The following is a 72089-nucleotide window of genomic DNA, read 5'->3' as shown; positions in this document are numbered from 1 at the left end:
TGCTCGAAAATTTTCACATGATCACCTTTTGATTTGCGTCAAGAATATAAGATGAACTTGGTCGAAGCGAAAGCTTGTCAACACATATTCCGAGAAATATGTAAGCGAGTTAAACTCACCTCGAAATCTCAAATGCGTATAATAGAAAACTATATCGTAACACGACTTATGTCTCAATATAGGAGATAGAGTAGAAATAGACTTTCCAAGTGATATATGAGTTTAAGTCTCCACATAACTTTTGTCGATGAAGTTCCACAAGCTCTCCTTAGTAGCTTTTCGTCTTCAAATGATGAACGCCGTGAAGTATAAGGCTCAACTACACAATATATGTCCTAGTCTGAGACATCTATATGTAGACTAGAAATCAAGACTTATAGTATTGATCACTAATATTGACAAACATACTTGAGATAGAAACGCATGCGAGTTCGACCAAGCATTGCTCTAACAATCTCCCTCATTGTCAATTTTAATGACAAAACTATCAATACATATGGATTACAAAATAAATAAAACTTTGTAGCTTATCATCCAAATGCTTGATCTCCTTGGCATCTTCAACACGACTCGAAATCTTCGTCACTTCCAAGTACTCCATTATCCTAAACGTGTTCAACTCAGCATCATAGTTGTTGAAGATCCGTAGTGATAACAATGAGAAAACAAATGCTCTTAATCATTGTTATACAGTGTCATAGTATCATTACACATCATCAAAGTTCAATTGTATCACAGCTTTAAATTAATCCGCGATAAATTAATAATTTCACTCAAATAATATATTTTGCCAGTCCGGACTTGGTCCAGTGTGCTAAATTAATAACCATGCTAAATTTATAAAATAGAAAAAGTTTTAAGTTTTCAATAAAGCCTAATTAATTAATTAATAATTATTTTAATATCAAACTAACCCATTCATTCATATTAAAAATTGTTCATATGATGGCTTTCAAGAGCAAGTATAGAGAATAACAAGAAACTCAATAACCTATTAGAATGCAAGATACAACAAGAAAATAAATCGATAGATAAGAAAGATCTAGATACCGCGAAAATCGTACCAAATTCTTATATGGAGAGTAGAGAGAAGGAATGGTGTTAGGAATTAAATCCAACCATTTTGAATAATTTTCTTCTTGGAGAAGAAATGCTCTTGTAAAATAAGAATAATTTGCCCAATATCTTGTCATCTTACAAAGAGTAGGTGAAAATCTTATCAATCTCCAAAATAGTTGAACCCAAATCAGCAACCACGAACAAAAACTTTAATAATATAAAGAATCCCACAAAAGCGAAGGCTAGATCCCACAAACAGGAAAGGAAACAATCGCACAGAGCGAAACACTAAACCTAATTTAGAAAAAATCAAATAATAATATAACCTAGCTTAAATAAAAACACCAAATTAAAAAGAGAAAGACGTTTATAATCACCAAACCTAATTAAAACTTAAAAACTAGAAATCCCTACTCAGATCTAGTGCTTTGCTAAAATTGGAATTCAGAGTTGTTTGTTTCATTTTCACGTTCATACAATATTATTGGACTATATATTTAAATGTTGTAGTCCATTGAGATATTTCAGAGTGCATTTATATATTGTAGGAGAAAATCGTATGATCTTTTATATTTTGGCTACATTATTCATTGTTTTCTAAAGGTTTTGTTCTCTTGCTTAATCATAATTTTTTTTGTTAGTAGGACGTACTCGAGAGGTTCAATATTGGGATCATTTTGTCTCTAAAAAGGTCTTCACGGTTTTGGTTTTTGTCGCTGTACTTGCAAGTTCATGGCTAAGTTTGTTTGTTTGTTTATCTTCTTGATAAAAAATGAAAAAGATTTCATTATAGTTGTAAAATATTATATAAAAGTCACATATCTGTAAGCAGTTGAAAGTAGGAAATTTCTTTTGATACAAACAAACAATAGTAACTTATGTTCACAAAAAAAACAACAAACAATAGTAACTTATGTTCACAAACAAAACAATAGTAACTCATGTTCACAAAAAAAATAAAATAATAATAATAATAGCAACTTGTACTTGGTTCGAAGAAACAAACAATAGTAACTTATGTTCACAAAAAAAGAGCAAAACCTACGAAACAATACTAACTTCGTTTCTAAAAGAGAGGTTGGTTTGACTAGGCACAGAAAATAAGAATTTCAATCATTATCGTTACTTTTCCATGGTTTTACTAAATTACCCTTCCTGGTTTTATAAATTCTTAAACTAAGCTGCCATTTGATCAGGAAAAATTCAATTTTTTTCTTCTACCTGATTTGAAAAAATAATCGCATTATTTCAAATTCATTGAAATATTCCACCTGATTTTTATTTAGGGCATGTTCTTGAGTTAATCCCTAAATTTTGTTTTTCAATTCAAATTTGTAACCTAATTTAGCATCTGATTTAGAATTTATATTCAGTATTTTGTGATCTTCATTACCCATCAAATATTTAGAGAGTTTATATTCAGTCTTCTGATCTCAGAAGCAATAATTCAGTTTTCATTGTCTCTCCCGAGATTTCAGATTGTGGGAGAAGCATTATTGATCAACATAGAAAACACCAGATTCAAAATAAAAATCATCTTCTGAATTATTCCTACTTATTTTATTGACGAAGTTATTAATGATTTGATAAAACTGATCTACACCGATTATGGCTTAAGGTACCTATATTTACTGTATCTTTCCTTCTTTTCTTACAATAAGATATGACATCCTCCCTGTTTGACACAATTACTCTGAGAAGAAGAGATGGATTTTGACTTACATGAAATTCCTATAGAAGATTTGCTAAATATACTAGTTCCACCAAATTATGAGAGCCAATATTGTCTTATTGATTTAAATGTATGCTTCCAAGAAAAGGATATGGATGATCATGAATAAAAAAAAGGAAGAAGGGGAAGAAGAAGAAGAAGAAGAAGAAGAAGAGCTAAATTCTCCATCTAACAACATGATACAACCACAAAACATACGTTTGGGGAATAAGAAGGAAAATATGATCTGCACTTTGAAGAGAGAAATTATAGAGAATTTGATGCAAGGAAGTATAAATGATAAATTAGGAAAATTTAGATAGATCACTAATTTGTTGATTGCTTTTCTGTCAGTATAAGGTCAGTGTCGTGATTATGGCATGATGCCAAAACTGTTAGTTCAAATGGTGTGATGGTTGATGTATCCTCCAAGATGGTGAAAAGGGTTGAGAGAAAGAAAATTCGGATTGATTTGAAAGCGGTAAAATTTGTACCTCTATGAGGTCGTACAAGCATGAGATCTATTGCACATTTGTTAAAGTTATCAGTTTCAATCATATATCGGATAATTAAGGATCGAAATCTCATGCCACATTCGCCTAGAGGTTGGATCTAACCGACAATAACAAGAAAGAAAGAGTACAATTTTTCTTCAACATGATCAAAAAAGGTATGAATGAATCTCTTAATTTGTTGACATGTGTGATCGCATCCATATAGACGAAAATTGGTTTTACATTATGAAGACTGCCTAGAAATACCATCTGCATGCTGAAGAAGATGAACCTCCACGTACATGTAAAAGTAAATGATACATTATGAATATTATGTTTTTAACTAATAGGCTCGTCCCCGTTCGATCATACTATGCATACAATGTTCGATGGAAAGATAGGGATATGGTTGTTTGTGATCAGGAAAGCTGCAAATAGAAGCAGCAAAAATCGTATTGTCGGTACTGTTAGAGCATTGCTCGGTTGAACCCACCAAGCGTTGGTATGTCAAGTTTGTTTGTCATATTTTAGTGAATCAAAACTCATGTTAAGAGTCGCTTGATTATGTACTAGAGTTAAACTTCGTATAGGTTAGCTTGAAAGTATTAGGATATGAGACATTACAAGTATTTCGAAGTCTTGAGGATGTGAGAAGCAAGGAGCTACAACGACAACAATCATCCTTCCACTTGAGGTTAGTGATATTTGACTTGAACTGTTTCATTCCCTAACGTATCTTTCAAGTCGTGCATATTGAAAACATAACTGTGAAGCATGTTTGAACTCTAGATAGACATAGTATTAAGGAATACAATACGAGGTTTATTGCTTAACCATTAAACTTTGTAGATAATGCATCGCCATAATCATTTGAATATTATTGTGATTATGTATGGGTATAAGGTGAGGATTTCATCCTAGGGAACAATGTTTACATGTGTTCTAAGGAAGTATGTTCATAAACTTGTTTGTGGACCGAAAAGGAAATTGCAAGGATTTATTGGTTTTGTTATTCATTGCATATCTTATGAACAACCAATATGTGTGATAGAGTATAACCACTCACAACTTGTTGTGTTCTTGGTAGTACTATTCACAAAGTCCTGACTTTTGTATTGGTATAACTTTTATTAATAAAACCAATCTTAAGTAATCACCTGGTATGATCGGATTGTATGTGCCTCGGGGAAAGGGAACCGATCCTTGTTGGGGGTAGGGAACCGATCCTAGTGAGGAAAAGGTAACCGAACCTAAGGGGTGCAGTGCAACAGGGAACCGATCCTTGTATGGGGTGCAGCAAGGTTTATAGCAGAAAGGGGAACCGATCCTATGGACATGTCAACACATATGAGTTTAATGCCATATATATGTGGGGAACCGATCCTATTACCTAGTCAACCGAATCTTTGGGAAGCTAGTGTGACTATGCGTAGTACTCACATGGAGGTAGAACCGAAACTTGTTTTGGTAGAACCGTAAACCCATGATTGTGATTGAATGTTGGTTTGATCAATCACATAGTTCTTGAAAGTCAGATGAACCAATTCTAAACTTCTTTGGAAGTGTGGCAAACCGGTTACAAGGTTGTAAGTGTGAAAAGAACTTACAAAGTAAAGATGTCGACAAACTTTGAACACATGATGTGAATGTTTATTTCTATAATTGTTCAAAGATATTCCTTTAAGGCTAATGGAAGAGAATCCCAGGATCGAAACAGAAGTAAGTTAAGAATCTTTTAATTAAGGTTATTAATTTAACTTTGTAGGGAAATTATGGAACTAGTAATGTGCATTTACTAATTAGATTTTCTGAGAGATTTCGATTGTATTTTTGGACATAGCATTTCCAAGAATTATGAAAACCGAATCTGTGTATTTATGAATATCTTGAGAATATTTTCGGTTTTGGAAATTCTTTGGTGTCCAAACTTCCTTGTCTATAAATACACGAAGTTTTCCTTTGTAGCAAACTAATCCTTCGTAACAACAAACTTCCTCTTTTGTCCTTGTTACTGGTGTAGCCGCCTATCGGAGAGGAGAGTAATCTAATTAGGTGAAATCTCTTACGGCCGCTCGTTTTAAAGTCTTCTTTGGGATTGAGAAGCTCTAGGGTGACCTGTTAGTGGGAAACTAGATAATTGCGGTTTATCTTTGTTTTTGATTGATTTGATTGACTAACGGTGGTTGAAATATGATTGCACCTAGTTTGTTTATTCTTGAGAATCTTCTCTTCTGATATAAGATTCACTCAAACTAGTTCAGAGTTTCGACAGGGATCTTTAGACTGTTGTTAGTTCTGAAGACAATCTTGTGATAATCCATTGTTAACAGACTCTGTTCTGTGCGTGATTGATCACAAGAAATTCAAGTGATTGTGTGCAGGTGTTTATTGAAGATTTAAGAAGATTTGAAGACAAAGAAGATATTGAAAATCTGACTTGGGTTTTATAATCTTTGGTGTGCACAATACTTGTTTGGGAAAAGAGGATCCAATAAATAATCGGTTTATCCTTGTGGTAGATTGGATTGATTAATTGAGTAGATCGGAATCAACACGATTCTTCGGGTTAAAGGTGTTGTTGGATTAATCTTAACCGATTACCTTTGGGTGATTGAACATAAGATAGATCTAGACCCGACGAAGGAGTTTATGTTGAGATAAACGGAAGAGCCTTTGTCTGACTCATATCACTTGGTTGAATAGAGTTGATACCAAACAGATTTCTTGTTCCTTTACTGTTTGGAATACGAACCAAAGGGATTATTCCAAGTACGTGACTTATTCACAAGTCGGAGGCGTGGGAATACAGACGGAACTAGGTATACTATAGAGTTAGGTACTTGGTCTCAACTATACGAAGTTGGGTGTAATTCTTTGTAGCGGCTTAATCCTGAGAGTATTCAATTCTGGACTAGGTCCCGGGGTTTTTCTGCATTTGCGGTTTCCTCGTTAAAAAAATCTTGTCGTGTCATTTACTTTTATTCTCCGCATTATAATTGTTTTATTATAATTAAAGTAAATTACATAAACGTTAAATCCTATTTACTTGATAAGCAATCCTATTGTGTTTGGTTAAGTCCGAACCTTTATATCAAGTAAACATACTTCATTGTTGTATTGTCTTGATCTCGTATCCATAAACGATCACACGAAGTGTGAACCGATTAGTTGTATTTTCTCGACTCAGTCCATAGACAATCAATTTCGGAGAAAGGATTCATAGGTAGGAAAAGTTTTATCTTGAATTATATTTGGGTACCCTCGCCTTTTCAGGTACTATAAAAACTAAAGCTATGAAGTTTGTTACCAAAGAAATTTTTCGAAAATGTATGATCAACGAGTTATTACCTGCTATTGTTGAGAAATGGCCTTTCAGGAGCTATAAGACAGTTATTATTCAACAAGATAATGCAAAACCACATGTTCATGACAAGGACGAAAAATTTATGTCGATATTCACTTGTCATGGAGTAATAAGAAACTCTTATTAATTAGTCAAATAATAATGTAAGAATATATGTTTCTCCATGAGATTAAGGCTTCTTATATAGGGTTCATGGATTCCTTTAAATACTAGGACTAGGAAGAAAAAAAAATAGAAGAAAAAAAAAGTCATTACAAGAATTATTTTTTTATTTTGATTTTAGTTTATATTATCTTCAAGGAGTTGAAAGTAGGAAAAATGCAAATGGTAACACTTTTTCTTTTTGCTACTAAGTATTGTCTAAATCTTGTCATGGCACGAACAAGCAAATAACGACTTATGTTCATAAGAACAATAGAGAAATTTAGAAAACAATGACTAAAACAATAACTCTATTTAATCAAACAGTAATGTAAGAATATGTGTTTCTCTAGAAGATGGACGCCGATTTTTTTTTTTTAGAAGCACGTTGAAAACTTAATTTAGGTAATTTTTCTCATAATTGTGTCTGGTAATTATTTTTGAAACTGCTTTCTTTGAAAATCACCTTCATTTTAGACAAACTTTTAATAACGGGGGAGATGAGCTTTTAAGTTATAAAATATAAGCTATGGACCACCATTATATTACATGTCTATATTATTTTTAAAAATGAGATAAATTACCCTTACTTTATATATTATAACTAATTATCTTTTATAAATGTTAATGTTAGTGTTCATTTAATTTTGGTTTTACTTGTTTTCCTAGCACAACATTCTTTACAAACTAATTAACAAGATAATAGATCAAAGGTTGAAGCCTTATCTACAACCTTGTTGATTAATCCTAATCAGCATTCATTCAGGTAGGCTCGTTTTAGATAATATACTAGATGCAAAAGAGTTAATTCACTTAATGAGTCGATTGTATTCTATTATTGGAGCTTTTTTTGCTAAAAAATAAAATTAGCAAAGCATATGATAAAGTTAGTTGGAGATTTTTTAGTCATTGTCTTGGGACTTTTGGATTTGTTGGTAAGAGTGATGACCTCATTATGGATTGTACAACTTCGACTTCTTTGTTATGTTCTTTCATCATTATTAAAGAGTTCATTGTTTAGGTACCCGTGACAACCTATTATTTAATTAACAATATTAGGAGTAATATCTATGAGTAACCGTGAAATTAAACATCATTGTTAAAACATCCTTTATTTAATTAACAACATCATTACTCATATCTTTGTTTAGGTACAACGGATTACACATTAAAGAGTCTTTCATCATCGTTACGTTGGACAAAGATCAGATTCCAGTGATTCAGAAAATGGTTATCACCATGGACTTCAGAGAGGGTTACGAATGTACAGAGACAATAGAAATTGGTCTCAGCGAGCCTAAATATAGTTTTGCAGGAGACACTAATGAAGAGACTCAAGAATCTCTGCATGATCTTTTGAATCCTACTGTAACAGATGATGCAAACTCTTCTTTCATGAAAGTCATTGCATTTGAATGTACAAAAATAGTTACGTATGCGGCTGAACGTGAGAGAGTTGGTGCCGCTAATGTTGGAGGGTGGGTTGACACTAGGACGGCTAAAGGTCCTAAAACTATCATTTCGGCTCCATACTTCATGGGGTGTTCTCATGTAAGGCGTGTCAAAACTGAACGATGCAAATTCAATAGGTATGATTGGGGGGCTAGGTTAGATGGCTCAAGACCAGTTCCTTTCCTGAAGCCGGGGATCCGCAAGAAGTTTTAACTTTTGCTTTCATTCCGTGAAGTCTATGAACCAGTGCTATGTTCTTTGTATTGAGTATTTTGGTTTCTGTTTGAGTTTCAAGTACTTTATACTGGTACTGCTCAATTCTTTACCATCTTAGTCATGAATTGATATAAATATGTTGTGCCATTTTGAGTAAAAAATAAGTTTATGAACCAGTGTATTACATTAAAAAAAAACAATAGTACAACGAAGAATTCAATTTTATGCACATTTTGTTAAAGATCGTTAATTTGATATTTTCGTTTTGGTTCCATAGTATTTTGAATTATTAGTTATACAGAATTCTTGATACCCAGCCATAGATCCAATTGGAATAGATCGAATTTTATGTTGAATCTCAGGAGATATTAGATTAGAAATAGCAGCCAAATTCCAAGTCCCAGATTCAGAATCAATCAAATATTTTACCAATTAAGTGAAAATATCAAAACTTAATTATATCAATTAGATTAATTGATAATATCAATATTTTATATTTTAATCTTTAGGAAAACATCCTTTATGTTTTAACAATGATGATCATTGTACTCTTTAACCTCTTTGTAAGGTTACTCATATCTAAACGTATACACCTTGTTGGCTCAACAATAGTTAGTCATATGAACTCTTTCATATCAACCTTATTAATCTTAACCATAACTAGTTCAAATGATTCAAATGAAACTAATCCTAGAGATGTTCAGTTGTTTATATTCTCATAGAAGTATACAAGACACAATTGAAGCAAAGTCGATTTTGATTCACTCGAATCAATTCATGAACATTATAGCCACGGTTTGTAAAAGATTGCATTCCTTAATATATAAATGTATTAGTTCATGAAAAAACCGATTTTAGAACATAACATACTCAAGTGTGCGAACGGGTACGCATACCTAAGTGGTTGGACTAAGTTTGGATTCGCCGGTATGCGAACGGGTACGCATACATTCCAAACTCATTTGAATTTCGGAACTTTGAGATTACGCCAGTACGCATACTAAGTTCCCGGATTTCCATTAAACCAACCAGTACGCATACGGGTATGCATACTATGGTTCCCGGACTTGGAATAACTTACAACAGTTAGCATACAAGTACGCATACTGTGCTATATCAAATCATGGTTATTTGTTCTAAACTGTCAATTCAATCATTAAAATATTCTTAGAAGACGGGAATAGTTGTCTCACACAAACTATTAGCTTCGAAGCAATTTCCAAGTGATCGAATGAACAATATGAAACATTCTGAGTCTACATCAAATGACTGTCTCAAACAAATCATGTAAGATGTTACCAGGCGACTCTCACATGATCATCTTTTGACTTTCGTCAAGAATATAAGATGACCTTGGTTAAAGTGAAAGTTTACCAGCACATATTTCGAGAAATATGTAAGCGATTTAAACTCAGATCAAAATGTCAAATGTGTATAATTGAAGTCTATATAGCTATACGACTTTTGTCTCAAATTGGAGATAGAGTAGATGGACTTTTGAGTGATAGATGAGTTCAAGTCTCCATATACCTTTTGTTGATGAAGTTCCATAAGATCCCCTTAGTAGTTCTTCGTCTTCAATTGATGAACGTTGTGAAGTCTAATGCTCAACTACACTTTCTATCATAATCTGAGACTTAGATATAAGTAGACTATAAATCAAAACTTATAGTTTTGGCAACTAAACTTGACAATCAATTTGAGATAACAACGCTTGCGAGTTCGACCGAGAAGTTCTCTAACACTTTCCTAATCTGAGACTTAGTTCTAAGTAGATGATGCGTGTCGTAACCACAACAAACTAATTAAGAAATTTCCCACTAATTAACTGGTAATATAGTGCTAGTAAGAGAACATTCCCACGAAGAGCTGTGTAATTGATAGGTTATTTAGTTCAACAAAATAAATAAAAGACAAGGGGGGTTGTATGATTAAAGTAAAATAAAAAGAATAACAAATTAGAGAAAGAGATGATCAAGGAATCCTTCGCCGTTACCAAGCGATAACTAGATTAGTATACTTATTGTTAGAGCATTGCTCGGTCGAACTCGCATGAGTTGCTATCTCAAGCATGTTTGTCAATATTAGTGATCAAAACTATATGTCTTGATTTCTATTTTACTTATGACTAAGTCTCGATCTAGGATAGTCAAGTGTAGTTGAGCTCCAGACTCCATGGCGATCATCTTACGAAGACGAAGAACTACTCGAGGAACCGGTGGAACTTCATACGACTAAAAGGTATGTGGAGACTTGAACTTACCTATCACTCAAAAGTCTATTCTATATCCTACTCTTGAGACAAAGTCGTATAAGTATGATAGTTTTCATACATACACATTTGTTATTTCGAGCCGAGTTTACTCGCCTATCTTTTTCTCGAAATATGTGTTGGTAAGCTTTCGCTTTAACCATGTTCATATTTACCCGTGACAAAAGTCATGATGACGTTTCAATCTTGATAATAACTTTGATGACGATAGTCGTGAATAACGATTGTTATAACATTATAGAAGAATGTTTCAATGATTGAAATATAGAGTTGAGATTACCATATATGGATATAAGCATATATAGTGTGTTCGCACATTAGTGTATAAATCCATGTGCCGGAATCCAAGTGCGTGCAAATGTGTGCATGTGGTATTGGTGATAGAGACAGGTTGAGTACGCGTACCCACAGAAGTTTTCATACCGAAAATTTATGCTGGGGTTTGTAAGTTTGCAAACTAGTACACCAGTCCGGGTACGCGTACTCACGGAAGTTTGACTTTGTAAACTCAAATCCGGTAGCTAAGGTACGCATACCCGTACGCGTACTCAAGCTGGTGATATCTCAAATCGGTAGTTCATGAACTTAAAATAATAAATTATAAGGAATGCAATCTTTGCAAACCATGCTATATTATTCATGAACTGATTCAAGTGGATCAAACCGATTTTGTTTCAATTGTGTCTATGAATAAAGAGCTAAGAAATTGAACAACTCTTCAACTAGTTCTTATGAGTCATTTGAACTAGTTATAAGAAAGATGAATACGGTTAATATGAAAGTGCTCATATGGCTGACCATTGGTTAAGTATTTGTGAACTAACTATGTGTGCACTTTTAGGTACGGTTACTCAAACCTAAATGAATGCATTTCATTTGTGTGTGTGACAAGCTAAGTTTCGATCTAACGGTTGAAAGATATTAGCTTGGCTGAATCAGGTTTTTCATCTAACGGTGAATATTGAATGCTTTGTTACCAAGGTAACCTAGATTGAAAACCTTGATTTGAAAACTATATAAATGAGACATCTAGCATCTGGAAAAACTAATCCCCGAACCTCCTGTGTGATACTAGTTGGTTTGCTAGAGTCGATTCTCCTTTAACCTTAGGTTTCTTCTCAAGACCCTGTAGGTTAACGACTGAAAGACTTCATTAGGATTGTGAACCCAGAAGAAACTACTTTTCTTGTAGTTGAGCGATCTGATATTGCCATTTTCTATCGTACGAGTTCAATTGAATAATCGATAGGGCAAGATAAAAAGAAATCACAAACATCTTCGTCTCATCGTTTGTGATTCCACAATATCTAGTTTCGCTACCATATGATTTAGATTATTGTGAGGTGATTGATAATACTAGACTGTTCTTCGGGAATATAAGTATGGTTTATCAATTATCAAAAGACGGAACAAAAACTCTTGGGTATTTATGTGGGAGACAGATTTATTCAATTCTATAGACTTTTCTGTGTGAGACAGATTTGTTTATCAAGTCTCCGACTTTGGGTCGTAGAAACTCTTAGTTGTGGGTGAGATCATCTAAGGGAATCAAGTGTGTAGTATCCTACTGGGATCAGAGACGTGAGGAGTGCAAATGTACCTTGAATCAGTGTGAGATTGATTAGGGTTCAACTACAGTCCAGACCGAAGTTAGTTTGTATTAGGCTAGTGTCTGTAGCGGCTTAATACAATGTGGTGTTCAATCTGGACTAGTCCCGGGATTTTTCTGCATTTGCGGTTTCCTCGTTAATAAAACTTCTGGTGTCTGTGTTATTTCTATTCCGCATTATATTTTGTTATATAATTGAAATATCACAGGTTGTGCGTTGTATCGATCAATTGTGAAATCCAACCTTTGGTTGTTGATTGGAAATTGATTGATCCTTGGATATTGGTCTTTGGTACCATCCAAGTTTTTATCCTTGTATTTGATAAAGACTCGCATATTTCTATTTGCTTGAGTAAAGATCAAATCAAGAGATTGAGATATTAACTCCTCAATATACTTTTCTCTAGATTGAGTCTGACTGTCTAGTTGATTCTCTAGAAAGTATATTGGAGTTAGTCCATACAGATTTCTAATCGAAATATTGGGTGAGGTTGTTGTATCCCCGCTTTTTCACTTATTTATCTTTGTTAGAACCATTCATCACCAACCATTGAATAGCAGCTAGCTCAGTGTTATCCCCAAAACTCCTTTTACTACGGATACAGAAGCTCTCCAATATCAGATTTTATCCAACTAAACCACCAAGTAGTAGCTCACTCAAGGTGTAATCCAATCGAACGCTTTAGGCTTTGTGAATTAGGTTGATCCCAGTAGTTAAACTCTTATCTCAAGGTCCACTTGCTGGTGTTATCTTCACTGGCAATTGCTCCACAGAATCCCTCTGCAAGGTCTCGCGATTTCTACTTGTGTATGAATTATTCGACGATTACTTATCTCCTAACCCAATACTATCAATAGTACAATTAGAAGATCAATCTAGCGTGCACTCCAAATCAATCTAATAATCACTCACAAACATTAAATATGGTAAATACAAACGATAAGATGATTAAAACTCTGAACAAACTTGTATAATAATAGAGCTTCACGCTACAATATTGAATTCATCCTTAACCAACAAAATTTAGTTACACATAATTGTAAAAGAATGGGTTTCCCCTAAAGGGGTAAACCCTAGGTTTTGATGTAGAAGATGTGATATGATATGTAGATATATATTTGTTTTGGCCTTGTATGTCTTCTTTTATAGCCTTCAATGCTTTTCCTTCAAGTCTCCTCTCTTCCAGGGTTAGGAAACTCATTGGGTCAAGTTTCCTTGATTTGGAAGTCAAAATACATCAAAAGGGACTCCATGGGTTTGTCTCAGTCGGCATTGTCGAGTTCCTCAAAGCAATACCGAAAGTTGTGCTCAAAAATACACCTTCTCTGCCTGAAATATGGCCACTTTAGGTATTGCTAGAGCAATGCCGAAAGTTGTGTTGTAGATTGTAGTTTTACGTCTCGACTGTTTTGGCCGTAACTTCTTCGTACAAATTCGGAATGACCTCCTTCTTTCGCCATTCTCTTCATAATTGAATTCTCTTCAAGATGGTGATAAGAAATCCTGAATTTGGATGATTTGAACTTGGTCTTCTGGTTCTTCTTATGTTTTCGACCTTCTTTGCTCCTTTTCGTCACACTTCTTACACTTCTTTCGGCCTTAGATACTTGGATCTTTGAGAACTTCACTTTATAACTCTTTTGTAGCCTTTTTCACTCTTCTTAGGATGATTCACCTGGTATGACACATAAACTAGAAAATAATCATAATAACAAGTAATATGCAAGAATTATAGCTAAAATAAGTATGTAATTGACATTCTAAACATGTAAATTAAGCACTCATCAGTAGACTAGAAATCAAGATTTGTTGTGACGGATCAGAGAATTCTCGCTTCCTGCGGGTCGGGTTAGGACCCGCTTGGCAAGCTCCAGCTCTCTGATACGCCACTCAAGAATCCGGACTTTCAAATTTTGCAAAGCAATTCTAATTTAACCTGTAAAATGTTCATTGAATTATCCCAAGAATAACAAACTTGAGATCCTGCTAAACAAAAATCTTATTGGTCTCAAGGTTGGAATTCTATGAGCATATGTCCCAATGCCATGATACTCATAAAATCATAAAATTCCACGACGGTTCCAATTTTCAAAAAAATAAACAAATATAAGAGTCGGCCAATTACCTCAAATAAATCCAATTCTAAGAATTTCATGGCCAGTTTCCATCTAATAATTTGCCATCTAATAATTTGCATGACAGGTTGCCACTTCCAAGATTTCCATGGCCAGTTGCCACTTCCAATAATTCATGGCCAGTTGCCACTTCCAATACTTTATACGGCCAATTGCCGATGTCAAGGTTGCAATCATCTCCGAATAGATGGTGTGAACTGCGAAGCAGCAACCAACCTTTTCCGGATGATATGAACAATCTTGTGAAGTTGTGCTGAACCGCATAGCCGCTGATGTCAAGGTTGCAATCATCTCCGAATAGATGGTGTGAACTGCGAAGCAGCAACCAACCTTTTCCGGATGATATGAACAATTTTGTGAAGTTGTGCTGAACCGCATAGCCGCTGCCTACGTACCCTCTCCGTTGCGCGAAGAGATCAAGCACAACCGTAGTTCGTCATCTTTTTTTTCTTTTTTTTTTTCCGGATAGTATGAACTACTCACAGCTGTAGCAACTATCCCTTACAATGGATAGTCTGAATTGCATAGCAACAACCATCCCTATTTTATCAAATCACCATCCCTATCATTTTTAACAAGATAGGAATCTAGCAGATATATAAGCATAAGACTAACATCTTACAGATCATTCTCAACCAGTATCATATCAAATAGACTTGATTGTACCAAGCCCGCAGACATAACACCTGCAACCAAAGTGCTACCCGCTAGTATTTTCTAAACAAGCATTTAGCTGATATATTAATTCACATAATTCGAAATACCAAGAACAATCAACTAAATTGACTGTATTTTAGCTGATATATTAATTAACATAATTCGAAATACCAAGAACAGTCAACTAAATTGACCAAATACAGTCGATACTAGTCATTTCCCAAAACAATAGGCCAACTGTCCTAGATTTTCCAGTAACAGATGTTAAACGGAAGACATCATTTCATCTCTACTATAAAATCTCATTTCAAAGACGGACGTAAGTCTAGAAGGAAAACTATTGCAACAACAAAATATTTAACCAACGAGTGTAATCAATTTCACTCATGTTGTTGTGAAGAATGGTCTACAGAATGTTGCTATGAGCAACACTTTAAAAGTACTCACAGTGCAATCATCTACATTTGCTAAAAATAAATCTGAAATTAAGTTTAGCAACAAGTATGCAAAAATGGAGGGAGAGTCAACATGTTGTTCATTTCCATATCAGTAGATAATGTGCTCAGTATGAGGTCATCTCATTCATGAATGCACGCTTGCAAAATTAACATTTATATATACTAGTGAACTACTCCGGCTACATGGTATGCTAGTCGTGAATCTTTAATGATGAACTACTCTCCATTAGCCAACTAATTAATCTAGCCACTCAATACAACCATAACATTCCATCACATAAATTTGAGATTACATTTCCTTGTATATTAACCAACTCCATTTTCCATTTCTTAACCATTGATGAGTAAAAATGGTCGCACCAAAACATGGTTTAATCCATTAGCACATGGGGTTGTTGGATGTACTTTAAGTAAGAGTGGATTTTCATTTCCCTTTTTGAATGAAAATACTAACAACACAGAGACAACACTAAAGATGAACTTCTAATGAAATAGGTAAATAGTCACCTTCACTATCTTAAACCAAAGTCTATCGAAAATAAAAGGGATACAGTACCCTATATCATTTTAAACCCAACACCGGCCATATTTCATTGTAAATTTAAATGTAAATGCCAATCCTACCAAATGTTGTCAACCAAAACTACCATGGGAGGGGAAGAATCAATGCCATACTGTCTCCCGTACTATATTGTAATGCATTAGCACCAAGTAATATAATCTAAGCGAGTCATATGGCATAATGACACTACCACTAAAAAATGGAACCAAAAATTGAGGTGGTACTAGTTTATGAGTGAGGCAAAATTTCTATGATTCCACCTATCACCCGCTTGCAAGCTATTCTCTAGAAATGATCTTGTCAGTACCAAGGATGCAATCCATACAAATTTCCTTAATAAAAGAAAACGCAACGAGGCATTGACGGAAATCCAATGTTCAAAGCATAGTATACGAATGTTGCCAACGAAACCAAATTTAATTAGTAATAGGAAGTACAACAGATAGAGTCAATAATCATTCCCCTTTATGAAACCCGTGCATACCCACATTCTAACAGATGGTGAAAGGAATAAGCACATAAAGCATGGGTTAAATCCATAAGTAACATTTCACGCATGACATAGTTCTTGAAATATTGCATTACTGCTCAAGCCTTCAAGGCATCATTCCCAGCCTACATATGTATACATTTATCTGCACATGGTGAGATAACATCTAGTGGACTTGACACATAAATTTCCTTGACAATTTAATAGGCTACAAGACTTTAAGACGGTCCCTATGGCAATCATTAAATGATAAAAAGCTATTGATGCAAGATATAACAAGCATAATTCAAATATATGTTCTATGTGACATTATATCGAGCACCTTGTGGGTCGTACTGCCGATGAAAATTTCAGAAACTTGATTGATCTAAGACCAACCAATTTCGTTTAATTATCAGGCCCCATATATAAGGATAAAGCATACATCTAAAACTTAACACCACACAGAACCAAAGTTATGGATTAATAAGAAAAGAGATACCACCAATCTTTGGTTAGCAAACATTCAAAACTGGATGCAAGTATCAAAATTTCTTTTCTTCCATGTTTACACACATCTGAGTGAGCATGTACAAATATTTCATAAAACAGCCCTAATCTTTGGACCCATACGACATTCAAATTAAACATGCTAGAAAATTTTGAGTTAGAGCAATCTTGTACCAATGAACAATTTCGACATGCATGAATACAGATTTACATCTAACACCAATAAACACCCATTTTTGGGTTCTTATAAAAGACCTAAAAATTTCAGCTACAAGAAGAGCAAAAAGCAATCTGATTTTACTTGAGTAATAACCTTAATGCCATCCGAAATCATGATTAATATTCAAAACAAAATAAGATTTTTCTATCATCAACACCCACTCCCGACTGCTTATCAAATCCTCCCCTTTCTAGTTCCATCAACCATGGAACAGATATCAAAATCTCTTTGATCTATATCACAAGTTCCCTGATAGAAAATAGCTCAATCCCCATAAATTAAGTCACAACCAATTCCAGAGATTCTTTTATTCAGAGAAAGAAAGAAAAATTGCTAAAGAAAAAGATGAAAGTAAAACCAGAGGGAGAACAAACTCTCCCTGTTACTCTCGGTTTCTCCGTTTTTATGTTAACCCACCATAAGACACGTGCCTGGATGCATGTAGAGTTATTTAGGCACCCCAATTTGTGACTAGAGCAATTAGTTGCCCCTCCAAGAACAATATTTTGGATTTAGGCAGACTCAGACTCATGAAAGCATCCTAAGTTAGGTTTCTTCATCACTACCAAATAAAATTTTTACACGAACGGGTTGAGTTAAACTCGATAAACACAAACGGGTTGAATTAAACCCGATAAAATGATTTGGATCGTCACACTTATAGTTTTGGAAACTAAATTTGACAAACAAGTTTGAGATAGCAACGGTTGCGAGTTTGACCGAGCAGTGCTCTAACAACTAGAGTCATCTTATATAGCCTAGGTTTCTTTACAGAGTTGTGTTAAGTTACGACTTTGAAGACCTCACTTAAGGGGAGGTGAGGCCCGTTCAGACTATCTTTTAACCTGATAGATTCTTGCATCTGGATCATGTTCTACTGGTTATTAAAGTTCAAGAACTTTAGATCAAAAACAAAATATATAGAAATCACAAAGTTCTTTTTGTTTCAGACTTTGTGATTCCTCGAGATAAATATCTAAGTTGTTATTTAATTTGTTTGGATTGTTTCTTGAGAGGTGGTTAGTGATCTATACCTATCTTTAATAAGAGTGAAAGAGCTCTAGATCAGTGAGGCTTGCTAGACAGTTTACTGCAAACAAATTTTCAAACATTCATTGAAACATATCGAAAGGAAAATCAAATACGATGTCTGTCGGAGGCATATAGGTATCAAAATTCTAGTTTTCTTAATGCTACCAGATCAAAAATCACGAATCATGGACACTTTAAGTGTTTAAACCGGTTCAATAATTTTCTTCATCTTCTTCATAATTTAAGATTACTATTATGATTTTTGAAGCCAAATCATAGAAAAGAAGACTTGGAAAAAAAAGTCTGAAGCTCCAAAAGTTAAAAGAAGGAGGATTGGAGAGCATTATGTACTAAGTTTACTCACTTATATAACTATCTTTTTGTTATATATGAATGCTGGGTCTGGTAAATGAATGTAAGAAAGATGGTTTATTTTTATGTTCAACTAGAAATAACCCGTGCCGTAACGACACGACATGAGCCGGAATAACAATTTGATATAATGATTTTAATAATTATTGTAAGACTTATTTATGTGAACTTGTAGCTATGAAAATCAGCATGAATACAGATAATATTATCAGGTTATTCTTACAGACTGTATTACAAACAAATTCATTTGCTATTTGATGATGACAAACTCAATATGTTACGTCTGGTTAGACTGAATCTTGCACATTTTGTATTAGTGTTTTATGATATTTTTTAGGATTAATTCGGATATTTTGTACGTGTATATACAATTACCTATATTTCTGTTTTTCCAGTCATTCCAAAATTAAAATGTAAAAAATTAGAAGAAAAAAGCTCTCCACATAAGGTTTAAAAATAAATACCTTATAGTCTTTATCGGGTAACTATAGTATAGTTTACTTAGTGAAATGGGTCCTCGATGAGAGTGAATATTATGCCAAGGCTGCATAGGACCACCGTTAGTATTTTCATCCCGCTGAAGCAATGCTGGCACAAATCGTCATTGGGGCATTCTCCAAGGTATAAACAGTGAACGAAACTGAGTATCATATCTTCCACCAGATAGATCAAACTATTCACAATTTTTTTGTTTTGTTTATGTAGCACCAAGAGGCGGTCTGGCCATTACCAATGGATGTTGATCAACCCGAGCAAGTGTCCGTCACTGAAGTTGCACCCGCCGGCTAATATGAACCTTACTTTGAACGTAGATCCTCTTGTATTTCATATTGCTGAAATAACGCTTGTACGCCTTTACCAATCAACAACTCTCACTAAAAAAAATTATTATTATTTTTTATTTTTTTTGTAGTAGTAGATTCATCTTACTAGTTAATGCATGTTCATCCCCATTGTGTAGGTCTTGATGAAAATATAGATATGAGGGCTCTCATTCTTTTCTTTGGTATTGCCACTTCATTGTTGTAGCTAGATTTTTTGCAGAATTATAACTCATTAGCGCATATGTTCGCAGACTAGCAACGTCTTATCCAATTGTTATTTTACGAGAAAAAAAAATATACTACTCGACAAGCATTTTATCTTTCTTTACAAATATACACGATTCAAAATAATTTTAAAACAAGTGTTTTCTTATACCAAAAAATTTGAGATGGAAGCTAAAACTCCATAACCGTGACGTGATTCTGGGTTCAAAACATGCAACATGACTTTGAAACACAACTAGTTCTGTATTTAGTCCAAGAACCCTGATAATCATCAAAAAGGTTGTTTTATTATCCGAAGATGTGCCACCAGGCATCAGTTTTTACATAAACGTCGTCGTCGTCATTGGTGGATGAATCCCCGTGGCACAAAATATGTAACTTTCCATTGATAATTTCCCTAATATCCTGGTTATTATCGTCTCCAGTTTTGGTCGGACTACCATGGTTGGATACGATACATTCTCCCTATTTGCAGACACACCATTTATCACCCACATTGTTTTTTTTAGTAGAAAGACTGAAACTTTATTAAGAAATATATTAAAAAGCCCGATTCAAAAGTGCAGCTCCAGAAATATTCTTACAGAAACAAAAATAGAGTTACAGGAATAAAAATTAATTGTCTTTAATCACTCTCCAGTGAGTGATAAGATCCCTACATGGTGTTGTTCTGAACCATTTGTTTTCTAAACACCAAACGAATATAGAGCTCTTCACTTCGTTAATGATCACCTTCTTCGGTCTTGGCAAAAATTTTTTTTTGTCATAACTAGTCTATTACTTTCGCCCCATATCACCCCTATTGTTACTATCTATGATATGTCATTTTATATTTAAGTTGTTTATTTTCAGGTCCACTAAGAGCGGCATTCCGATGTGAACATCTCGTGGGAACATATACTGATGTGCTATCATGTAGTGAACGATCCAGAGGACATTGTTTCTAGTCACATTCCTCTATAGATAACTTCATTTTCATGCAAAACTACATAATCATGCAAGTTGATAATAAAGTAAACTTAAAAATAGTTAACATAATATTGTCTAAAATAGGTTCATACCTACTATATAATATTGTCTAAAATAACTTAAAACCTAACAATAATGAAATAAATCACATCAATAATGAAAATAAGATGGAATCAAGTGCACCACCAACTTTTTTATTAGAAAATTGTATGGACAAACCTGTTACAATCAGTAGCACATATCAACAGTAAAGATCCGATACCTGATATGTAGACAAGTTTTACTTGGACGATCTCAAAAATAAATATCCAAGTAATAACCTAGCTTGTACCCAAAATATTATATGAACCGAGTTCCAACCGAGGAAAACTACAATGTGCATAAAAACCCGATACCTAATCCAGAACTTGAACGCCACATTGTATTAAGATGCTACATGCACTAGCCTACTATTAGGCTCCGGGATGAACTTTAATTGACCCTACGAGAAATTTCACCTTCACTTGTGCTCTTTTACGTATCTTGGATCTCACAGGACCCTGCGCCACATGATTCCCCTAGCTGACGTCCTTTACAGGCATAGGAGTTGCTTCAATCCAAGTGATGTTTTTTTGACTATATTACCTCTTTCAGAAAGATATTCAATCAAGGTATGGAAATCTATATGCTTATGAGGACCTTTGAGAAAAGAAGATATCAATAAAACTCAAAGATTATGATGAACTTACAAAAATTCTTAACCATCCTACCTCGTAAGAAAAATTTAAACAAATTAAATCCGAAGTGATTTAGATATCTATATATCTTGTGGAATCACAAAGTCTGAGCCGAAGAGTACTTTGTGATGTATATGTATCTTGTTCATGATTTACACTTTGGAAACTATAACGATCAATAAGAACAAAATCCGGATAAAATGAATTATCGGGTAAAAGATAATCTGGTCGGGCTTCACGAGTCCCTTAGTAAGTTTTTCAAATGCGTACCTGGTACAATTTCACCAAAGGGAACCTAGATTTTAAAAGACGACTCTAGCCGCAACTAGGACACAAAAATTCCAATGTGATGAAGATTCTAGTGTGCAAGGATTCTTCATTTATATCGATGAACAAATATTAGAAAAAAAAAAGAAGATTCATGAACTAATTTTAATGTTTACGAATTGCTTTGTAACCAATCAAGCTAAACTTCTCCATATAGATTATGCATGAAAGTATGTGAGAAGTTTTTTTTTTTTGAATCACGGATAAGATATGTGCAATCTTAGTACACCAAGTGGTTTGCCAGAGAGCCTAAATAGTTTTAGAACTGACAAGCATAAACAGAGTAAATACCACAAGAACGAATAAGTTGGTGAACTGTCAAAATAGTTTTTGAACTCAAAGTCGTCTCGTAACTCAGGAACCTTTTGAAATTGACAAGTTAGCAGACTGTGAAAACAATTTGTGTATTAAGAACAAAAGGTGTACAAGAAACATCCCAATCAACTAGTTAGCGAACTACATCAATTAACCGGTGTACTATTGAATAGTATCCAGTACTATCTCAAAATCGACTAGTTCGTGAAGTGAGAAAATCAGTTAGTGTATGTGAGTTAATTGAGATTAATAAATCAAGTCTTAATATTTATAAGTTCAAGTTAACGAATTGAGGAAACAGTTCGTGAACTTTAAGAACTAACTTGACTATTTCTTATTGTTTGATTTTTTTTTTTGTAGTTTTCATCATAATACTGAAGTCAGACAACATGTCTCAACTGATAAAATGGTAGATAATTTGAGTTAATTTTTCTTTGTTTAGATACCCAGTCTTCATATACCTCCATTGATGAAGTTTACGTTGATACCGCCTTCGGTCTTCAATCTCCAAGGTTGATTGGTGAATTATAGTACTCAACTACCATGCTTCATTCCTAGTCCGAGAGCGACTTTAGTATAATACAAATCAAGACGTAGTTTTGATCAATTTAAATTGACTACAAGCTTGACATACCAAAACTTGCGAGTTTGACCGAGTGATGCTCTAACAAATAAATAAACTGAAAGTAATAAGTTAATCACTTACTACATAATAATATCTAAAATAACTCGAAACACCCAACAACAACGAAAGAAATCACATAAGATATTAAAAATGGTCAATCTAATTGACATCATCATATTCTTTCACTCCATCTTCGGTTTCAACATCATCAACTTTTTATATTCCTTCTTAGATTACAGCATCATAAACTTATTTCACTCCTTCATACGTTACAACATCATTAACTCCTCCCTTTTTGTTCTCATCAATTTTTTCCTTCTAGCTAATCAAATGGACCTACGGTGTCATCATTTTCAGCGTAATAAGGGCTTACTCCTTAAAAGTCTGATACCGTGAAAAATAATATCGATCATAATATTTTTAATTTTTATCTAATTCAATATAATTGAGGGATTTTGATTATTGTTCAAAGGATTGTCATTAATGTTTCTCCAATATAACAAATCCAAATCTTTCGCCATCCTTGTTAAAACATCTCCTGTTATTTTGCAAGGAGGTTATGAAGGAGTAGCCTTTTCCTTTCCTTTCATATTCTACCGAAGCCTAAATAATAAAGTTTGCCCATAAAAATGAAACTACGACTAATAAAAATATGAAACAAGATACACAGAGGTATGTTCGGCTAGGTGATGGTTTTTTATAGTTAGTCGAACTCATTCTATTATTCTCAGCTTAGAAATTCGGTTAGAAGAACCCAATTTATAAGTTATCGAACCCCAAATGTTGTTTACAACTTAGATGTTCAGTTAGAAGAACAAAATTTCTAGTTAGCTAAAACCGTTTTATTATTAACAACTTAGAAGTTCAGTTAGGAGGTATGATCGATCGACTCAGCCTAATAACATATAATGCTTAACAAACACAAGGTTCAGTTAGAAGGTATGATAAATCGACCTAACCGAACTATTATTCGTTTGTTCCTTAAGTGGTGATGTTTGGTTACCTATACTAGGTTTTTTCATAAATCTCCTAGCCGAACATACGTATGAAACTTCAATTTGAAACCCTAAATTTATGATTGCTACTCGATTTCAATTAAAAAACATATAAAAATCAAGGGATTTGTCAGAAAATACCTTTTAATATAGATTTTGGAACAACCAGGTTATGTTTCTTGCGCTAAAGTCTAGATTTCGACTCAACTTGTTGTGTAACTTCTTTCTTCAACTTGCGTTGGAAGGAGGAAGAAGCAGAAAAAAGAGGGAAAATGGATTTGAGAGAATTTTAAGTTTAGTTTGATTAGGTCAAGCTAGGTTAAGTTATAAAAGGTATTAATATAAGTTACGTTAGATTAGGTTATTAGTTAAGTTAAATAAAGGATAAATTAGTTTTTCGCTCGTTCCCATATATTATGATACCCCATATCGCGCAACTATAGATGGAATAATCATTTAAGGGTTACCCTAAAAAATCATGATCCTCAAAAAATCGTTTCAAAATAACCAAGTTGAACACAATACTGTGGGTGAACGTATTTCGGGATTGTGGGTATATTGAGCTTTGTAAGAAGAGCATATCCCAAAACATTAGCTTCGAATACGTTACAGTTTGATTTTGATTAAGAATCTCCCAACGTGAGATAGTGTGAAAATAAGAGTGCGAGAGGATCCTAACTCAGTATATAAACCTCTTAAATCTTTAGATACAACCATATGAGTTCATTTTTTCACGTAGAACAAAAGCATTTTTGACCTTGGTTTTTTATTCCAACATAATCTTCTTTGAACAACATCAATTTTTCTCTTAAAACAATGGCTATGGAATGAGTGTATTTTGCACTCATTCACTGTCAAATCCAGTGAGAGACTGGGTGAAAGAGTGGATTTTGCATTATGGAATGAGTAGAAAATAGACTAAAAGGCTGATCATTAGCCGCTTAAGAAGAAAAAAATTATCCAGACGACTTATCTTTAGACGTTTTGGATATATTTAGAGTTTTTATAATAAAACTAGTGTGGGACCTGTTTTTTAGAGTTTTAAATAAATAAAAAAACTAAAAAATGCTTGAGAGGCAGATCCGTACCCGCTCAAGGTCTTTCTTCCCCAAACGGCTGACATTCGCCGCATAGTGAAGACTTTCGACCACTCATTCGTCTCAATGAGTGTGTGAGTGACTTTTGACGAATGAGTGAGTTTTCTCACTCCATAGCGGCACCTAATTTGATCAAATCTAGTGAAACTCCTTCGTATTGAATGAGAACCCTCACTCCATAACCTTTTTTATTTTTTTAATAAGAAAGTGGATTTTATTAATAAGAATTTAAATTGAAACATTGTTCAGGTCACTTAGGATCATAGTATTGATCCAAGTAGGCCAATTTAAGCTCCATTCTACAGAGCTTATTTGAGATTTTGCATTCTTTGCTAAATTATTATCAATGCTATTTGCATCTCTTTTAACATAACTACATTCCCAATGATCAAAATCAGCTAAAATAAAAAGAATGTCTTGAATAACATTAATGGTTGTCCACTTTACTGAGGTGTTGGAACCTTGGATGGCATTCACCGCATTCACACAGTCCCCCTCCAGATGAACCCTTCTAATTCCCTTTTCTTTAGCCCATGATACCGCATCCAAAGCTCCCAATTTAAGTAACCTTTGCTCCTTTATATTCAAGTTAAAACAAGTTAAAATTTAAGTAACCAGGTCCACAACAATGGGCGGTTACGATGAGTTGCGACCCATCAAGCCCATTAAACCTTTTTAATACATTATATTTTCCATTTTCAGAATGTAAACCGTTAGATCAATAATAGAGTCCCTTCGATACCCTTTTCAAAAACAAATCCAATTTCAAACTTTTTGAAAACCACACTTCATCCCGCTCTCTCTCTCTCTCTCTCTCGTCAGAACGCCCAAATCTGAGAGAGGTAACAGTCATTTCTAGGGTTTCAAGTTCAACCAAAGTCTAAACCATCGCATCTTCGATTCTCAATTTTTCCTTCGAAATCAGTGTATGCTCGCTCAAAAGGAAGTTTTGAATTTGATAGAGAAAAATGTCGGCTCGGCATGAGAAGGAGAAAGGAGTAAATGTTCAAGTTCTTCTTCGGTGCAGGTATAACAATTGTTCACTCGAATTAGGTTTAGGGTTTTGATTTCAAGTTTTTTAATTTTTATTTCTGGATTTTTTGAATTTTAGGGTTTTGAATGAATTTTTGTTGAAGTAGTAGATCTGTATTTGTTTCAGGCCATTTAGTGATGATGAATTACGGAATAATGCACCGCAAGTCGTGACATGCAATGAGCATATGAGAGAAGTTTCTGTTTCTCAAAATATTGCTGGGAAACAGATTGATAGGGTTTTTACTTTTGATAAGGTACTCACTTTTTTACTGTTCATGGTTTGAGATTCATGTAATTAATTAGTGTTTAGTGTTTATTTGACGAAGATGGGAAGTTAATTCTTTTAATTGATAACTTGTAGCAAGTTGAATTGCTGAATATAGATTGTTCAGGTAGAAATTCGATTAAACCACTTATCAGTATAAGCAGTATTACTTAATGTATTGCTAATGGCTTCTGGATAGTAACATATTTAGTGAACAACATTGGTTTCTTGTTGATCAGTTTTAGTGTAACCTAATAGAGGTATAACGATCACTTGTACTGCCTCTTTGTCATTATAGATACATAGTAGTTTCCATGTTTCTCAATTGTCTGTTTTTGCCATGAGAGGAGAGGGAGCGAGGGAGAGACAGAGAAATGATGTATAGTACCATTTTAAGTGATGCTTTTGAGATGCATGGTGTTAGTTGTTTTCATTTCTCTTAGTAGAAGTCAATGGTTGTTTTTAGATAGCAAAAAGCAAGTGATTCTGTATTATTGAGTTGGTGATTAATGGTTCCATACATGTTGTTCACTAGTGTTACTTAAAGAATGGAATGAATTTCTTTTTGTTAGTCTTTCCAAACTTTAAATTGCATTAGAATCAGCCTGGATTTTCGGAGGAACTAATATATGGTCTATGTAGGTTTTTGGTCCTACAGCGCAGCAAAGGGAGTTGTATGATCAAGCTGTTGTTCCTATCGTAAATGAAGTACTGGAAGGATTCAATTGCACAATATTTGCCTATGGGCAAACTGGTACAGGAAAAACATTCACGATGGAAGGTGAATGTAGAAAATCCAAGGTAATATTATTTCCATTTTAAATTATTTAGGACAGATCCTCAGTTCTTCTCCTGCTCTCTTCGATATCTGGGTTGTCTATTTTGACCTTTCCTCCATTTTTTGGGCTTTGGTTTTGTTTGTGACTGTAGAGTGGGCCTAGGGGACAGTTGCCTTCTGAAGCAGGTGTCATTCCTAGAGCCGTCAAACAAATATTTGACACCTTAGAGGGCCAAAATGCGGAGTACAGCGTTAAAGTCACTTTTTTGGAGTTGTATAATGAAGAAATCACAGATTTACTTACTCCGGAAGAATTGACGAAAGTTACTTTGGAGGAGAAGCAGAAAAAGCAATTGGCTTTAATGGAGGATGGAAAAGGTGGTGTTCTCGTACGAGGCCTGGAGGAGGAAATAGTAACAAGTGCAAATGAGATATTTACTTTGCTTGAAAGGGGGTCGGCAAAACGTAGAACTGCAGAGACTTTGTTAAACAAACAATCTAGGTCATGCCTCATCCATTATGCCCATGAATTGCATTAACTCCAACTCTCTGCGTGTTTCTGATTCATTTTATTGTACTGTGGTTTGTGTTGTCATGCATTTTCAGCCGGTCCCATTCGTTGTTCTCCATTACAATCCACATAAAAGAGTCTACTCCAGAAGGTGAAGAGCTTATCAAATGTGGGAAGCTTAATTTGGTAGATTTAGCCGGGTCAGAGAACATTTCACGATCTGGTGCGAGAGAGGTACTTTGTGTGTAACCCACTGGCATACTTTACTCAGACCATTTATTTTGTTGTTATATCAAGAAGTTTTGGGGAGACCTGAATCAAGCAGATTAGTAATATTTGATGCCGCCTCACAATTTTTGTGTTTAGTTGGCATAGAATTTTGATTAATCTGTATGTATTTTTTTAACTAGCAAGAATGAGGTATGAAGGTCATTGGAACATCTATCTGCTTATGATAGCTTTTGGTTAAAAGTATTTTAATTTACTGTGTATTAGTGTTCTTCCACAATGAATTTTGATACATAGTAATATGATTGATCAAGACATATTCTTGGACTATTATTATTTCGACATACTTGTTGTCACTTCAAAATGTTTTGTACTCTTACATGCAGTTCATTTGGTTCTTATTATTAGGGTCGTGCAAGAGAAGCCGGCGAGATTAACAAAAGTCTACTTACTTTGGGCCGTGTCATAAGTGCGTTAGTAGAACATCTCGGACATGTTCCCTACAGGTCTTAAATCTGTATTCTTTACATACACATTTTAACTATTTGATATTCTTTCCCTTTGTTCTCATGATAATCTTATTATTCAGAGATAGCAAGCTTACTCGGTTACTCCGAGATTCATTGGGTGGAAGAACCAAAACGTGCATTATAGCTACAGTGTCTCCAGCTGTTCACTGCCTTGAAGAAACCTTAAGTACTTTGGATTATGCTCATAGGGCAAAGAATATCAGAAATAAGCCAGAGGTTTGTTGTTCCTATACTTAGTTACTATTTCCCTTACCTAATTTGGTGTAAGTTTTGATCATTCCACTTCAGCATTTCAGAACTTGTTTTTTCTCATGATACAAGCTTTTCGTCGTCGTTGTATCTAGTAGTTGGCTGAATCTTCGTACCTAAGACACCTTTGTTTCAGTCGAGCACTTTCATGCACTAAAACATCCTTTGAGAAAATGATTTGGCTCAGCACTTATTTGTTATGTTCTTGTTTTCTCATCCTTCTGTCGGTTCTAGGTCAACCAAAAGATGACTAAACAAACTCTTATCAAGGACCTTTATGGAGAAATTGATCGACTTAAAGCAGGTAAGCAAGCTTTTCTTTTTTAGTGGTTTCAGAAAATGTTTACAATGCTGTTTACTGAGAAACATATACTTGCTTTTGAAAGAGGTATATGCTGCACGTGAGAAGAATGGAGTTTACGTCCCAAAGGACCGTTACTACAAAGAGGAGACCGAAAGGAAGGTAATTTGCTGTTCCATGGTGTTATTATCTGCATGTGTTGCTTCTACTCCTCTGTCTTTTCATTTTAAGTTAAACATCATATGTCCATTACCTTTGGGACTGAAATATATATTTTTTTTAACTTTTTTGTTATAGGCAATGGCTGATCAGATTGAGCAGATGGGAATCACACTTGAAACACATCAGAAAGTGAGTATAAGTTTTAACTTTTAAATGATATTATATGGGGAAAAGCTGTAACTAGTAATCCCATGACAGTCCCATAACTAGGTGTTTGATGTTTCATCCACAGCAAATGGAAGAGTTGCAAGAAAAGTATGATGGTCAGGTCCAGCAGTCTTCTGATCTAAGCTGTAAACTTGAAGTTTCAGAGGTAATTCTTTTTAATTTGTTACTATCTGTGCTGTTAGAACATAGAGACATGTCATTAACTTTGGCAAGATCCACAGGATAATTTGAATGAAACCAGCAATTTACTGGTTAACACGAAGGAAGAACTGAAGAAATCTCAGTATGCTTTGAAGGAAAGAGATTACATTATAGCTGAACAGAGAAAAGCAGGTGTGTGAAAGTAACTTTTTACATTTTTGATAATGGAGTGACATGTAGTGGCATTCTCAATGTTTTGAACCTGTGCAACAGAAAATGCTTTGACTCATCAGGCATGTCTTCTGCGGTCTGACTTGGAGAAAGCACTCAAGGATAATGCCTTGTTATTCTCAAAATTAGGTACCACTTTATTCATCAGCATGAAACTTAACCCAGTACCCCTTTGTTTTAAATCAATTGCCATTTTTAATTTATTTCTTTGTGATGCTGTGCAGTTAGAGAAGACAAGCTAAATGCTAAAAACAGGCTAGTGGTCAACAACTTTCAGGCAGATCTTACATCAAAGATTGGTTCGCTTTGTAACACAGTCACTACGTCTATGTCTCAACAAGATGAACATCTTCAATGTGTTGAGAGACTATGCACTACGTTCTTGGATTTCCATGAGAAGGTATTTTATTCACTTAAACGCAGATTAAATCTTCATGTTATTTTTCTTTGGAAGAAGTATCATATGGAACCTTGTTTAAAAGAGTTCTTTTTAATAGTCCGTATCAGCTCTAAGAGAGAAAGTTGAGACTTCAAGGGCTACTTACATTTCTCATGTAGAAGCTGTACAAAATGTGGTACGCTTGCATGTGGCTGGTAGTAATGCTGGTTTGGAGGAGATTACTTCCTTGTCATCTGCCAATGCCAGTTCCATAAAACAAGTACGTAATAATTGTTAGCGAACCTATAGATGATTTCTGGTTTTTCATTATTCCATGATTATTTAATTCGGTTCTTCTATCTTCTCTCTTATATTTTTGTTTTTGTGTAAAAAAGTTTCTTAGTGCAGAATCCAAAGAAGCGAATTCTATATTTGGTGATCTTCAAAGTGTTATTTCAAGTCACCAGGGAGAGATGGCTCTTTTTGCAAAGGAATTGCGCGAGGTCTGTGTTGCCTTTAGTATGCATATTTATTTTTTTTATTACAATTTGCAGTTGTTTTTTTTTTTAATAATCTTATATTTGAATTTTTGTTGACGTGTTATAGAGATTCCATGCCAGCATTGACCGAACAAATGAGACATCAACTTTCATTCTTGGGCTTCTCAATAAGCTTGGAGAAGAATCACACAGGCTAGAAACCCATGAGAAGCAATTTCATAATCTTCAGGAGAACAGCATAGCTGAATTTCAGAAAGTTTATGAGGTACTGAATTTCAGAAAGTTTATGAGGTATCCTTGGCAGATTATTTGATTCAGAGACTTATCGTTTGTTTGACTTGTCTGATCTTTTCCTTTTATTAAGTGCAGGAACAATCGAAGTTGGAAGCCCAGAAGCTTGTGGCTGATATGACCAGCTTAGTTTCGGAACACATACGCCGTCAAAAGGAGCTTGTATGTTTTAATTCTCTTTATTTTACTATAAGCTTTCCTTCTCTTGGTTTGTATGGTTGGTGAAATTGGTAAGTCGATATTGTAGGTTGATGGGAGACTTGTTGGTTTGAGAGGTAGTACTGTTGAAAATAAGGCATATGTGGATGAATACACCTCGTCAATGGCGGGAATCACCAAGGATGCCAAAAGAAAATGGGAGGAGTTCTCCAAGCAAGCAGAGAATGATGCCAAGGATGGTGCTGATTTTACTGCTGCAAAACATTGTCGCATGGAGTTACTTCATCAACAAAGGTTTGTGAACTTTATTAGTTTTATTTATTTATTATTGTTATGGGCTGGCTGTTCTTTCTTTTCCTTGCTTTGTTAATAACATGAACTCTTCTTTTGACAAACTGTTTCAGTACTAGCACTGTCGAAGCTGCTTCTAAGCACCATAAGCAGATGCTTGATTCTGTGAACGAGATGGGCGGTAAACATGTTTCAGCAGTTGAGTTATATATCAGGTCAGTTGGATTCATGATCTTGATGTTTACTATGTCTCATTCCTATCTAAGCACATGTTTTGAGGATGAGTATTAACATGTCCTCCGTCTCAGTTGAGCCGCACAGCTGTTTTCCATCCATGCTCATATGTTGAGAAAAACACAAACAGTCAATTACTTCCATTTACAGTTCTTTTTCAAAATAGTCGATCTTGTAAGAAATTAGTCTGCCCATTTAAGAAAAATGATTTACAGACATTGTTGCTGTCTATCGGCAAATCCAGTTCAATTAGCATTGCTTTAGTTTACTATTTTCCTTTTTCTGCAGAAATGCCGCTGAGAGTAATAATCAACATGCTGTTGAGATTGATTCTGCACGAACTGCGGCAGAAGAAGTTGTTAAACAGAACAGTGAAGATATTCTTCGGCATTTTGAAAGTGAGACCTTTAACTACTTAATTTGGTAGAATATTAGTATGATTTTATAGTCTTTGATCATGGTTTACAAATTGCGGCATTGGTCATCTAAACTTCGAAAGTTTCCTCAGGCACGTCAGAACAAGAGAAACAGTCGATTGCCGGAATCAGGGCAGTTGTTGATTCCTCAGCTGATACTCTCCAAAAGTTCAGAAGTGATCATTCAGGCAAGGCTACAGAGATTGACGGACAAGCTCAGAATATTCAGCATCAGTACCTGGTAAGACAGTCGTCTCATTGTACACTTATATGATTTTTTGCGAACTTCATATAATTAACCGTTATATACGTAACCACTACAAAGTGTCATTATGTTTCTTGTTACTCTGCCATGTGCTAATTTTACACTTCCTTCAAAAGAGCACATAACCGTCAGTCTCTTTTTTCTTTTGAAGTAATTCTGGTGAATGTGACATGGATTTTGATCTCTAAACATTTGCGCAGGATTATGAACCAAGTGGGACAACTCCAACGAAATCCGAAGTCGAAGTACCGAGCAAGGTCAAGATTGAGGAACTAAGAGCGATGCCAATGGAATCTCTGGTTGAAGATTACAGGGAAAAGCACCTATACGAAGCTTTGTCATCATCACCATCAACTGAACAAAAACTCTCTTCTGCTGATCAAATAATGCCACGGTCACCTCTCACTCAATTAAACTGATGTTAACACATCTCCAGCTGGTGTGGTGATCTTGGTCCCCCATTTGTATGTTCTCCTGTAAGCAAGCTTTTGTTATTATTAGTATTGTATTTCGTTTGGGATCAGTTAGTTGAAAAAAAAGGAAAAAAAGAAAGAAATCAGGAGCGTATGTTTTGTCTGAGTTGATCTAGGTCCACAATATATATATAAGTCAAGCGAGAAATAACAAATCCCACCTTGGGATTTCACCAGTTTGTTTTTTTGCTTTTACATTTCCATTGTTGTAAATGTAAAAAAGAGCCTTCCTCTGATAAATTTCCTTTTTGAAGTGCCATTGACTGATAATTGAGTTTGTTGATAAATTTGCTCACATTTTTACTTAACGGCAAGGATGAAGGATCCGTCTAATGCTCCATTTCTCTTATTCTCGGGAGTACTCGGACTTAATTACCCAGCGCGAATCTCTCTAATCTTTATGACTTAGTTCAAAAAAGATTCAACTCCTGCACAGAAACCCTAGCACAGCTGCTTATCTTTGATCAAAAAATAAGTTGCGAACCCCAAAGCTCTTCAATTCCGTGAATCCTGCTTGTTCATAAGATTAGCTAATAACGCACTCCCCTTCATTCTCACACCAAAAAAAATCCTTTTGACTTCTGAAAGCAAAAGGTGTTAAGTTACGTTAGCACCTCTCCCTCTTCATCTTTCACACCTGCACTCTTTCTCCTCCTTATAAAATCAAAATTCATTTCTTCTCGTCATTTATTTGTTTGGAGTTCAGTTGTTATATATCTAAAGATTAAGATGCATAGATCGGCGAGCACTAGTAGAGCTTCAGAGGAGTTCTTAATCAACTTATCCCCCGGAACAAAGGGTTCTCCAGGGATGATGATAAAAACAGCTGCTGCAGATATTGATAAAATTCCGATATATAATCTGTTAGGTTCTGATGTTGGTGCTACTAGTAAGAAAGATAGTCATGTTAAGCCAGGGGAAAATGTGGTTCATCTTATTCCCGTAATCCTTGTTCTATGTGCTTTCATTCTTTGGATCTTTTCTCATCCAGGTAAATCATTATCTTATTAATTTATGCCATTTTCAATGCCTAAGATTTTGGTGCAAATATAAAACTAGTGATACCGGTAGGATCTTGTTGGGTGCAAGGAAATATTTAATGTAGAAAGCACAAAAGCAGGAAAAAAAACTTGTTTAATGGAAATTCTTTTGCACCAAGTAAAACTTGTTTTGATATCCGGATTTATATTGTATTGCTTGTTTTTTTCTATTACAGTTGTAGACATGACAAGCAAAGATGGTTCAGTGGTACAAGTTGAAGGGTTGAATGTTCATGGACAGAGTAATCAAAGTCATATGCCATCTAACACGAAATCGGTGGAGTTGGAAGCAGCAGCAAAGCAAGATAGAGACGGGATTCTCCAAAAGATTGTGGTCAATAAATCTTGATAATTGTGTGTTGGATCAAAATTCACCGAGATTGAAAATTTGCAAGAGTGAATACTTTCTTTATCTTCTGAATTTTACTTCTTGTTTTAATTTAATATAATACGAGTATATAGGACAATTGAAACATGATATTTTGATTCCCAGCAAATTTTTATCCCATATTCTCCATTTTGAAACATGGCACCTACTATGTAATTCTTCTCTTCTCCGTTGTGTTTCAAGTGCTATGCTAGAAACAGACGCCAGTCCTTACAAACCCATAAATAAAGACTTTAAAATGCGACTCCAAATACCCACCCACCTAAATGAACTAAATTTCCGTCATGAACAAATAGTGTTCCTGCAGTCTGCAGACATGGACTGAAATTCAAAAGATTGAAAAGAAATACAGAAATTTAAAATATTGAATGAGCACAAGTCAGTAGTGTATTTAAAGTTAGCACAAAAAATATCTTGCAACGACAGATCACAAGTTCTCACGCTCTATTCTTCAGCTTCTTGTTGTTCGTCATTCCAATATATCCTCCTCTTCTTCTTAACAGGTTCCTCTATTTCTTCTTTTTCCCCTACATAAGTCTTATGCTTTCAAAATAAAGCTCTTCTTGTAAAAACAACTTTATCAAGCTAAAAGTGTTTGGCTCTCTAACACTTCCACATTTAGGGTCATATACAACTAGACCATCAGGACCTCCTAATAGAATCTCACCACTCTTAAAAGACCACATAAGTTTCGGAAAATAGCCATATACGATTCTTTCATTCTTCACAATATAACGTGCAGTCCAAGATTCTGCAACTCCATAATTCTGCATTACCCATATTTCAATACGATCGCCAGGGGCTTCGAGTAAACAAAGGCATCCTTCCAAAACCCCAAACTAAGAAACAAATAGTCATTATGCATTCGTTCTTCCGGTACTTCCATTTCTTTGAATATCTCGTTGCTAATATCGAGAGAGACTACTAGAAGAACACCAGAAGAGTTGTTTTTCCTTTCGGCTAACCAATGTCCATCTCCGTTAACAAGCACCCCGGTAGTAATACCAAACTGATAAGGTACGTCAACGCTTTTCCACGAATTTAATCCAAACGAAAAGACTCCGAATAAACCTCGGACACCAGCTAGTAACTTGTAGTCATTACTCTTGGGATCATAACCAAATGCGACCATATGAACATCACTCCAATCTAATATTAGTGATATCTTGTACTCCTCGTGGCTGGATTACAAAGAAAAAAGAACCCCCCAGCTTCGAGCCATAGGCAAACTAGACCATCATTACAACCCATAAGTTCAGCTGAATAACCTAAGGATTTGAATGGGTAATCTAATTCCACCGCATAATTAAGATATTTATCCCCCGATGATAATGACTCTAATAATGAATCATGAGGTATGGAGTAGAGAAACCATCAGGGTTAGTCCAGTTGGTCAGGAGCCTGACTCTCAAGTAGGAGATCAGCGGATTGAATCTCCGCTCATGAGTTATGTAGGTATTTTTCAAATTTCACTGGTCAGGCGCTTCACAGGAAATTTGTCGAAATGCAACACCACACTTCCTAGTTTTCGTCATCCAAAGACCCAGGTAGACTAAGAGTAACATATGTATGTATTGACGCTAAACTAAAATTACAACAATTTATACTGTACAAATTTATACTGCACATGGAATTGGAAGTAAAGTAAGCGGCACACGCTATTTCACATATTATTAGTGGAGGAGCCGACAGGCCTTTATCAAAATTGGCAAGTCCACTTAGCAGAAGATGACAGGGCAATAAGACCTTTAATGCAACAAAGCTTGGAACTATGAAGCTCATTTATTGCGGCAGTACCGTGAGGACACTTAAGACTTTTCCGGTGGTAGTAAGATAGTCAGCATAAACTGTCGTTAAGAAAGCAGCACCTATAACAAACTATAAATCGTGTCATCTCATAACACTTCTGAATTGCCTTTCGCTTCCCCTTGGAACAAAAACTGCATACAAAGAAAAATTAAGTATATTGCCTTAACAAAATGGGTAACCCTCACTTAGAAATATCAGATTCAATTACTGGCAACAAAAATCGATAGACAGACTGCACTTATCAGGGATTGATCCTATTACAAAATAGTGTACCTGCTAATCTGTTATCAGTTCAACTATTCCAGTGGGGCTTCAAACTCAAGATAGGGCAAATGAAAGTGCACTGAAGTTATCAAGCATGAGGAAATATCAAGGAAATATGCTCATGAGGGAAGCAAAAGGTTTAAAGAAATGTGGTTCAAGTATACACAGAAGTTATCAAGCATTTGATTTTTTTTTTGAGTACCGTATGTGCCAGTTTCACACAAATCAAGGACACCCAATAAGGCTATACGATTGATGCGACAAATTTTCTTTTGATACGAACATGATTGACAGTTCCAAAATTTTGAACCTACAAATATTGGAAAGAAGTCGCAACAATTGAACTTGACAGAAACATAGGAAAAAAAAAACTTACTAGTGCACTAAAAATAACAAATATAGTTTGCATGAATTGCATCGGGGAATATCAGAATTTACCCCATACAAAGAATTATAAGAACCTGCAAATAGAAGCGATTAAAATTAGAATAGAACTCTATATTTCAGATGGCAATTGAACCAGCGTACAAAAAGAGCTGAAAAGCATTAACCATTTGTAAACTACACCGCTGACCATTAGATTTTTCAACTCCTGGATATTTGTAAGAGAGGTGAACATAGGAACCACATCCGTTCAAAAAGTAACGCTGTCAATCTCCCAAATTCGGTTAGAGTAATAACTATTGAAAAATAAGGAGACGCTTATATTTGCAAACGAAATGGAGCCACACGATATAACACCAGTAAAGGTCTTTTGGTCAATTCTTCGAACACCTGCACAACCAAAATATCGGAAACTAAATCTCAACAGTTCACAACCAAAGTGAACTCTGGTGAAATGTACGGGGAACCATTCCTGAGAAGCAAAGAAATTGACTCTGGTGTTCATGTAGTTTTCTTTAAGCCTGATCTCGGATATCAGTTAACGGTGCACATAAGGGATTCTCAATATGGTTCGGCTTATTTACCTGTATTATTATCCAGTAAGTTAGAATCTGCAAACCTCTATCAATTTCCAAAATGTAAAAGAAGCAGCAAAAATTAAGTTGATGTGAAGGCTAAGACGGATAAAAAAATTGCCCAAGGCTGGTAGTCAGTTAAAAGACGTTAATCTATTCACAACCTCATACCCAGACTTTCATTGATGAAAAATAATGAGAAATCAACAATTGGTATCACTATAGCAAATAAGGTTTACCAGAAAGGTGATCACTTAGTCTTCCGTTGGCATGAACTCATGAATCAGCACCTTCATTAAGGCATTAGAAACAACATCAGAAAACGCATATTTGCACGGAATAAATGAGCTCTGTGATTAGGGTACCAACATTTCGAAATACAAACCAAAATTGAAGTTTGAATACACTCAAACCTGTAATACATCTCTATTTTGCAAACTACTCATCGTTTCTCCTGCGTAACAACAACAATTGGGTTTGAAATCGAAATTATGTTTGTTTGTTTTCAAAATCCAATTTAATTTGGGAGAGATGCAACACTTAATTTCGATTTCTAATCCAAATTGAATTGAAAGAATGACAGTGGTGGTGATGGTCTTTGACGGTAGTGGGGGTGTGTTAATGGCGATGAAGATGAAGGAGGAAGAGATCTGATGGTGAAGAAGTAACTGAAAAGATGGAGGAGAGAATTGTTGCTGTAGGAGAGATTTAGGGATCTGTAGAAACAAATTTAGGGATTTAGAATTAAAATGGGTCGTTGATTGTGATGATGGAAGTGATGGTGATGTATTGGTTTGTCATGAAGGAGGTGATGAAGAAGAAGAGGGTTCGATGGAGAAGATTTTTTTTTCTTTTTTTTTTGCTAGGTATTCGATGGAGACGAAGAAAGGGAGAAAAGATCGAGGAGAGAATTGTTTCTCTGCAAGAGAAGAGTAGTGGGGTGATCGAAATTACCCCTTGTATCGTCATAAATTACGGCTGTTTTATGAAGGATGATAGGAAATGCGTAAGGGCAATTTCGTCTTTTCCATACACGTCCGTCCGGACCCAAATCAGGGTCGTACCAAACAATTCGTTTTGCTTTATATATTATAGATTAAGATTGACGTTAACCAGCAAATAACATGCCATTTACTTTTAAACTTTGTTCTTTGACACGCGAAAAGTTAAACTTAGTCAAATTTTAATTCTCTATCTTGTTTTTTGATTTTACGTCTTCTAATTTTTTTTCTAGTATTCTGATCTGTTTTTGTGCTTTCTCTTTTAATTTTCTTTTTTCCTTTTATTCTCCTTTTTAGAACCCTAATTTCATACTTATTTTTATTTTCAATTGATTTTGGTTTCTCTTCTTTTCATACTTTTGATTCCTCCTTCTCCTATTTTTATTTGATGTTTGTTTAATCTTTTCATCACGTTTGATTCTCAATTCATTGTTTCTATTAACATTTTGTTTTTATCTTCCATTTTATGCAGCCTTAAAGACTTGTTGTCAGCATCAGGGGTTGCAGTAATGTCTCATATCAACAGTTGGCTCTTGTTTCATTGATTAAGTGTTTGTTGGATTCTATTCATTGCAGTGGTGCATCATCAATATGATATTATCTGGGTATTAATCTTCATCCTTATCTGGTTTGGTCAGATTGGTTCTAGTTACTATCAATTTCAACTTCCCATATTATATCTTGTAACTTCAACACCTGTTCGCTTACGCCCTTATACATCTTCAATACTCATCAATTGTTTACACAACTCCTTGACACGCAACTACTTCAATATCTCTTTATATACTTTATCAGTTCACTATTTCTTTTCCACTCTAATCTTTTTCTCTATTTTGTTTGCTATTATCATCATCATCATGTCTGATTACGTAAACAATATTTCCTCTCAGATGGAGGATATAAATTTAGAGGATCAGCCTGCTACTAGAGCCAGAGTTGTGACACATTTTGTTACTGCTCTTTCGCAGGGTATTAAGGATTGGAAAATTTGTCTTGCTGGTAAGCTTTTCGCCCCTGGAATTATGGTTTGGCAGGATGCTGAGAAAGCAACTAAGTTCATTTGGCCTCATCTTCGGCGGGATAATCAGTGGAAAATCATGGTAAGATCTTTAGAACCCAATATTTTTTCCATACGATTTACTACTGATGACGACAAGGATACTATTTTGTTTGGAGGATCATGGAATTTTGATGGATATCTTATAGTTTTTCGTGACTGGCATCCTTCATACCCTTACCAGAAACTCACTTTCAACACCTATCCTTTTTGGCTTGAGTTTAAATATCTTCTCTCTGAATTTACCTATCCAGAAATTCTGCAACTTTTGGTAATATTGTCGGAGAAACTGTTGTAGTTGAACCTGATGGTATAACTCCTACTACTTCTAGTAAATTTAGAGCTTTGGTTATGGTCAGAGTTACAACTCCATTAATTACAGGAATTCACGCTGTTAATGCTGCAGGAGTATCTCGTTGGGTGGGTTTCTTTTTTGAAAAACAACCATACAAGCTTTGTCCTAAATGCAAAGTTCCTGATCATGACACTAATCTTTGTAATAATCGCAAAACTAGAAGACTTTTTATGGAAACAACAGTTCGAAACTTTGGTCCTGAAGTTGAACCAGTAGCTCTACCAGAGAGAAATCCTCAGGAGATTGCTAAGTTGTTTCTTGATCATGGTCGTCATCGAAGATCCAACTTACACCAGCCTTTTTCTTCACAGCAGCTGGGACCCTATGATGGTATGCATGTCTCTTTTTTTACAACAACTGATTCTCAATCTGACTCTTCTTTAGCGCCAGCAGACAGAGTTGTTCCTCATCCTTCCAAGCTCATCTCTATTACCAGTACCTCAGCTTGTAAAATGTTTGTTAGGCACAAAAGAATTCGTTCTGATATTTTATATGTCAATCAAGACAACCATGATTCAACTCAAGCATCCACTAGTGAGCAACAAGACAATAATCAAGGTAATTTGCTTACTGGGGGTATTAGTTTTGATGAAGATAATACTAAACTTAACATTGAGCCAACTGTTTGGGACATTGCAGCTGGAACTATAGTTTTCAATCATCCCCCTGATATTGTCCAACAAGTATATTATTTATCATATTCTACTTTTCACTCAACTTTCGGTCTTGCTTTATTTTATTTTCGCTTTTTGTTATGTTTTTGGTTTATTTTCGCTATGAAAATTCTTTTTTGGAACTATCAGGGTTTTGGAAATCCTTCTACTAGAGATTATCTAAATTATTGTATTAGAAATTATGATCATGATATCTTCTTTTTGTCAGAAACTAAAACCGTAGACTCAAAAATGCACTTTTACTTACAAAAATATAACTATCCTAATTTCTGTTATGCTCCTCCAGTGGGTCTGTCTGGTGGTATTTCCTTGGCCTGGAAAAATGGTGTGGACCTAGAAATCATGCATACATCTAGACATAATTTCTATGCTATCATTCATACTCATTCACATGAATCAGATTTTATTTTGAGTTGTATGTATGGTTCTAACAATCCTCTTGAGTATCAAGAACAATGGCAGTACATGCTTGATATGCAACCTTTTGTGGACTTACCCTGGATATTATTGGGAGATTTGAACTTTACGATGTCAGACTCTGAGACTCAAAGTTCGTCTCAGCATCCTCATCAACATTCTAGGATGGTCAGACCTATTATTCAATAATTAGGTCTTATAGATTTGGGATTTTCGGGGTCTTCTACAACTTGGTCTAAGCACATAACTGGACAAGATTATACAACTGTTAGACTTGATCGAGCACTGGTAAATGTTTTGTGGCTCAACTGTTATTCTACGGCTCATCTCATGCATATTTCGCCCGTAGCCTCAGATCACTCTCCCATCCTTTTGGCTACATCTACAGGTATGGAAAAGAAACAGTTCCCTTTTAGACTTCAAATATACTGGTTTTCAATTGCATCTACAAGTTGGTCTCACCAAGTTTCGGGTTCTCCTTCTTATCAACTATCTTCCAAACTAGATTATACCAAACATCAACTTCAACTATGGGAGAAAGTCACATTTGGTAACATAGAAACCCAAATTAAAACCATTCAACACCATCTTCAACAATGCTACAATATGAATATACCCACTTCTGATCCTGTAGTTATTGATTTAACCAATTCTCTTCAGCAGTGGTTGTCTATTCAAAAAGATTTTTATATGCAAAAATCTGGTACTCACTCTTATGATGCAGATAGAAACACCTCTTACTTTCACTCCAAAGTCAACTTTAACAAGAAAAGAAGTCGCATTTTTGCTATTCAAGATTTTTTAGGAATTTTGCATGACTCAAGATCTGAGATTGAAAAAACTTTGCTCACTCATTTTTCAGCTATCTCAAAATCGACTAATCCGCCTTCAGATTCTTCTATTTTGTCAGTATTTCAGAGTTGCATTTCAGATGAAGAATTTTTTTTGCTTTTGCAGCTTCCCTCAGAACAAGAGATCAAAGATGTGGTAATTCAAATTAAACCGTGGTCTTCACCTGGGAAAGATGAATTTCAGGCTGCCTTCTATCAAAAATGTTGGTCTACAGTTGGAACCGAGGTAACTTCTATGGTCCAACAATTTTTTTAAACATAAATATATCCTTAAATCCATAAATCATACATAACAAGTCCTAATACCCAAAACCTTACATCCTCAGACTCCAAATGACTACAGACCGATTAGTCTTTGTAATGTCAGTTACAAGATTATTTCAAAACTTTTATCAAATAGACTTAAGCCTTTGTTATCAAAGCTCATTGCTCCAACTCAGTCTTCTTATGTCCCTGGTAGACACATCCAATATAACATCATCATAGCACATGAGTTACTTCATTCAATGAAACGAAAAAGAAAGGGTAAAGTCTCGTATATTGGTCTGAAATTGGACACGTCGAAGGATTTTGATCGCCTTGAGTGGTCTTTTTTGTTTGATATTCTTCGTCGACTTGGTTTCCATCCTGACTGGATTCAGCTTGTTCAGCAATGTATAACCACTACAAAAATTTCTCTCCTTATTAATGGAAGTCCTACGGCCTCTTTCTCTCATACTAGAGGAATTCGACAAGGGGATCCGTTATCACCTTATCTTTTCCTCTTAGTAATGGAATCTTTTTCAAGTATAATCCAGCATCAACTACTTACAGGTCAGCTGAAAGGATTCAAAGTAGCTAAAAATAGTCCTGAAACCAGTCATTTATTTTTTGCAGATGATTGTCTGTTGTTTTTAGAAGCTTCTCCTCATCATCTTCGATAGCTTCAGCATATTCTTCAACAATTCAGTACTGCTTCAGGTCAGGTTATAAATTTGCAGAAATCAGCTATATTTTTTAGCACTAATGTTACTCCTTCTACCAAAAACAGAATTGCAAACATCACGCAAATGAAGATTATGGGTTTGGGTGAGAAATATTTGGGCATTCCCTTGTTGCTGCATAGATCAAAAACTAAAAATTGTAGGCTAATTTTGGATAATATGAATATCAGACTTCAGGGTTGGGAAAGTAAATTGATTAATCAAGCTCGTAAAACTACACAACTAAATTCAGTTATATGCACAATGGGTATGTATCATATGCAGGTCCTCAAGTTACCAGATGCCACAATTCAGCAAATGGATCAAATTCAAAGGAATTACTAGTGGGGTAAAAAGAAGCATTTTATTGGATGGTATAAGGTACGTTTGTCGAAACGCCATGGAGGTTTAGGTCTAAGCATTTGTCTCATTATAATTCTGCTTTTCTAGCCAAGTTAGCATGGGATATGATACATTCTTATACAGAATTATGGATCCAACTCCTTAACAGTAAATATTTCCCTTTATATGATTTGAAGCATGAGCCACCTCCTCCTTGTGAAAACACTAGTTGGATATGGCAAAGTATTCTACATGGTTGCAGATTATATATAGATTTGGTAAATGGAAAATAGGTAATGGCATATGAACAAGAACCTTTATACAAGTGGAATGATCTAAACATAAATGAACTTCAATGGGTTTCTGATCTTATACATTTTGAGACATGAGAATGGAATGTTGCACTTTTGAGGAAATTGTCCTCTCCTCAACAGGTAGATTCTATTTTAACTATTCCTCTGATGTTACATACTCAAGACACTCTCATCTGGCCACTTACATCAACTGGAATTTTCACAGTAAAGTCAACTTATAATCATCTTTGTGAAATTGATTTGCATGACACCAATTTATCCTCCTTCAGTACAACTTTCTGGTTGAAGTTCTGGAAGCTCAAGATACCTTATAAGCTGCTGATTTTTTTGTGGAAAATAATTCATGATGCTCTTCCTGTTAGAAGCAACCTGAGACATGTTCCTGACATAACTGATTTCTATTGCCCACTTTACAATACAGGCCACATAGAAGATATCAATCATCTTTTTTTTACCTGCCCTTTTGCTACTGCCATTTGAAAGCTTCTCTTCCTCAACATTTTCATCTTCTACAACAATATAATACTCTTTCTGATTGGATTTATACTTGGTCCTCCACTAATGATGTGTTCAATTTTGATTTAGATTCTCCTTCTATACATGGAATTCTCGCAACAATGTGGCATATATGGAGATATAGATGTCAAGTTATCTTTCAGCAGGCACAGATTAATATAAACTCTGTTTTACTTCCTCTATTCAAGCATCTTACTAATATTTCTTCATCATTAGTGTCTCATCAGCATGCTTGCCATCCTAGACAGATTGTATGACATTCACATCATTGGAACCCTCCTCCACCAGACACTTTAAAAATGGAAGTTGATGCTTCATATCATAAAAGTTTTTATCTATCGGGTATTGCTGTGATAGTTAGAACTTATGCAGGACAACATGTTGCTTCCATAGGAGTACTTAAAAGAGTAGAAAATGATTTTCAAGCCGAAACATGGGCTTTATTAGAAGCAATGCAATGGGCTAAAGCTAAAGACTAGGATGATGTTATCTTTGAGTCTGATAATAAGAGTTTGATGTTGTATATGAATAATGGTTTTCCTTTACCTCCCTGGGAATCTTCTACCATTTTATTTTTGTGTGTTGATCTTTGTAAAATACACCAGAACTGGAAGTGTGTCTATGTACCTAAAGTGTGTAATAAAGCTGCAGACTGTCTGGCCAAATCAGTCCGCAAGTGTTTTAATGTAGGAGAGTGGTGGAATATACCACCTGCTGAAATCTCAGTATCTTTGGCCAAAGATGTTTCTATTACATAATGTATAATATTTCTTCTTTTGGTAATAAAAAAAAAATTATAGATTAAGATTAAGTTGCATCTTGACAAAATCAGTGTTAGAAATTAAAGAAAGCCATGTCTTGCATACACACTTGCACGCTAATAAGGATTTCGCTGGTACTCTTAAAAGGATCTCAAAATATATCTCCTCTGGAATATATGACATTGTTTATGGTTCGTATCATCTTCAAATTTGTTTAATCAAAACACTTATATAGACTCGTTAAACCGCAAACCTTTGGACTCTACGGAATCTTACCTTATACTGGGGACCATGGTTTTTTTTGGGACCATGATTTTATTTTGGGTAAAGACATTAAAAGTAAATCTAGGTCACTCCTTATCTAGATATTTATATTAATACCTAAATTACCCTCCTGATTAATTTTGGGTAATGATTAGTGAGATGATTAAGTTAAAGATAATTAGTGAGATTAAAAAATCAGATGAGTTTCTTTTTAAAAGAAGTAGAATTATTGAGAGAGTAAAATTAGAGAAGATGAAGAAGGAAAACATGAAAAACGATGGATTTTACCAACCACAACCGGAGGAAGGGTATTTGGGTACCCAGGTATGCTTCAAACTTAGATAATGTTGGTTGACTTGCTCCAAGTTTTCAAAAAACTGTAAATTTTTAGAGTAGATTTGGGCTTGTTCGGTTACCTTTTGTGAAGAGCAGGTTGCCCAACTCATCTGAAAATGTAGTTCGGTTACTTCTTCCAAACACGCAGGTTACCGAACTCGCTCTTTAACGGAGGTTTTAGTCGTTCGGTAAACAAACATGTTACCGAACTTTGTTTATAGGATTTACAGAGTAATGTTCGGTGGTTCGCAAACTTTAACTCAACAGTATTTTTAACCGAACTCCACATGTATGCAATTAGTGAAGAGTTCGATTTGTCAAATTTTTTTGCGAACAAACCGAACAGAGTAGGCAAAGTTTGGTTAAATCATGACTCAACATAGTGGGAAAAATAACACAGTTCGGTTATATTGCTTTTTTTTTTTTTATGGGTAGAGTTCGGTTACTAACTAGTTTTAGAATTTTTTGCGAACCAACCGAAATTGGTTTTTAATGAGAAGTTCGGTTAAAATTATTTTTTGCGAACCAACCGAACACAATATATTGGTTTTCAATGAGAAGTTCGGTTAAAACTATTTTTTACGGTTACAAAAAAATAAATTCGTGATAACCGAAGTGTTCTTTGTGTTCTTGGTTTCAGAATGTTCGGTTACAAAACTAATTTTTCTTTTAAACTATTCATAACCGAACATGCAAATTTAACTTCCATTTAAACCAATTATTTGATGATTTCTACTCAATTTACCCAATTATTTGATGATTTCTACTCAATTTATCCTATCAAAAAACGAATGAGCGGTTTTTCAATCGAATGAGGAACGTCGAGAAAAGAGTGAAGAAGAGAATATCCTTTTTTTTTTCAAAACTAAAAAATTTCGATTCCCCTATTTTGATTTTGATTAATAGATTCATTTAGATTAGATGCATATGATTAGATTTATATAGTTATTAGGTTAGTTTTAATTTAAATTAAAGTAAAAGGTAAATGTGTATTTACCTTAACTTTAGGACACCTCTTATAATAGGGTATAAGGGAGGTTGGCCCCAAAAAACCATGGTACCCAAAAAAAAACATGGTCCCAAAAAAAAAAAAATCGTTCCAGAAAATATGCCGAAAACAAACTTGAAAGATACTTGCAAAAGTAATCTTAAGTCTTGATCAATCACGTTTGGGCCTTCTATGTTTTAACTATGAGCCCATTACTAATAAAGTTTTACACTTCTAGTCCTAGTGAAATTAAAATCATCGCAACCAAATTTTGCGAGAACCTGCAACTATCCACATCTAAACCACAAGTGTAAGTAATCAATGTATAACAACACCAAGCACCACAAGTGTCAAGGAAGTGTAACTACAATTAACATAAAATGGTACACTAAGAGAAAGATTAACAAAATGACAAAATCACCCTCACTCAATCTTTTCGTAGCCCTCATCATCAGTATCATACTCTTCTTGTTCTTCTTGACCAGATTGATTAGACTCATCAATTAACTTATTCCTTATATCATGCATCATAAACAGATTAAGCTCCGATTTATTTTGTTGATCAATCACATCAAGAAAAACAGGATCCACGGTAATATGACTATCCACGTGTACTTTAAACTTATGACCCCACCAAAGAACCTTAGCCATACCTTCAATATCCACAACCGCATCAAGTATCATCTCTCTTTTCGCCACGTCAGACAGAAACTTCGCAGCATGATGAGCCAGCTCAACGCCATCAAGCCGGCCCGGTAGTTTCAACAGCTCACAAGACTTGGCCCCCTGTGATCCGGCTTCAATCTGAGCCGACCCCAGCAACGAACCGTCGTAGAAGATTTTCATGGTGGAAGTAGAGTAATTGATCGGAACTACGTTAGGATTAGTTACGTGTACGGTTAAGATGAGTTCGGCATCGAGAAGTGGGAGATTGAATTTGAAGGAAGTTAGATTGATTGACATGAGGTGGAAAATTGGGTCTTTTGGTTTTGCTATTGTGATTGCTGCCGTAGCTGTTGCTGTTAAGGCTCCGATTAGTGCGACGGAGTTCCAACTCCATCTCCCACCTTTTTCAACTGTTAATTCCTCGCCCATTTTTTCCCTCCGGCTCTGTTTTTTTTTGGTTTCTCTGAATGCTTGGTGTGAGAACGATGAGGCCGATATGTGGAGAAGATATTGGGATATTAGGTCATGAATAGTAAGTTAAAATTACTCAACTAGGCTTTTCGAAGGGGAGAAATCGGGAGCATACCTGAGGGTAATATTGGTATTTGGAGTTTGTTCGTGTAGGCGAATCACTAGGACACGTGTTCACCGGGAAAGTGTGTAGTGTGTGTGATTTTGGTTCACTTTGTAGCTCGTCCTCTTTTGTGTAGTTGCTACACATGGGTGCGGCAACACAAGGCACGTATGTCAATCACAAAAGTAAGCCAAAGATGAATCGGCTATGTCACTGCCAAGACAAACTTACGGGTCGTATATTTGCATTTGATTCAGTTCCTAGATTTTATTTAGGGTTCGACTAATATATTTGTAACTTGGAGATAATAATCTTATAATGAGTCGGTTAAGTTAGAAAAAAGTGAAAAAATTATCTCGATATCTTTAAAATATGACTAACTTGTAAATGCCGGTGGATAATTCTTTTGAGGCCAAATGAAGAGTAATACAAAGAATCTAAAATGATCACTTGCTGGAACGTAATGGTTTCGAATGGAAAGCAGCAAAACAAACAAAAACAGTGACAAATTCATACTCCAAAAGCAACACTCCGGATCATATAAAAAAAAATCTGTACAGAAACTAGAAAACTTAGGAGGATGCTACCACCAGTAAGATGGAAACTATAAGCTGCGCAGTGAATAACAATCCAATGTTGTTTCTATTGCAGCTGAGAGGGGCAGCCATATTGCGATGGTTATTGTTGTTGTTCTGATGGTTAGCCGCACCGGCTGCGTATACTACACCATATGGAGTAAAAGGTGACTTTTTAGAAGCCGTCCCACTACCATAGCTCTTATCATTACCGGTTGACGGGTGAGGTGATTTTCTTGAAGCTGAACCACTACCATGATTACTAGATGAAGAAGAAGACCCTGATGATCTACCACCACCACGACCACCACCACTAATAAGTTGTCTGTTAATCCTTTGGCCTCTTTCTACATTGTTTTCATATCCTTGTACATATCCTGAAAAATACAAATCACCATTGTTATTATTATCTTCTTAATTTCTTTGTGCCAGCCAACTAGTCAAAATCTAATTTTGGTTCATGACTTATTGACATCAAATTGAAAAGCGCAATAGTTTTGATACCATTTTTCTCTCTCGACGGTGAAATTCATTGCCTAGCCGATTAGTGGTGACAGAAGAATTATGGCCACTTATAGGGATTAAGTTTCTAAGTTGCTAGAATTAAAAGGACTAGACTAGGTATATATGGCTGAGTTGAGCTTAATGAAACAATTAGATAAGATAACTAGAAACCAGCAAACAAGAAATTACAATATTAAACTGCAAGTTTCTAAGAGTACAAACCAGAACACCAATGGAGATGATGAAGCAGAATAATGCATAGAACCACCTTTGCTAGTAGACCCATATCTTGGAGGATTCTGATTTGAAAAGTGAAACCAGGCAACCAGCTATATGTCTTCCCTCTCTCTAGACGTTCTTTCTTTTTATGTGAAAAGTGTTGTCATTTTTGTTTTTCTTTTGATCGGCAGTTATCAGTTTCCTTTGGTGGTGTTAATAAGGACTGTCTTTTCTGTTGCAACGCGTCGCATTATCATTGCTGACCGTTTGTACTTTGGCTTCCTGTGTCGGTAAAGTAATGTGGTTGGTTAGGTGTATCATTACTCTGTCCTGCAAAAACCGGAAAAAACAAAACAAAATAAAAAGAAAAGAAAACTTATAAAAAGTAATTCCATGACAGAGTAAAATCCCCGGAGAGAATCATCTGTGGTTTGGGGAACCATGGGATTTAACTTTTTTTATCGGCAGTGCTAGGGTGTACCAAAATTGGTGGATCAATTTGATCCACTTTCCCTCCACCGCAAGATTTGATAGGGCAGGGTTTTTAAATCCAAATTGAGACCCTAAACAGTATTTAATGGTTAGATTTTGATGGTCCACAATTGATCTTCCAATTTTGGTACATGATTAGCTTTTCTGATTTTCTTTTGCGCAAGATTTTGCTCGAAATAGACCTTAGATCAATCTGGCATTAGTGGATTACAAGGACAAAAACAAGGGTTGTTTCATGGTATTCCAATACCAGAAGAAATTAAGATAACCAACTAGTGCGAGTAAAGATCTACTTTGAGTTTGGGATCGATCAAATAACTTTTCTTGAAATTGAATCAAATCATTAATGTTGAAACAACTAGTAAAATCATTGCAATAACTCGAATATCTCTAAGTATTCACATTATTTACTAATTCTGATAGAGTTTTAAAACAAAATATTGGTCAAGCGTGCGTGAAATCTCAACCAATTGTTTCAAGTATAACTCGAATTCTTCTCATGTTTTATTTCTGGTGATCAATGATTTTAGTAGGTTCTCCGGATTGGTTGTTGATTGTAACAACACTTCTTTACTCTCTTGTAGATGATTCTAAGTACCTGAAGATATTGTGAAAGGCACATATGCATGATAATTAGGAGCAGCTAACAAGTTGGGAAATGACTGAAACTATTCCTATATTGTTAAGAGATTTGGAATCGAAAGGATAGTTAAGAAATAAATAAGATAAATGGAGTTGTTTAGCATTTCAGATCATGAATAAAATGGATAATATATTTGTGTTCAACAGATGTTACAGCTAGTTCAGATTTTCAAGATAAGTCATATAACATAACATGTTTAAAACCTGACTTGAACTGAGTTGGGTACTTAAAAATAATTGGCCGACTGTAAGGAGGCCTTCCATACAATCAATGACTTTTTTGTATTTTTTCTGTCACAAAGCTTGTCCCATCTTACAATTGATATTGAATTCAACATAAGCAAACAAATTGATCATGAATTTCAATTAAAGACACTCAGATACAGAAATTACCAGTACAAACTTCATAAATGTGTTCTACAGGAAACTTACCTTTTACACATATAGTTAATATGCTTGTTTGTTATTTGCCCGCATCGTCCAACAAACTGGTTGATACTTATAGAAACTAGCTATAAATGAAGAATCATTTTAGTGAAGCCTATAAACTACCCAACAATGCTTTTAAAGATTATAGAAAAATATACTTCTGAAACATGGTACCAAAGGGTAAAGCCCACGCAATGAACAATAAATGAACGTGATCAAGAGGATGGATGCTCGTAATAATTTAAGGTACTTTGTATTTAGTTTTATGACTTGTTCCTCAGATATTGGATTCAAGTTTATCAAGCATACATGGAAAACTGTTGCACACATATCGTAACCTAATTTACTAAAGTAATATTTTAGAAAATCACCACATCTAAGAAGACATCTGTAAGCAAAATAGCATGTACATGTCTACTTAGCAAACTGTAAAATATGTAAGAAGTAGGAAATACTAGTAATGTAGGAATAGGGTAGGGCGTTTAGTGTATATATATTTGATATCAACATATTACGAGTAGAGAAAATGTAGAGAAGAGAGGAGAGAAGTTACGTTTAGAAATTTGTGAGGTGGTGAGAGAAGAGTTTAGAATAGAGAAGAGTAATTTTGAAGAAGAGGAGTAATAATTATCAGTAATACGTAGAACTATGCCTACTGTATATTACAGGCCAGTTATTGGTGATTTTCATCCAAATCACGATTTTCATGCTTGATGCATCAAAGAGATTTTACTGGTGTTATATAATCGGTATGTAATAAATTTCCGTGATATTTCATGGTTATCTCAAAATTCTTCAGCTATCTACCACCAAGTAGTGGCTTTACGTAGAGTTATACAAGTTGAGTGTGAACTTATGACTCCATGGTTCTGACTTAAGAGAGCGAAGTTGCAAGTTAGCATTGAGTTTGATGTTACAATAAGGTATGTTACTGGTTCTTTTGTTTTTTCTTTTCTTTTATCTTTTTACCTTTTTATCTTTTAAATCAAGAATCAAATGTGGACGGCATGATATGAGTAGATAATTCTCATCTTTTAGGTGGTCGTGGAAGTTCTGTATTTGAATTTCCATGTCGAATGTTAAGTAAAAGATTGCTGATTTTTTTAGTTTTCTACGAAATATTTCGGATAAATTGTTGATCGGGCGATTTTTGAAGGGGGCATGGGGGACAAATGATATGTTGACACGTGTTTTTCTTATTAATTGACTCCAACAAATTTTGTTCCACAAAATGTAAAAGAAGTGTATATTTGAAGAGAAAAATAGTTATATTAATTGTTTATATTTTATTTTTTTGATATTTTTGGATACATAATTTGTTGGAGTCAATTAATAAGAAAAACACGTTTCAACATATCATATTTTGTATTTTGTTTAAACAAATTTTTTTGTTCTCATGTTACTGCTAGTTTAGATTTTCAAACTCAGTCAGATAACACAACATGTTTAAAACCTGACTTAAACTGAGTTGGGTACTTAAAATAATTGGATGACTGTAAGGAGGCCTTATGTGTAATGACTCTTTTGTATTTTTTCCGTCACAAAATTTAACCCAAGAAAAAAAAACAGCTTACAATTTTAGGAAATTGAGATTGAATTCAACGTAATCAAACAAATTGATCATGAATTTCAATCAAAGACACTCAAATACAGAGATTGCCATTTCAAACTTCATAAATGTGTGCCACTGAAAACTTACATTTTACTCCTTAGTAAACTGGAAAATTTGTAAGAAGTAGGAAATACTAGTAAGGTAGGAATAAGGTAGGACGTTGTGTGTATATATATTTCATAGCAGCATACTGCGAGTAGAGAAATTGTGGAGAAATGAGGAGAGAAATTACGTTTTGAAATTTGTGAGGTGGTGAGAGAAGAGTCTAGAATAGGGAAGAGTAATTTTGAAGAAGAAAAGTAATAGTTATCAGCAATATGTAGAATTATGCCGACTGTATATTACAGGCCGGATATTGGTGCATCCAAGAGATTTTATTGGTAAATTTTATTTCCAGTTATATAATCGGTATGGAATAAATTGTCGCGATATTTCATGGTTATCTCAAAATCCTTCAGCTATCTACCACCAAGTAGTGACTTTACATAGAGTTATACAAGTTAAGTGTGAATTTGTGACTCCAAGGTTCTGGCTGAAGAGGGCGAAGTTGCAAGTTAGCATTGAGTATGATGTGACCATAAGGTATGTTACTGGTTCTTTTTTTCTTTTTCTTTCATTTTTTACCTTTTTAGTTTTTACACCATGAGAAAAAGTTATTTTACCCTTTCAGTTTTTACATCAAGAATCAAACGTGGATGGCATGATACGACTAGATAATTATCATCTTTTAGGTGATCGTGGAAGTTCTATATTTGAATTTTCATGTCGAATGTTAGGCAAAAGATTGCAGAATTTTTTTTGTTTTCTAGGAAATATTTCGGATAAATTTTTGATGTGGGAGTTTTTTGATGGGGGCATAGGGGAAAAATGATATGTTGACACGTATTTTTCTTATTAATCGACTCAGACAAATTTTGTTACCACAAATATAAAAGAAGTGTATATTTACAGAGATAAATGGTTGTATTATATTTTTGATATTTTTGGAATAGAATTTGTTGGAGTCAATTAATAAGAAAGACACGTGTCACCATATCATATTCTGTATTATGTATTCAACAGATGTTACAGCTAGTTCAGATTTCAGACTCAGTCAGATAACACAACATGTTTAAAACCTGACTTGAACTAAGTTGGGTACTTAAAATAATTGGCCGACTGTAAGGAGGCTTTCTATATGATGACTCTTTCGCATTTTGTATGTCACAAAGCTTGTCCCAAGAAAAAAAAATCAGCTTACAATTTTAGGAAATTGAGATTGAATTCAACGTGATCAAACAAATTGATCATGAATTTCAATCAAAGACACACAAATACAGAGATTACTAGTTCAAACTTCATAATGTGTGCCACAAAAAACTTTCCTTTTATTCATACAATCAATATGCATGTTTTCTATTTGCCTGCATCGTCCAACAAACTGTTTGATACTTATAGAAACTAGCTGTAGATGAAGAAATTATTTTAGTGGAGCCTACAAACTACCCAACAATGCTTTTAAAGATGATCAAAAAAGATGTTGTTGAAACATGGTACCGATGGTAAAGCCCACCCCAATCAGCAACAAATGAACGAGATCAAGCGGATAGATGCTTCCTTAGTAATATTTTGGGTAGTTTGTATTGTGAAAAGACGAGGGTACCCAAATATACCTCAATCTAAAACTTTTCCACCTATAAGTCCTTTCTCCGAAAGTGATTGTCTATGGACTGAGTCGGGACAATACAACTAATCGGTTCACACTTCGTGTAATCGTTTATGGATACAAGATCGAGACAATACAACATGAAGTATGTTTACTTGATAATAGGTTCGGACTTAACCAAACACAATATGAATACTATCAAGTAAATAGGAATTAACGTTTGTGTATTTTACTTCTAATTATAATAAAAACAATTATAATTGCGGAAATAGAAAAGTAAAAGACACACCAAGATTTTGTTAACGAGGAAAACGCAAATGCAGAAAAACCCCGGAACCTTGTCCAGAATTGAATACTCTCAGGATTAAGCCGCTATACAAAATTAAACCAACTTCGTATATTTGAGACCAAGCAACTAAACCTATAGTTCACCTAGTCCCGTCTGTATTCCCACACCTCCAACTTGTAATAAGTCAGTACTTGGAACAATTCCTTTGGTTCGTATTCCAAACAGTAAAGGAACAACAAATCTTTTTGGTAACAACTCTTTTCAACCAAGTGATATGAGTTCTACAAAAGGATCTTCCGTTTATCCCAATAAACTCCTTTGTCAGGTCCTTAGATCTATCTAATAACAACTACCAAAGTAATTGTCAAGATTTTGCAATCAATAATTTGAATCACAAAGAATTGTATTGATGCCGATCTACTCAACTAATCAATCCAATATACCACAAGGATAAACGGATTATAGTTGGATCCTCTTTAACCGAAACAAGTATTGTGCACACCAAAGATTATGAACCCAAATCAGAAATCTTCAAAGTCTTCTTAGATCTTCAATAAACACCTGCACACAATCAACTTGAATCTCTTGTGATCAATCACACACAGAACAAAGTCTGTTAACAACGGATTATCACAAGATGTCTTTAGATCTACAAACAGTCTAAAGACCCCCGTCGAAACTCCGATCTAGTTTGAGTGAATCTTATATCAGAAGAGAAGATTCTCAAGCATAAATAAACTTGGTGCAATCAAAGTTCAACAACCGTTATTCAATCAAATCAATCATAAATTAATAATAAACCGCAATTATCTAGTTTCCCACCAACGGTACTAATAATAGAGATTATCAATCCCAAAGAAGTCTTTAAACCGAGCGGCCGTACGAGATTTCGCCTAATTAGGTTACTTTCCTATCCGAATAGGCGGCTCCACCAGTAACAACACAACTAGGTAGTTTTGCTGGCTATGAAGACTAGTTTGCTCGAAATACAAACTTTGATATTTAGACCAAGGAATTTCCAAAACCGAAAACATTCTCAAGATATGCAATATGAAAATGCGGGGGCCTAAAAACCACATCCAACAATTCGTTTGGCAATCTGAAAGGACTTACTCCAATATACTTTCTAAAGAATCAACTAGACAGTCAGACTCAATATAGAATAAAGTATATCAAAGAGTTTAATATCTCTAACTCTTAATTCAATCCGCAATCAGCAAATAGAAATATGCGAGCCCGATTGAATAAGAGGACTAACTTAAACGGTACCAAAGACCAATTTTCAAGTGTTAATCTATGTAAATCAACAACCAAATGTTGGATATTCTAATTGATTGATCTTAACGCACAACCTGTGATATTTCAATTATATAACCCCGGGATCTAGTCCAGTTTGAACACCACTATGTATTAAGCCGCTACAGACACTAGCCTACTACCAATTAATTTCGGACTAGACTGTAGTTGAACCCTAATCAATCTCACACTGATTCAAGGTACAGTTCCGCTCCTTACGTCTCTGATCCCAGCAGGATACTACGCACTTGATTCCCTTAGCTGATCTCACCCACAACCAAGAGTTGCTACGACTCAAAGTTGAAGACTTGATAAATAAATATGTCTCACACAGAAAATTCGGATTGAATAAATCTGTCTCTCACAGAAATACCCAAGAGTTTTTGTTCCGTCTTTTGATAAATCAAGGTGAACATGAACCAATTGATAAACCAGACTTATATTCCCGAAGAACTGCCTATTATTATCAATCACCTCACAATAATCTTAATCGACTAGCGAAACAAGATATTGTGGATCACAAACAATGAGACGAAGATTGTTTGTGACTATTTTCCTATCTTGCCTATAGGAGAAATAAATCTCAAGCCAATTTTACAATTGTACTCGTACGATAGAAACAGAAAGATCAGATCACACAACTACAAGAGAAGTAGTATCGGTCTGGCTTCACAATCCCATTGAAGTCTTCAAGTCGTTAATCTACAGGGTCTCGAGAAGAAACCTAATTTTAAAGGAGAATCGACTCTAGCAATACAACTAGTATCACACAGGAGGTATGGGTATTAGGTTTCCCAGTTGTTAGAGTTCTCCTTTATATAGTTTTCAAATCAGGATTTGCAATCGAAGTTACCTTGGTAACAAAGCATTCAATAATTACCGTTAGATGAAAAACCTGATTTAAATCTAATATCTTTCAACTGTTATATCGAACTTAGCTTGTTACACAAAAATGAAATGTACCATCATTCGGGTTTATATAACCGAACCCAAACGTGTACACTCATGTTGGCTCAACTATGGTCAACCGAAGTTACCCATATGGTTACTCTCATATTAACCTTATTCATCGTAACCATAACTAGTTCAAATGACTCAAATGAAACTAGTTAAAGAGTTGTTCAATTTCATAGAATACAGTTGAAACCAAATCGGTTTGATTCACTTGAATCAATCATGAACATTATAGCCACGGTTTGCAAAGATTGCATTCCTTAAGATTTAAATGTTTAAGTTCATGAACAGACCGATTTGAAAAACCAGCCTAAGTATGCGTACGGGTATGTGTACTTAAGCAACCGGATTTGAGTTTGTTAAGTTTCCAAACTCAGCAGAAATTCTCGGTTCGAAACTTCCGCCAGTATGCGTACGGGTACACATACTTAAGGTGACTAGTTTAGGAGTTTGTAATTCCCAAACTCAGCAGATATTTTCAGTTCGAAAACTTCCTCTAGTATGTGTACGGGTACGCATACTTAAGGTGACTAGTTTAAGAGTTTGTAATTCCTAAACACAATAGCTATTTTCGGGACGAAAACTTCTACTAGTATGCGTACGGGTACGCATACTTATGCTGTCTCCTTCACCACATTTGTATACACACATATGCATACACTTGGTTCCCGGTTTACGTATTTATACACTAATGTGCGAACACACTATATATGCTTATATCCAAAGATGGTTATATCATCAACTCTTAATTTCAATCATTGAAACTTTCTTAGAGGACGTTATATAGTTGTTGTTCGCAAACTATTTTTCGTCAAAGAAATTTTCAAGTTATTGAAATTATCATAATGAAACATTCCAAGGCAACACCAAATGATTGTATCACACAAACCATGTTAGATGTAACTCGGCAATTTTCATATGATCTTATTCGGACTTTCGTCACGAATGTAGGATGAACATGGCTAAAGCGAAAGCTTACCAACACATATATAGAGAAATATATAAGCGAGATAAACTCATCTCGAAATCTCAAATGTGTATAATAGAAAACTATACCGTAACACGACTTATGTATCAATATAGGAGATAGAGTAGAAATAGACTTTCCAAGTGATAGATGAGCTTAAGTCTCTACATACCTTTTTTGATGAAGTTCCACAATATTCCCTTAGTAGTTCTTCATCTTCAAATGATGAACTCCGAGAGATCTAAGCTCAACTACACTATCTATGTCCTATTCCGATACATCTATAAATAGGCTAGAAATCAAGACTTATAGTTTTGATCACTAACATTGAAAAACATGCTTGAGATAGTAACACATGCGAGTTCGACCGAGCAGTGCTCTAACAATATCCCCTTTTGTCAATTTTAGTGACAAAACTATCAATACATATGGATTACAAAATAAATAAAAAATGAAGCTTCCCATCCACATGCTTAATCTCCTGGCATCTTCAACACGACTCGAAATCTTCGTCACTTCCAAGTACTCCAATGATCCCAAAGGTTATAAGTTTAGAATCATCGTTGTTGAGGATCCATAGCTTATAACAATGAGAAAAAAAATGCTCTCAATCATTGTTATACAGTGTCATAGTATTATTACACAGTATCAAAGTTCAATTGTATCACAACTTTGACAAAAATACGATGGTGATATGTGTCACTCCCCCTTAGTCAATACTTTATCTCAACATGAAAACCACTCCCCCTTACATAATGATCTGTAAACCATATGTATTTGTAGTATGAAATACACATTAATTCTCCCCCTTTTTGTCAATAAAATTGGCAAAGGTACGAAAATTAGTGGGATCCTAATGAAATTTCCACGGAGATACTTCATGACCAAAAGAGAACAACATACCAACAAATTTAGATGCAATCATAAAGACGAAGCTAAATGCATTCATCAAGGAGTTTATAAACATACAAGATAACCCATAAAATATTCCATAGCAGCACTCCCCACAAAGATATGGCGATTAAGCACAAGTTCAAAAAGAACTCTCCCCCATAAAATGTCATTCCCAAAGGAACAACAAAGATGACCTTGCTTTTACAAGAAAAGAAGGATTTCTTTGGACAAAATTAAATCACATGAAAACATGAATTTGAATCCAAAGTATTCAATTGAATTATCCATAAAATAATTCATGATTAATCCAATCGAAATGCACAATTAAATTAATCACAAGAAAAATCATAATTAATTCAATCGGAATTACACAACTAAATTAACCACAACATGATCAATTCAATTGGTCATGGTCGACATAAGAGAACTTACAAAGCAACAACTAAAATAACCAAAATAGAATGATTAATTTAGTTGTTCATGCTCAAACATAAGGAACCTTATCGAGCAACACGATATATGCACAAAGATGTGGATCGGAGATCGACCAATACTGTGGAATATACAAGGATTCATTCTATCTTTCATCACTATTTGCATAATGACATATAACAGATTTAATCCTTGTGAACAAAAGTTCTATCCTTTCTCTTATCAAACTAGTGACATAAAAGGCTTTAACTTTTATTTGTCAAAAGTTCATTATATCTTTTATCAGTACATTTATATCAACATAATAGAGATAACTTTTGAGCAAGTATGGGACAATCATAGTTTACGGACGCAAACATACATATCCCATAACAATTTGCAATATATAAAACCATAAAAATTAAAATTGCAAACATCATCTTCCAAAAAACTTAGAATTTAAATTAATAAATCTAAAAACATGAAGATGAAAACGTTTGGAACTAGCTATGTGTAATCACAATAATTACTATTCCAAACCCTAGTTATTCTTCTAAACAAAAACAAGAATAAAAATTCTCATAAAGAAGATTCACTAGACATTGAGACCTATGAAGAATTCTTTATCGTTCCCGAACTCCTTGTCGTCCACAGCCATGGGAACATAAGGTTCGTGGAGAAAGGAGTCAATTCCAACAAACCGTCTAGGCTGATGATGTCGAACCAGGGCCTTCTGAACTTCATGAGTTCTCATCACAAGAGCCTTTATTTTCTGAATCTCCTTCCTTGTTTCCTTCAACTCTTCAAGAACAACAAAAAACTTGTGAGAATTTGAAGGAACAACTCTTGGCTTCCTCACATTCCTTCTTTTTCTTTTCAAAGTTGGAGGCAACAGAGATTTCTCTTTTTCCTTCATGATTGATGGATTAACAATCATATTAACTTCTTTTTCATCAGAAGACACGATGCTTAGAGTATCCATACGTGTATGGGTTTGTGAGAGGAAATCACAATTTAAACTCAACAGACAATCTTAAGATTAAAGGAGTTTCAGAGAAGGAAAAAGGAATGTAGGGTTACAGAACCTTTATCCACACAGGTTCATGCACGCACAATCACAACCCTAAATAGAGTAGAATTATCGATAATAACCCTTTTTTATTGATTCAACAGGGAAGTCCCTTCTATCATGAAATAATTCCAATCTCAAAATAAATCTAAGAAAAACAAAAACAACTATTTTTCTTTAAGCCTGAGGTGTGCACAATCTTGTCTCTTTTAATCAGGCACACGAGACAAGATGCATAAAAACAACACAGTCAGGTTGTGCTGTGGTGAACAACAATTTGTCCACCATATCCTTTTTGAAAGGAATTCATAGACCCATGTATATCAACTTGTTTAGACCATACTATTTTCTCTAGTGGTCTTGACCTATCTTTGGAAACCAACTTCTTTGAAGAAGATAAAATCTTACATACCTCATTGGTTTTTTGAACAAGTTTAAGCTTGTCTTCCAGGCGATTTTCTCTTCGTTGAAGTTTATTGACATATCTCATCTTGTGTTTGTGCTTGAAACACTTAGACAGTTCATGACCTGAAAAATCAGACAAAGAGTTTCCAAAAGAAGGGTTAATTTTCTCTTCCAGATTGGTTGAATCTTCTGGAAGGATATCAAGATTGATGTATGTATTGCTACAATTATCAAAATCAATATCTTCACAAAGAAGTAAAACACTTGATTTTTCGTATTCATTAGAATCATAGTGATCCGACATTTCATCAAGGGTTGTAGCAAGACCTTTGTTCCCAGTGTATTTTGTACAATTTGGACTGACCAAAACCCTTACACTTAAAGCACTGTGGAATATCCTCATCATCATCCTCGTCATCATCCCTGTTTTTAGGAGGAATGCGATTATGAGGTTTAATTGGTGACCTAGGTTTGCCTTTGGGAAACCTTTTACTTCTTTTTAATAAGAGATCTCTAAACTGTCTTGTGATCATAGAGACTGATTTTTCAAGATCTTCATCTGATGAATCAGTCTCAGAAACGTCATCTTCAGAGACGCAAAAACTTTTACCTTTGTCAAATAATTTAGTGTTTCTTTGTACTTTGAATGCAACATCCTTTCCGTTTTTGTATGTATGCTCATGATAAAAGATCTTTAGCTTTCCAGCCAACGTATTTCTGGAGAGCGTATCAAGGTTATTTCCTTCAACGATGACATGCTTCTTAGAATCTTATCTAGATGGCAGCGATATGAGAATTTTCATCACAATATCCTTTTCAGGAATAGTCTTACCCAATGCAAAATATGCATTAACAATTTCAGATACTTTGTGATTAAACTCATTAAATGAATCTTCATCTTCCATACGAAGGTTTTCCCAATCAGAATTAAGGTTTCAAAGCCTAGCTTCCTTGTCACTGGTATTACCTTCAAATACGGTTTCTAAGATATCCCAAGCATCTTTAGACTGAGTGCACATAGTCACATGGTGCTGAAGATCTGGGGTAATGGCATGAACGATTGTATTCAACCCGTCGGAGTTTTGCTTTGCAGCAAGTATCTCGGCAACATCATATGCACCAATATTCTTTGGAACGGTTGCATTACCAATTTCCACAGCGGGAGCATCATAGCCATTAACTACATAAACCCATGATTGAAAATCACGCGATTGAAGAGAATCTCGCATACCAATTTTCCACCATAAGTAATTAGATCCATCGAAGACGAGTGGTACGTTTATAGAGATATCACCTTTGTCCATATCATATCGCTACAAACACAGACTTATAAGGTCTTTAACGTGTTTTCCTGCTCTGATACCAACTGAAAATGCGTGGGTCTAACAACCACACCCAACAATTCGTTTGGAAATCTGATAGGACTTACTCCAATATATTTTCTACAAAATCAACTAGACAGTCAGACTCAATCTAGAATAAAGTATATCAAAGATTTTAATATCTCTAACTCTTAATTCAATATGCAATAAGAAAATAGAAATCTGCGAGCCCGATTGAATAAGAGGAGTAACTTAAACGATACCAAAGACCAATGTTCAAGTGTCAATCAAAGTAAATCAACAACCAAAGGTTGGATATTCTAATTGATTGATCTTAACGCACAACCTGTGATGTTTCAATTATATACAAAAATATTACGCGGAAAAGAAATAACACAGACACCAGAATTTTGTTAACGAGGAAACCAAATGCAGAAAAACCCCGAGACCTAGTCCAGTTTGAACACCACACTGTATTAAGCCGCTACAGACACTAGGCTACTACAAAATTAACTTCGGATTGGATTGTAGTTGAACCCTAATCAATATCACACTGATTCAAGGTACAGTTGCGCTCCTTACGTCTCTGATCCCAGCAGGGTACTACGCACTTGATTCCCTTAGATGATCTCACCCACAACCAAGAGTTGCTACGACCCAAAGTCGAAGACTTGATAAAATTTTTTGTCTCACACAGAAAAGTCTATAAGATTGAATAAATCTGTCTCCCACAGAAATACCCAAGAGTTTTTGTTCTGTCTTTTGATAAATCAAGGTGAACAGGAACCAATTGATAAACCAAACTTATATTCCCGAAGAACAGCCTAGTATTATCAATCACCTCACAATAATATTAATCGACTTGCGAAACAAGATATTGTGGAATCACAAACGATGAAACGAAGGTTGTTTGTGACTAGTTTTCTATCTTGCCTATCGGAGAAATAAATATCAAGAAAATTTTACAATTGTACTCGTACGATAGAAACAACAAGATCAGATGACACAACTACAAGAGAAGTAGTATCGGTCTGGCTTCACAATCCCAATGAAGTCTTCAAGTCGTTAACCTACAGGGTCTCGAGAAGAAAATTAAGGTTAAAGGAGAATCGACTCTAGAAATTCAACTAGTATCACACAGGAGGTGTGGGGATTAGGTTTCCCAGTTGTTAGAGTTCTCCTTTATATAGTTTTCAAATCAGGGTTTGCAATCCAAGTTACCTTGGTAACAAAGCATTCAATAATCACCGTTAGATAAAAAACCTGATTCAACCAAGCTAATATCTTTCAACCGTTAGATACAACTTAGTTTGTTACACAAAAATGAAATGTACCCTCATTTAGGTTTATGTAACCATACCCAAACGTGTACACTCATGTTGGATCAACAATGGCCAACCGAAGTTACCCATATGGTTAATCTCATATTAACCTTATTCATCTTAACCATAACTAGTTCAAATGACTCAAATGAAACTAGTTAAAGAGTTGTTCAATTGCATAGAACACAATTGAAACCAAATCGGTTTGATTCACTTGAATCAATCATGAACATTATAGACACGGTTTGCAAAGATTGCATTCCTTAAGATTTAAATGTTTAAGTTCATGAACAGACCGATTTGACAAAATAACCAGCTTAAGTATGCGTACGGGTATGCGTACTTAAGAAACCATATTTGAGTTTGTTAAGTTTGCAAACTCAGTAGAAATTCCCGGTTCGAAAACTTCCGCCAGTATGCGTACGGGTACGCATCCTTAAGGTGAATAGTTTAGGAGTTTGTAATTCCCAAACTCAACAGATATTTCCGGTTCGAAAACTTCCTCTAGTATGTGTAACGTGTACGCATACTTAAGGTGACTAGTTTAGGAGTTTGTAATTCCTAAACACAACATATATTTTCGGGTCGAAACCTTCTATTAGTATGTGTATGGGTACGCATACTTATGCCGTCTCCTTTACCAATTTTGTATACATACATATGCATACACTTGGTTCCCGGTTTATGGATTTATACACTAATGTGCGAACACACTATATATGCTTATATCCAAAGATGGTTATATCATCAACTCTTAATTTCAATCATTGAAAATTTCTTAGAGGACGTTATATAGTTGTTTTTCACAAACTATTTTTCGTCAAAGAAATTTTCAAGTTATTGAAATTATCATAATGAAACATTCCAAAGGTAACACCAAATGATTGTATCACACAAACCATGTTAGATGTAACTCGGAAATTTTCATATGATCTTATTCGGACTTTTGACACGAATGTAAGATGAACATGGCTAAAGCGAAAGCTTGCCAACACATATTTCGAGAAATATATAAGCGAGATAAACTCAACTCAAAATATCAAATGTGTATCATAGAAAACTATATCGTAACACGACTTATGTCTCAATATAGGAGATAGAATAGAAATAGACTTTCCAAGTGATAGATTAGTTTAAGTCTCTACATACCTTTTGTTGATGAAGTTTCACAAGCTCCTCTTAGTAATTCTTCGTCTTCAAATGATGAACGCCGAGAGATCTAAGCTCAAATACACTATCTATGTCCTAGTCCGATACATCTATAAATAGGCTAGAAATCACGACTTATAGTTTTGATCATTAACATTGACAAACATGCTTGAGATAGTAACGCATGCGGGTTCGACCGAGCAATGCTCTAACACAATATATTCCAAATTCATTTTCCATAATTCCTGAAAATGCTTTGTCCAAACATTGACCAAAAATCTCCAACTAGTAAATGCACATTACTAATTTCATTTTCCAAAAATAAAATTAAAAACCTTAATTAAAAGATTCTCCACTTATTTTTCGATCCGAGATTTTACCTTTAGCTATTAAGGAATATCTTTGAACAATAAAAGATAGGCGTTACTGCACATGTTCAATGTATGTCGACATCTTTACTTTGTAAGTCCTCTTTCATACTTAAAATCTTGAAACCGATTTTCCACACTTCCAAACAAGTTTAGAATTGGTTCATATGACTTTCAAGAACTATGTGATTGATTAAGAACACTCAATCACTAAACATGGGTTTCACGGTTCTACCAAAACAAGTTTAGGTTCTACCTCCATGTGGGTACTGGATTTAGTCACACTAGATTTCCAAATATTCGGCTGACCCGGTACTAGGATCGGTTCCTGCATATATATGGTATCTAACTTGTATTTGTTGCACATATCCATAGGATCGGTTCACAATGTCTAAAAACGTGTTACACATGTTCATAGGATTGGTTCCCAATATCTAGAAACTTGCTGCACCTCATACAAGAATCGATTCCCCTCTTGTGATCGGTTTTACCTCTTACTAGGATTGATTCCCCTTTGCCTAGAGTTGGTCATACTAATTACAACAAATCAATCATACTATCTCAGGTGATTACTTAAGATCGGTTTCACTAATAAAAGTCATACCAATACAAAAGTCAGACCCAGTGAATAGTTTTACCAAGAACATAAACAAGTCATGTGCGGTTATACTAATCACACGTATTGGTAGCAATACCAATAAGCCTAGAGATTTCCCTTTCGATTCACGAAACAAGTTCATGAATTTACTTCTTTTAAACGAATGTAAAACATTGTTTCCTATGATGAGATCTTCACCTCATACCCATACATAATCGCAATAGCATTCAGACGATTATGTCGATGTCTTATATACGAAGTTCAAAAGATAAGCGTTATACTGCGTATTGTATTCCTTAATACTACGTCTAAATAGAGTGTACTCATTCATGCTTCAGAGTTATGTTTTCAATATGAATGACTTGAAAGATACGTTAGAAAATGAAACAGTTCAAGTCAAATATCACTAACCTCAAGTGGAAGGATGATGTTGTCGTCATAGCTCCTTACTTCTTCACTTCTTCAAGTCTTCACGTAATACTTGTAATGTCTCGTATCTTAATACTTTCAAGCTAACCTATACGAAGTTGACTCTAGTACATAATCCAGCGACTCTTTAAATGAGTTTTGGTTCACTAAAATATGTCAACCAAACTTGACATACCAACGCTTGGTGAATTCAACCGAGCTATTCTCTAACAAATTGGTTTCCGACTTGTCCTTCAGATTGGATTCAAGTTTATCAAGCGTACATGGAAATCTGTTGCATACATATTGAAACTTAATTTACTAAGAAAGTATTATTCCAGAAAACCACCGTATCAAGGAACATATCTGTAAAAAAAATAACACCTACATGTCTACTTAATAAACTGGAAAATATGTAAGAAGTAGGAAATACTAATAATATAGGAATAGGGTAGGGCGTTGTGTGTATACATATTTGATATCATCATACTGTGAGTAGAGAAATTGTGGAGAAGAGGGAAGAGAAATTACGTTTAAATATTTGTGAGGTGGTGAGAGAAGAGTTTAGAATAAAAAAGAGTAATTTTGAAGAAGAAAAGTAATGGTTACCAGTGATAGGTAAACTATGTCGATTGTATATTACAGGACGGTTATTGGTGATTTTCATTCAAAACCAAGATTTCCATGCTTGATGCATCTAAGAGTTATTGGTAAATTTTATTTCCGGTTATATTATCGGTATATAATAAATTGCCGCGACATTTCTTGGTTATCTCAAAATCCTTCAGCTACCTACCACCAAGTAATAGCATTACGTAGAGTTATACAAGTTGAGTGTGAATTCGTGACACCAAGGCTCTTGCTGAAGAGGGCGAAGTTGCAAGTTAGCGTGGAGTTTGATGTGACATTAAGGTATGTTGTTTTTTTTTTAGTTTTTTATTTTGTCTTTTATCTTTTACCTTTTTAGTTTGTACATCAAGAATCAAATGTGGATAGCATGATACAACTAGATAATTATCATCTTTTAGGTGGTCTTGGAAGTTCCGTATTTGAATTTCCATGTCGAATGTTAGGCAAAAGATTGCTAAAAACTTTTTGTTTCTACAGAATATTTCGGATAAATTTTGATGTGGGTGTTTTTTTATGGGGGCATGGGGGGGACAAATGATATGTTGACACATGTTTTTCTTAGTAATTGACTCCAACAAATTTTGTTTCCACAAACATAAAGGAAGTGTATATTTGGAGAGATAAATGGTTATAATAATTATTTATATTTAATTTTTTATATTTTTAGGAATAAAGTTTGTTGGAGTCAATTAATAAGAAAGACACTTGCCAACATATCATATTTTGTATTTTGTGTTCAACAGATGTTACAGCTGGTTCAGATTTTCAGATTCAGTCAGATAACACAACATGTTTAAAACCTGATTTGAACTGAGTTGGGTACTTAAAATAATTGGCCAACTGTAAGGAGACTTTATGTACGATGACTCTTTTGTATTTTGTCTGTCACAAAAATTTTCCCAAGAAAAATAAATCAGCTTACAATTTTAGAAAATTGAGATTGAATTCAACGTGATCAAACAAATTGATAATAAATTTCAATCAAAGACACCCAGACACAGAGATTACCAGTTCAAACTTCTTAAATGTGTGCCACATAAAACTTGAATATGCTTGTTTGTTATTTTCCCGATTCTTCTAACAAACTGGTTGATACTTATAGAAACTAGTTGTATATGAAGAAATCATTTTAGTGGAGCCTGCAAACTATCCAACAATGCTTTTAAAGATTATAGAAAAAGATGCTGCTGAAACATGGTACCAACGGGTAAAGCCCACCCCAATCAGCAGCAAATGAACGAGATCAATAGGATGGATGCTTCCTTACTAATAATTTTGGGTATAGTTTGTATTAATTTCCGACCTGTCCCTCAGATTGGATTCAAGTTTATCAAGCGTACATGGAAAGTTGTTGCACATAGATTGTAACCTAATTTAATAAGAAAGTAATATTCCATAAATTACCACATCTAGGAAGACATTTGCTAGCAAAATAGCATGTACATGTCTCCTTCGTAAACTGGAAAATATGTAAGAAGTAGGAAATGCTAGTAATGTAGGAATATGGTAGGGCATTGTGTATACATATTTGATATCATCATACTGAGAGTAGATAAATTGTGAAGAAGAGAGAAGAGAAATTACGTTTAGAAATTTGTGAGGTGGTGAGATAAGAGTAATTTTAAAGAAGAGAAGTAATAGTTATCAGTGATACGTAAAATTATGCCGAATGTACATTACATGCCAGTTATTGGAGATTTTCATCCAAAACCATGATTTCCATGCTTGGTGCATCCAAGAGATTTTATTGGTAAATTTTATTTCTGGTTATGTAATCGGTATGGAATAAGTTGCCGCGATATTTCATGGTTATCTAAAAATCCTTCAGCTATATACCACCGAATAGAGGATTTACGTAGAGTTATACAAGTTGAGTGTGAATTTGTGACTCCAAGTTTCTGACTGAAGAGGGAGAAGTTGCAAGTTAGCATTGAGTTTGATGTGACAGTAAGGTATGTTACTGTTTTTTTTCTTTTATCTTTTTACCTTTTTAGTTTTTTTACCATGAGAAAAGATTTTACCTTTCTAGTTTTTACATCAAGAATCAAACGTGGATTGCATGATACAACTAGATAATTATCATCTTTTTAGTGGTTGTGGAAGTTCTGTATTTGAATTTCCATGTCGAATATTAGGCATTTTATCATTACCAGATTGTTCCACTACCATAGCTTTTATCATTACCTGTCACGGGTGAGGTGATTTTCTTGAAGCTGAACCATTACCATGATTACTAGATGAATAAGAAGACCCTGATCTACCACCACAATGACCACCACCACTAATAAGTTGTCTGTTTATCCTTTGTACTTCTTCTACATGATTTTCATTTCCTTGTATATAACCTGAAAATACAAATCAACATTGTGAAAACGCGGGGGTATAGTAACCATGCCCAATATTTCATTCGACAATTTGTATGGACTAAACTCCGATTTAATTCTGAGAGCACCAACTTAAAAGTGAGACTCAATCAAGAAAGATATCAAAGAGCTTATCTCTTTCTCAATACAATCAGTAAATCAATTGGATAGAAGTCCGTGAGACTGATTGATATGAGAATAACTTGGATGGTACCAAAGACCAATGTCCGAGTGTCAATCAAGTCATATCCAACAAACAAGGTCGGGTTTATCAACTATGATTGAACTACGTATAACCTGTGATATCTCAATTATATAAAAAAATATAATGCGGAAAAGAAATAACAGAGACACCAGAAATTTTGCTAATGAGGAAACCGCAAATGCAGAAAAACCCCGGGACCTAGCCCAGATTTGAACACCACACTGTATTAAGCTGCTAAATACTCTAGCCTACTACAAGTTAACTTCCGACTGGAATGTGGTTGAACTCTAACCAAGTCTCACACCAATTAAGGTACAATCGCGTTCCTTACGCCTATGGAATCCCAGCAGGACTCTGCGCACGTGATTCCCTTAGATGATCTCACCCATAACTAAGAGTTGCTACGACCCAAAGTCGAAGAGTTATAAACAAATATGTCCCCCACAGATAAGTCTATTCTGGTTCTTGTTTCCGTTTTTAGATAAATCAAGGTGAACATAAAACTCCTAATAATTCGGTCATATACTCCCGAAGAGCAGCCTAAAAATATTAGTCACCTCACAATAACCTAACTGATTAACATAAGAAATTACTGCGGAATCACAAGAGTCTGAGACGAAGAACTGTTGTGATTATTTTTTATATCTTACGTACCGGAGATAAATCTCAAGAAAACCTTAGAGAAGATTAAACTCAATATGATAGAAAAAGTAAGATCAGAATACGCAACTACAAAGAAAATAGTTGGATCTGGCTTCACGAATCCCAAATGAAGTCTTCAAATAGTTAACCTAATAATGGTTTTGGAAAACCCTAGATTAATGGAGAATCAACTCTAGTTTGCAACTAGGACACACATGAGTGTTGGGATTAGGTTTCCCATATGCTAGAGGTCTTCCTTATATAGTCTTTCAAATCAAGGTTGCTTACAATCAAAGCTAAGATAGCTTAGTAACAAAGAAATTCATATTCACTTTTAGATGAACTTCTAATTTAAGATTCAAGCTAAGCTTGCTTAGAAACTAAGAAATCATTATCCACCGTTAGATGGTATTAGCTTGATACACACAAATGGAATACACCTATATTTAGATATCGATGAACCATACCTAAACATGTATAACTGTTGGCTCAATAACAGTTAATCGAAGTTAGCCATATGAACACTTATAGTTTATCCATATTCATTTAACACATCTAGATCAAATATGATGGTAAATCAATCATGATAGATAATCAAACGAATCTAAATGTGTTTCAAGAGAGTTGTTCAAATGTTCACTATCTCATAGAAATATCCATGAACAATTTGAAACATATTCGGTTTAGTTTATAGTTGTACAAAGTACTATACAAGAACCAATTCATGAACATAATTCCACGGTTTGCAAAAAAAGTTCACATACCTTATTTCATTGAAGTTCCAGGGACTTTAGTTCGCAAACGAACCTGAGTTCATGAGTATGAAATTCATACTTACCTATTTTAGAACCTAATCATTGTGTTCGCAAACAGAGTAAGCGAACCACAATTTCGGACTTGACCAAGTCTTGCCGTTCGCAAATAGAGTACATGAACCACAGTTCCGAACTTAGCCTTGTCTAGCCGTTCACAAAAAAAGTACGCGAACCACAGTTCCGGACCTTTCACAGGTAAACCCGTTCGCAAACAAGAGTTCAGGACCTGAACTAGAACATCAATGTTCGCATACAAGGTATACATACTGTGTTATATCCATGCATATGTAATCGTTCTAAAAATTCTCATTTAATCATTGAAACATCCTTATAAGACAACTACGGGAATCTTACACATACCACTAGCTTCAAGTAATTTTCAAGTGATTAATCGATCAATACGAAACTTCTCAAGTTAACATCAAATGACTGTCTCACACAAATCATGTAAGATGTTGAAGGTAATTTTCACATGATCATCTTGACTTAATATTTAATTTCCAACAAATAAACTGCCTCCAGCTAAACTCGTCAAGTAGATGATGAAGTTTAAGCTAAAGCTATAAAAACTTTTAACACGTATTTCGAGAAATATATAAACGAGATAATCTCGGCTCGATATTTCAAATGTGTATAATGTAAAAGTATATATAGCTATACGACTTAGTCTATTAAAAGGTAGAAGACTTCTGAGTGATATATAAGTTTTAGTCCCTACATGAAAACGCGGGGGTCTAACAACCACACCTAATATTTTGTTTAGGAAATATGTATGGACGAACTCCAATATAATTCCAAGAGAAACAACTAGACAATCAGATTCAATCAAGGATAATATATCAAAGAGTTATATCTCGGTTTCTCAATGTAATCAGCAAATCAAACAGATAGAAATCCACGAGCCTGATTATTATGAGAAACAACTTGAATGGTACCAAAGACCAATGTTTAAGTGTCAATCAACAACCAAAGGTTGGATTTACCAATTGATTGACGCACAACCTGTGATATTTCAATTATATAAACAAATATAACGCGGGAAAAAATAACATAAACACCAAAATTTTTGTTAACAAGGAAAACGCAAATGCATAAAAACCCCGAGACCTAATCCAGATTTGAACACCACACTGTATTAAGCCGCTACAGACTCTAGCCTACTACAAGTTAACTTCGGTCTGGAATGTAGTTGAGCCCTAACCAATATCACACTGATTAAGGTACAACCCCATTCCTTACGCCTCTGAATCCCAACATGACTCTACATACTTGATTCCCTTAGCTGATCTAACCCACAACTAAGAGTTGCTACGATCCAAAGTCGAAGACTTGATAAACAAATCTGTCTCCCACAAAAAAGTCTATTTGAATAGATAAATCTGTCTCCCACAGAAATATCTAAGAAGATTTTGTTCCGTATTTTGATAAATCAAGGTGAACAGGAACCAATTGATAATCCGGTCTTATATTCTCGAAAAATAGCCTAGAAACATCAATCACCTCACAATAACTTAACTATACGATAACAGAACAAGTTATTGCGGAATCACAAAGAATGAGACAAACAGATTTGTGATTACTTTTTATATTTTACCTATCAGAGATAAATCTCGAGCAAATCTTAGAGAATATAGTACTCAATACGATAGAACAAAGTAAGACCAGAACAGACAACTATAGAGAAAATAGTTGGGTCTGGCTTCAGAATCCCAGTGAAGTCTTTAAGTCGTTAACCTATAGTGGTTTTAGGAAAAAACCTAGGTTAAAGGAGAATCGACTCTAGTCGCAAATAGTATCCCACAAGAGGTATGGGGATTAGGTTTCCTTGTTGCTAGAATTCTCCCTTATATATTCTTCAAATCAGGGTTTGATAACTTTGGAACAAAGCAATCAATATTCACCATTATATGAAACCTGATTTAAGATTGAAGCCAATATATTTCCACCGTTGTATGGCCTTAGCTTGTTACACACAAATGAAATACTTTCATTTAGATATGGGTAACTGTACCTAAACGTATATATTGAGTTGGCTTAATAACAGTTAACCGAAGTTAGCCATATAAACACTTTTGTATTAACCATGTTCATCTTAACACTTCGAGAACAATTGATAATCAAATGAATCTATTTGTGTTATTCATAGAGTTGTTCAATTGTTTATATTCCTATAGAAGTATACAAGACACAATTGAAGCAAATTCGGATTGATTCAAAAGAATCAGTTCATGAACAATTTAGCCAGGGTTTGCAAAGATTTTCTTCCTTAATATATAAATGTTTTTTTCATGAGTATGAAATCATACTTAATCGATTTAGAACTTGAATTACTTAAGTTTGCAAATGGGTATGCGAACTTAAGTTCCGGACATTGGTCATAAGACGATAGTTTTCAAACGGGTACACAAACTTTAGCTCCAGACTGAACTTAGTTGAAACCGCAAACTTGGTTCCCGGACTCCAACAGTTAAATCAGTTTGCGAATAGGTATGCAAACTTAAGTACCCTGACTTAACAATTGAATAAGTTTGCGAACGGGTATCCAAACTTCCAGTCCTGAATTTCGTCAAAACCGTTCATGCACTAAGTACACAAACCGTAATGTATCCAGACATGGGTTTTAGCTCTTAACTCCCATTTCAATCATTGAAACATTCTTAGAAACGAAAATAGTTGTCTCACACTAAATATTATCTTATAAGCAATTTTCAAATGATCGAATGATCAATAAGAAGCATTCTAAGTCTACATCAAATGACTGTCTCATACAAATCATGTAAGATTTTACCGGGTGATTTCCACATGATCATCTTTTGACTTTCATCAAGAATA

At 34.7% G+C, this 72089-nt stretch overlaps 4 protein-coding genes and 1 long non-coding RNA gene across 7 annotated transcripts; 2 read left to right on the top strand and 3 right to left on the bottom strand.

Moving 5' to 3' along the window:
- Positions 1-25555: 25555 nt before the first annotated feature.
- Positions 25556-32753, top strand: LOC113338760 (kinesin-like protein KIN-5C). The gene is made up of 23 exons (XM_026584147.1): positions 25556-25854; positions 25987-26116; positions 26770-26928; positions 27058-27407; positions 27512-27650; positions 28053-28150; positions 28234-28390; positions 28658-28727; positions 28810-28886; positions 29022-29075; positions 29179-29259; positions 29336-29447; positions 29529-29615; positions 29711-29886; positions 29984-30145; positions 30261-30368; positions 30472-30630; positions 30735-30818; positions 30904-31109; positions 31220-31321; positions 31629-31738; positions 31849-31997; positions 32222-32753. The coding sequence occupies exons 1-23, from the start codon at positions 25796-25798 to the stop codon at positions 32438-32440; spliced, it is 3048 nt and encodes a 1015-aa protein (XP_026439932.1). The 5' UTR covers positions 25556-25795; the 3' UTR covers positions 32441-32753.
- A 107-nt stretch (positions 32754-32860) lies between these two features.
- Positions 32861-34021, top strand: LOC113338761. The gene is made up of 2 exons (XM_026584148.1): positions 32861-33485; positions 33711-34021. The coding sequence occupies exons 1-2, from the start codon at positions 33224-33226 to the stop codon at positions 33881-33883; spliced, it is 435 nt and encodes a 144-aa protein (XP_026439933.1). The 5' UTR covers positions 32861-33223; the 3' UTR covers positions 33884-34021.
- A 1362-nt stretch (positions 34022-35383) lies between these two features.
- Positions 35384-37836, bottom strand: LOC113338311. Of its 3 annotated transcripts, none has more exons than XR_003354718.1 (5): positions 37368-37836; positions 37194-37244; positions 36547-36963; positions 36372-36456; positions 35384-35862 (listed from the first exon to the last, which is right to left on the bottom strand). It is a non-coding gene; the product is annotated as an uncharacterized LOC113338311 (long non-coding RNA). The 3 variants fall into 3 exon arrangements; XR_003354717.1 differs by having other exon boundaries at positions 36570-36963; XR_003354716.1 differs by having other exon boundaries at positions 36372-36963.
- Positions 37837-46090: 8254 nt separating this feature from the next.
- Positions 46091-46950, bottom strand: LOC113338889. The gene has a single exon (XM_026584288.1). The coding sequence runs from the start codon at positions 46885-46887 to the stop codon at positions 46216-46218; it is 672 nt and encodes a 223-aa protein (XP_026440073.1). The 5' UTR covers positions 46888-46950; the 3' UTR covers positions 46091-46215.
- Positions 46951-47456: 506 nt separating this feature from the next.
- LOC113338306 lies at positions 47457-48503 on the bottom strand. Its single transcript, XM_026583751.1, has 2 exons — positions 48334-48503; positions 47457-47984 (listed from the first exon to the last, which is right to left on the bottom strand). The coding sequence occupies exons 1-2, from the start codon at positions 48395-48397 to the stop codon at positions 47605-47607; spliced, it is 444 nt and encodes a 147-aa protein (XP_026439536.1). The 5' UTR covers positions 48398-48503; the 3' UTR covers positions 47457-47604.
- Between the last annotated feature and the right edge of the window lie 23586 nt (positions 48504-72089).

This window comes from Papaver somniferum, unplaced genomic scaffold (assembly GCF_003573695.1).
Source record: "Papaver somniferum cultivar HN1 unplaced genomic scaffold, ASM357369v1 unplaced-scaffold_19, whole genome shotgun sequence".
Lineage (NCBI taxonomy): Eukaryota > Viridiplantae > Streptophyta > Magnoliopsida > Ranunculales > Papaveraceae > Papaver > Papaver somniferum.
The sequence above is the reverse complement of the archived record's forward strand: the minus strand, read 5'-3'. Positions and strand labels throughout refer to the sequence as shown.

Coding starts and splice junctions, on each gene's coding strand:
- LOC113338760 (XM_026584147.1), top strand. CDS start 25,796: ATGTCGGCTCGGCATGAGAAGGAGAAAGGAGTAAATGTTCAAGTTCTT. Junction 25,855..25,986: donor CAAGTTCTTCTTCGGTGCAG/GTATAACAATTG, acceptor TATTTGTTTCAG/GCCATTTAGTGATGATGAAT. Junction 31,739..31,848: donor TATTCTTCGGCATTTTGAAA/GTGAGACCTTTA, acceptor AAGTTTCCTCAG/GCACGTCAGAACAAGAGAAA.
- LOC113338761 (XM_026584148.1), top strand. CDS start 33,224: ATGCATAGATCGGCGAGCACTAGTAGAGCTTCAGAGGAGTTCTTAATC. Junction 33,486..33,710: donor TTGGATCTTTTCTCATCCAG/GTAAATCATTAT, acceptor TTTCTATTACAG/TTGTAGACATGACAAGCAAA.
- LOC113338889 (XM_026584288.1), bottom strand. CDS start 46,887: ATGGGCGAGGAATTAACAGTTGAAAAAGGTGGGAGATGGAGTTGGAAC.
- LOC113338306 (XM_026583751.1), bottom strand. CDS start 48,397: ATGGGTCTACTAGCAAAGGTGGTTCTATGCATTATTCTGCTTCATCAT. Junction 47,985..48,333: donor TCATCTCCATTGGTGTTCTG/GTTTGTACTCTT, acceptor TGTATTTTTCAG/GATATGTACAAGGATATGAA.